General features: G+C 42.2%; 1 long non-coding RNA gene across 1 annotated transcript; it reads left to right on the top strand.

Annotated features, from left to right (window-relative positions):
- Positions 1-9,177: 9,177 nt before the first annotated feature.
- LOC142365757 (uncharacterized) lies at positions 9,178-19,002 on the top strand. Its single transcript, XR_012766633.1, has 4 exons — positions 9,178-9,500; positions 12,881-12,981; positions 17,783-17,855; positions 18,756-19,002. It is a non-coding gene; the product is annotated as an uncharacterized LOC142365757 (long non-coding RNA).
- Positions 19,003-68,749: the final 49,747 nt, after the last annotated feature.

The raw sequence follows: 68,749 nt of genomic DNA, 5'->3' as shown, positions 1-68,749 counted from the left end.
TGAGCATACACCTCCATACCATCTAGACATGCCATCCATTCAACTAAGCAACTCTAGCCTCTTCAAGGCAAAGTTAAGCAGTTAAAGTGAAAGTGGCTCACCTAAACAGCCGGCCTCCCCTGAAATGCCTTGAGTCAGGTAATGGCAACCAGGATCAGAGCAATGGCAGCTGCTTCTCTCAGCTCCTAACTGCAGCTACTGCATAGGAGAGGACCATTTAGGAAACTTGCTCCCTGTGAACAGTTAGAGTTTAGTTACCAGCTCCTTGCTGAGAGAGAAACCTGCACGAAGCTATGTAGATGGGCTTAATGTGCACTATCATGCTCAATTTGGCATCTCAGCAGGCATGCCAGCACTCTGCCAGGTCAAAACCACAGTTGCTTCCCCCTCTGGACATGCACCCGAGGTGTTGGATTTGGGGTACAGACAGGCTCATGGGCAGTGCTGGGCACCTACCCGGTGCCTGCACCATACCAGGTTCAACACAATGCCGTCATGGCCATTGCTTCTGTAAGCGTTGCCGCTGACCAGAGAACTGCAAGAAGAAGCCTTTGTAGGGTGCTGCACTATTGTCAGCCACACACTGAGTTTTTTCATTGGAGAAAAAGAGGTAGGATCTTAGCAAGGACATGCCCAAGGATCTTAGCACTGGACATGATTCCAGATCAACTGGTCATGACATTAGCTTATCTGCTACAGCAGCCAACAGGCCTCCACATACAAAGGAGAAATCTCTCTTGGTATGCTTTTATCCCGGTGGCCTCACCGGTGACCTACCCGAGGTGACCTGGTTAGCAGAAGGTAGGATGGTGATGGCTTCATGATTCTGAAGAGATAAGAGAGTTTTTGTATTACTGTACTGCCTCTTCTGAGTTGCTTTTGCAGCTCGGTGCTGTGCTTCCTGCAGATTTCCTGGAAGGTGGCCTGTGTCATCCTGACCTTCTGCAGTGACGGTTCATCATCTTGCATCTGGAACACATTTTTTTGCCACTGACTGAAGTCTCTTTCCTCAGCCCAGCGTGCACCTTTGTCAAGTTCAGCAAGCTGTGTTTTCCAAACTCAGGAAAACTCCCTTTTCGAAACAGCTTCTCAAACTTATCGTCTTCCTCAGCCTTGTTCTCTTCCTCGTTCTCTGAAGCTTCTGCAGCTGTTCTCTACAGCTGGGAGCAAATCTGGGGAGACAGCAGCTGCTGGAAACCCACAGCTGCAACTGTTTGCATGATGCTCTAGGGCAAAACTGTTGCTGTCTGAAGGCAACACCTCCACCAGCTCCTCTGCAGCCTCACAGTGCAGAAACCTGTCAACTCATGACAGCCTCAGGTGTCCGAGTCAACTACTCCAAAGGAACATGGCAGAGGGAAAGAAAAAATCCCGTGATTTTCTCCTTGGCCTGTGAAAGGTAGTGACTTAGACTTGAATTCTTCTGGGCATCCCCTTGTGCACAGCAGAAGCTGTCTCAGAGCTCATAGGGCCTGGGGCATAGAGACCCCCACACCTCTGAGCACATAGCTTCAGGGAAAATCCCACCACATGGAAGTAAATAGTAAAGCAGAAATTAGCTGTCTGCTTAAACAAGACTGGAGCAGTGGGGCTGAGCAGTCATCCAGCTCCTTCACACTCAGCTGCTGATTCTTCAGCTGTCTCTTCTCAGCCTGTGACTTTGTAAATGGGACCTCCAACCACTCTCCCATCCAAGGACCAGACACATCTGAGCTGCTTAACGTGCAAGACTGAGTGCAGCCAGGGCAGGGCAGCCAAAGCTTAAAATAAAAGGATTACAGAGAAAACACTGTAAGAAATACCAAATTTTCTCCAATGAATCATCTGTATTCTTCAGGATGACACAGGTCTTCTGCAAGGTCTGCTTCTCCTCAGGTTGAAGTCTCAAACACATCAATTTTTGGGAATGACTTCTTCTCCTTTGGGCCAGGCACTGGTTGCTGAATCTTTTCATATTCTGCATTTCCTGTGCGTCACCTCTATTGCAGATGTAGTATGGGACTATATGAAGTCAAAAGCTGATTTAATTCTCTCCTCTTAGTTTAAAAGCCTTAGGCTTCCTCCAGCTTTACACTCCTTGGTACTTCAATGCATATGACACCTTGGAGTCATACTTCTCATCAGTGCAATGACTACAAACATGGCAAAACAAACTCCCTTCTCAAGCAGTAACTCCTGATAGCTGATGGTGGACTTTCAGTGGTGTAATCAGGCATAGAATTTGCTCCAATGTGTTTTTAATACAACTAGGGAGACTCAGGCTATTTATTATGGGAGTCATATAAACAAGTCATTCAAACAAAATCCTCCTAATTTTACAGCAGTCTAGACATGTAGCATATTGCGAAGCCATGTCTAAGGACAGTGTCATTAAAGTTTTTATCCTTATTGCCAGTTCAGAGGAGAACTGAGGATAAGTGTGGCAGTCTGGCACCGAACATATTATCCCACAGTACCTAAAAGGAGTGTCGGAGTCATCTGAAAAGCCCTTTGATTATTACATGATAAGAAAGGTTTATTTCGTGTTTGCTCTGCTGGGGTAACATTGACTTTACTGTGTTTTGCCAAGTCTGCACACTTACTGTGGGAACCCTCCTCATTCCAATGAAATGGGATGAGAGGAAGCATTTTATTAGAGCTTACTGGAAAAATGTGCCATAAGTGCCAAGGAGCCGGGACTGTCGTCCAGCTGGCTGAAGACAGACAATGCGTAAGTTACAAAAAGTCGCAGAATTGCTGGGCTGCATGGAAATTCCCGTCTCAGCTGGTGCCTGATCTCCCAAACTCATATACCTTCCATGAAACACATGCAAACCTTCCCCACCAATCCTAAACAACGTCTAGGAAATATACTGTAAGGGTTGCCGTAAGGTCAGCAGGATTTTGAAGAGACGCTCTCCTGGAAGCCCCCCATGCTCCGGGGGACACGATGGCAGCATGACACTCCTGCACACCTTCAGGGCACACAGCCCGTTGCCTCCTGTGTGGCTTTGTGAGTTGGCACAGACAGGACAATGTTGTCCTCTCTTCAGGCTTTGCGTCTGCCTCCCCTATTTTTGGTATGCCTGAAGCTCATCTTGCAATGTAAAACTTAGCCCAGAGCTCTCTCAGCAGAGCCAATGACATCTGGAAGTAGAAAATGCCTCCAAAATATTTATGAGATATGTCAGCAATTTCCAGATTACTGTTTTTCCCTAGTGTCTAACCTGAAACTTCCTTACTGTGTTTTAAACTCATTGCTTTTTGTTTATTCATGAAGACATTTCAGTAATTAGAGTTTATGAGTAATATTCTAAATGAGGGAATAAAATGAATTTCAAGAGACAGCAGACCAAAAAAAGAGGAGTCCTGAGGAGAGACTTGGAAGAGGAGACTGGGTCTTATGTGTCCTTTTCTGGCATAGGAAATGCCATAGGGGGAAGGAAGACAGAAGTTATTTGTGAGAGGAGGCAATGGAAACTGCAGCCACTGGGGGAGGAGTGGCAGGAGTGAGAAACAGGACATTAGCCAGAGTGGCACACTGTGTCTGGGTGAGATGCATTATTGGGCGAAGCATTGGTGGAAACACAAACTGAGATAGAGGGGGATATTGCTTCTCAAGCTGCTGGGGAGAAGTTTTGGTTGATCGCAGAACATGAATATTTTGAATGCAGTTCCGGCTTCAATAAAGTCTGTGAGAGTTTCACCATCATCTTCAGCAGAGCTAAAATTTCACTCTTTGTGTTATATTAATTGTGTTTTTTTAGGGGTGAGAGCTTCAGAAAATCTCAAATGCAGATAGATTGATAGTATCAAGATTCAGATCTAAATTCCTGCTTTACCTGACTCAAAGAACTGAGGCAAAACACAGAGTGGTAGTGGATAGTACAATGGCACGGTCAGATCGGATGTTAAATGCCTTCAGCTAGAAGTAGTCCAGTCCTGGAGCTCTGGTCTAGACTGACACTGTGATATGAGACACATACCATCAGTCTGTGCAGATCAGGTTTTATTAAAAATAGAGGAGGTCAAAAAAATTCTGAAAAAAGTACCAAGAAAAATAGCAGTTGTTTTCCACTTGTCTTTTTATATCTGGTTACTCCTAATTTCATATCAATACACTGTAATGATGCAATATCAACTACCACATGTATCTCAGTTTAAACTTTCAAATTTTGTATTCTCCTATATATTGTCACTTTGATACCAATGATAAATAGAAGTCGTGATTCAGCAAAGTCCCTATGTGCTTCCCCTTCTGTGAGTCTCTGAGGTATAGTTGTGTAAAAGGTAATTGTTTCAGACTGTGGCTGAGCTGGAAAAAATGAGGGATGGGATTTTGGGAGAGGGAAGTAAAATGGAAAATATACAATATTTCATTTTTCTTTGATCTGAAATAAAGAATTTAGTGTTGGCCTTATTTAGCTCTTTCCAAAAAACATGAGGTTAGAACTGAAATGTAGGAACTGTTTCAAAATGAAACATTGACCTTTCTATACAATTGTCTTCTCCGTTTTGTTTCTGAATGCAGTTGCAGTTTTTCAACAAAATGTAAAGTAGCCTAGCTTCATGTAAATGGCCTTATGCTACTCATATGATCAGAAGTGAGGCAACGTTAATGTGTTTTGCAACGTTAAGGTGAAATAAGAGCAAAAGAAAGTCTCTGCACTGAGAGAGAAAGATACACTCTGGCAATACAGATCAATGTGTGCAAAGAACGCATTCTAACATGTAAACTGTCTGCAAAAGTTTAGCTAGCGTACAAACAGTCTTACAATGTGTTTGCATTTTGCAGGCCAACAAACACTCATCATTAAATCAGTGAGGCCAGTCAAGATGTCTGTAACACAGCAAGAGGCACAGCGAAAGCAGCAGCAACAGCAGCAACAAACTCCCCTCTCGCTGCCTGCAAACATCCCGAACTTTTACAGCGTTCATCCCTAGCAGGCTGTTGGGAAGCGCGCTATCTTCTGACCTGAATATCTTCAGTACAGCAGAGAGAAATCATCTTCTCAAAAGCTGGTACTTTGATCACCCTCAGAAATAAAGATCAGAGGATGACTAAGGGTCTTGGGAATTGAGTTCTTGCTCTCTTTCTTGCTCATGCAGACACGCAAAAATGCACGCAAGGGCACATTTTCATATATTTGTTATTGACGCAGACACACTTCAATGAGAGATCCTTACAGCGCACGTACTTAACTGACACATTACACAAATGTTTGCTGTGTACAGAATAATCAAGGAAACAGACTCATGTTTATTATTACTGAATCAGCAGCAGTCTAATGGATTAAAAACATCCTCTTTTTTTTCATCTCTCCTGTTGTGAAAGTGCCAGTGTTGTAAACTCTCCCTGTAAGAGAAGTGGGTGGAGATGAAGCGACTCATGACCTCCATGATCTGTGCGCTCCCAGTCTCTCAGGTTAAGTCTTCTGGCCACAACCCAAAATGCCAGAACATCAGCTACAGATGCTGGGAGCCAATTGGGTTGGGAAAGAAGACAGTAAATGTCTGTTTCCGGTTCACAGGCCCCTTAGCGTCACCACATATTTTGGAAGTCTGTCTGGCTTCCTGACTTTGAGAGTCTCTTGATTTAGACTTCAGGGAATGGCAGTGAAAGGGGGGAAAACAAGGTTTACCTAAAACTTCGTGAATAGTTGGAATATTTTCTTTTCTCTGACTTTCAGTGCATTTAAAGCCTTAATTTATTAGATTTTTGTTTTTAAGGATATTTATAGTAACTCCTGTTACTACAACAAGTTGTGGTTCTTTGCACGTATACTCTTCAGATTGGAAGAGATGCCTTAAAATGGGTCTGAACTCTGCCTTACCCACACAGATTTCCACTGATTTCACTGGTATTAGGGCTGGACCTCGAGGCCACTGTAACCCCAAACAAGATGATTTGGTCTACACTGAAACAGTGTTTTCTTGAATCTGAAAATGCTGCCAGTCCTATTTAAATAGACTTAAGTCGGTCTTTGTGAAGCCTTTATACATCTAAATTAACTCAATAAATCCACTGAATCTAATTCAGTCTGTCTGAGCATCTGCTTTTAATGTGGGAAGAATGGGATTTAGCAGTGCTTTGCATATCGTTATAAAACTATTTTTAATCTTGCTGTGATAAGCAGCACAGCACAGAGGTTTGGCTACCACTTAAGAGTGGGGAAGTGGTGTGTAATTATGAGGGACTGTACCTGTCCTGGCCCATTAAAATAGCTTGGTTTGGTGAGTAGCTTGTAAAAGGAGCTCTAATACATGAGGGCAAGAACTGGGTTACTATAATGATCAGAAAAGGGAAAGAGAAGATGTGAGAGTGTGCAGAGAGCTGGCATTACCAATGCTGGAAGCAGTTAGAAAAACGGAGAAAAATATGAAAGCAAGGGGACCAGGCAAAAGCACATAGGACCCTTTCACATTTCTGATGGGCATTCCTGTCACTCTTTGCAAAGTTCTGTATTGGTGGAGGGGGCTGGATTTTGGGATTTTGGATCAGACTGGGTGCATGTGATGGGGCTGTAACTTCTGAAACCTCAGCTACATGCTCAATATTGGTCTTTCTGTTATTGTTGTAATCAGAGTACAGACTGTTCCTTCCCAGGCAAGGACAGCATTCCTCATGGGATCCTCATCACCTTGGCACTATTACCCCACCTCAGCAAGAAATTCCTACCTGTGTTTCCATAATTTTTCTCATTCTTGTAAAAGTGGCTCTGGAAGGGTCACATTTCCATGAGTGGGCCTACTGATATGTTTAACTTTCTCTTAGTCGGAGAGCTGAGCTACGTACACTTGGCAGCATGCCTGGGCAAGCACACAAAGCACACCCTTCCCTTTTCATCCCAGGCATTTATCAAAGGACACAGACGTTGCTCTTGTCTCTCCTTGGGTCTGTGTTCCTCCTATATCTGTTGGTGCAGCAGGCAGTGTTGGAAGGACAAGGAAGCCTGCTGACAGGAAAGCCAGTGAAACACACAACCTAAACCAAACAGTCTACAGCCTACACCACTGGAGAAAAGGCCCTGTAATTTTTAAGCACTGGTCTTTTTCATTCATCTTGTGATGGTCTTTCAATGATCATCCCTATTTGGACACTGAGCCTTGCACTTGACCACCCCATGAAAGACGAGGGTTGTATACATGGCAAAACTGACCATAGCAAACAAGATTTCCACAGAAGCGCAAAGTTGAAACAGCTTTTCACACTCTATCTTGTGTAATTTTGGGTCCATCTGCCGCAGAGATATGTCTGCTCTTTGTTCATCAAAGCGTGATGCTGCCAGATGGAAAGGGCAGAGGGTGTTAACATCTGGGGAGGTGTGGGGCGCTGAAACACTCCTCCAGACGAACTCTGTCACCACAGGTGTGTTCAGGCCAAGCCATGGCTTGGTGCTGACTGTTCTCCAGAGGCAGAACCTGTTGTGCATGTTTGTAAGGTTTAGCTTTATTGAAGCTTGCATCCAACAGTCATAGGAGGAGGGAAATGCTTGGATGGGCCAGGTGACATCATCTTCTGCACTTCCACTAAAAATCCTTAGAGAAAGGCAGGGCAAGTGATAGGAAATGTTCCCATTGCCACAGGCAGTTCATACACCAAAGTTGCTTGTGAAACCTTTTACTACTCCAACTGGGATGCTGACCTCTGAAAATGGAACTGTTCTAACTTATGCGACTCTGCATCATCAAAGGAAGGCTGTAGCAAGTGAGAAATTTTCCAATAAAATTTTTTGCCCACTAAAAGTTTCAAGCTTTTTTGTGTGAAGAATATTTGCTTGATGTAGAAGATCATTCCTTGTCCTCAAAAAGCTAAATTCCTGGCCATGTGGCTATAAATGGAGACCATGCTTGCTCTTTCTGGTTCCTTGTCCCTCTTTTCTACCAAATAGGCTTAACTGTGCCACTGAAAATACTGACAACAGTGAAATATCATGTAGCCATCTTTATCAAGGTTTTATTTATATAAATATTCTTTATATTAGTGTGAATCTGTATTCATTAGGAGAGGTAAGATCCAAAGAGAGGTGTAGGGGCCTCACTGCAGTTCAGGTGCCTTGCTGCCCATTGAGGTCATCTGACAAGGACCCCAGAGCTGAAACAACTTGTGGATCTGGGCCTGCCTCCAGGTTTACAATGGGGATAACAGAAATTGCCTTTTGGAGCTCTGTCGTTTATTTTAGAGGCCAGTGTTGCATGTTTGCTGCTTGGCAGGATGAGAGCTACAAAGTGAATAAATATATTTCAACCACAAATGAGCAAGCAAATGGAAGGAAGTACTGTTTAAAAAAATGCTTTCAGTGACTTATTCAAGTTACAAGAATGGCAAGAGGCATTTTCTAGGAAGGAAGAGAGTTTCTAAATTGTTTTATGCAAGATGGCCTATTTTATGACTTCATTCTGAAAAAAAAAGTCAGAGGTAACTACTGTGAACAGAATAGCTCTGGCAGAACATGAGCACTCCAGAGCTTGGTTTCTTGTCAGAAAGAACATGCCATATCACCATGATCATCATCTGTTGTGACATCACAAAATATGATACTGAGGTTATTTTGCTGTTCTGTCAGTCCACTTAGTCTGTTTTTTTTTTTTCCCAGTCTGACCTCATTCTAGTGAGGGAGAGCCAACTACTTCTCCCCACCGCTGTGGCCAACAGCTAGCTTCATGTATGACTTATTTGTTTCCTCGTTAGTCTTACACATGTTGGATGTTTCTCTAGTTGGTGATATAATATGTCTGATGCCAGAAAAGGAGCTGAATAAAGACCTCTTACTGTGAACTAACAAGTCACTTACAGTCATTAGTCACCAAGTACCTCCTTCTGGATTAAATAACACAGAATATTACCTAATCAAATTATCCATATTATCTCAGTGCAATGGCAAAAGATGGGCCTGATTTTGGACTTTGGATTCCAACTCCAGTTTTGGATTTACATATTAATCAGGCTTCCAACTGACCTCTATTAATGCCACAACTTAATGTAGTCTAGATTTTACACCCCATATTAAAGAATGTTAATCATCCAAAGCCTTAGTTCTTGCTATTTTATAATGACCATATTTGGGTTCAGATTCAAGGTTCTGTGCTGTTTGTCTAAATCACCTAATGTACACATTTCCTTTATAAACATTAACTTTTACTGAATGAAAAACCACTACTGAAGAGCTGGGTTTGACTATTACCACACATAATAACTAAACCTCTTTATCATACTCATTGCTTTATACTTGGGTTAAACTAACTAGGAAAGTTCTCTTGCTTTAAAGTCTCATCTAGAGATGAGCCAGCTTATTACCAGTAATAACTGTGTGTAAAGGAATGAGCCATGCCATGAGGGATAGTCCCTGACAATTCTGGCCTCAGTGGTAAAGTAAGTAGGTAAGTAGATTTAACTGAGAGTGTCTTTTCTGTTCATTGTGTGGTAGAACCTGTGCCAACGAAGAGACTTTCTCCAGTAGTGATGAGAGGACAGCTAAAATGAAATGTTGGGGTGTGTTCATCTACAGGCACAGAACTGGGTAAGTAATCTTTTTAATAATCTTAAACATCTTAAGGGTGGATGTCAGGAGGATGGGGCCAGACTCTTTTCAGTGGTGCCCAGGGACAGCACAGGGGCAACGGGCACAAACTGAAGCACAGGAAGTTCCATCTGAACATGAGGAAGAACTTCTTCCCTCTGAGGGTGACGGAGCCCAGGAAGGTTGTGGATTCTCCTTCTCTGGAGATATTCAAAACCTGCCTGGACAAGGTCCTGTGCAGCCTGCCGTAGATGACCCTGCTTCGGCAGGGGGGTTGGACCAAATGATCCACAGAGGTCCCTTCCAACCCCTACCACTCTGTGATTCTGTGATTCTGTGATATTTTGGACTGCTGATACATATAATTACATCCATAGGATGGACCGCACTATAGTACTGAACAGTGTAGAAGAGTGCACCACTCTATTCCTAGCCAGAAACACATTTACTCTGGGTCCCATTCTCAGAGACGGGGCTGTAATGTTTCTGGGCCACTGCCTCCTTGTCTAGAAAGCAAATATTTGTTGCAGGGAGAGGCGGAGGAGTTTTAATTTGTGAGTGCAAAAAGGTGAGGAAAAGAAACCAGCTCCCTACAGAAGCTGAAACATTCTATGCAAATAGATTGCAAATATACTCTGTACTTTTCTACTACCAACATAGTATGTGTTGCTTACAGACAGAATTGTGTTCTTCGTTGCTGCTCCTTCTAATAGCTGCATGTATGCGGCAAAAAACGTGCTCTTAAAAGTACTCACCCATTACCATGGAGGTTGAACACTCTGCCAGGAGGCAATTCACCCTTACTTTTGGATTCACAGAAGGAACAAAAAAATTAAGACACAAACAAAGCAGAGGTGAATTATTTAAAAAACAACAAATACATAAAGATAATTAAGATAACTCAAGGTAGGAATGTTATTAAGGGAGCATTCTGGAGTAACAAAGTGCCTCATGTCATCAATGAGCTCCTGGAGGACAGATCCCTGTGCCTCCCATAGAGTCATTAACTACTCTTGCATTAGGGAGGAGTGCTGGAGCTTCTTCCCAGCTCTTCACACGGACACTGCACTTTCTCTGTCTCTGCAAAATGTTTCAAATGCTTTTTTTTTTTTCTTTCTGTTTCTAATCTTTTCCTGGATTACTGAATGTACAGTGAAACTTCTTATCTCGTGCAGGAATTATGTTTATAACAGAAAAGGAACTCGGGGACTGAATGCCTCAGGGATTTGGATGATAGGATGTAGAGACTTTAATCTTGAGGGTGCTTTCTTGAATCAGACCCAAGTTGGTAGTGACCTAAAATTGCCTCAGCCTAATGACTGTTTGGTCTCCACTGTAAAATGTGTTTGGTGGTCTCAGTTTAATTCCCGGTAAATACTTGTTTGCGCACTAGATTACTTCCATAACTGGTATCCATGTTGGCAGTCTCACAGAGAGGTCAAGGGTTTGATGGGAACAGGGACTGAGTTATACTTTCATGCTGCATGCTGGCCCCTTCTAGCCATGTGAACTGAAGAACCAATGCAGTTTACAGTGGGTGAAGGTCTGCCTATATGTCAGTCTGGTTCCTTTCAAGAACATAAATTGAAATTTGCTAACTCTGAAATATTACTTATGATTGAAAATAAATGTCTGTCAGCCCTCCCCTCTCTTTTTCCCTTCACCCTACTGCTCATTTCTGGTCTCTCAATTTTACTGGCATTTGTATTCATGTGAATATATGAGGTATCAGATCAGGAGGGTCTATAGGTTACAGAAAATAAACCAACAGAAATAAGTACATGGTGAACCAAACTAAATAAAATTGCTTGCTGCATTCAGCCACTGCAAAGAAGATTTTTTTGGTTAATTTAAAAGCCTTCTGTTACTCCATATATCTACAAATTTAAGATCCCACAGACTGCTGTGAATAGCAGCAGAAGTGAAAACAAAATTAGCATTTCATCGATGATTTTCACACATTTTCACAAGTTTGTCCAGGACGTTTTTCTGCAAGTGGGCATTTGAAACTGATATGAGCCAGAGGTCAGCAGAAAATTCAGCTGTCAGATGGTAATTTTTCAGTCACAGATTCACACAAAAATTCAGTAGGACCTTCCTGTCAGATTGCACTGGCAGAATTTACAATACACCTTATGTTATCTGTCAAAAAAGGCACAATAAAGTGCAGCCATGGGCATTTTCAGTCTGCATGCCAAGTAAGTCCAAAATGAGTTCTAGTACTGAAAATAACATCTGCTACATGCATGGTCTTAGAGTGTGATAAGATGTGAAGTGCAGACAGAAATACAGATAGTTTGCTGTCACGCAGATACAGATGGTTAAGCTCCAGACCTGAAAGTGAGGTTTGACCACAGCCCCAGCCTATGCGTGCAAGTTCTTCAACAATTATTAGCGTAAATTGTATGAAATGCACCCCCGCCAGCTGTTTAGGATTTTCAGGACAAGCCTCTTACTGTGTAGTCATAGCATTTACCATTGTAATATTTAATTATGGGCTCTCATATTAACCGGAGCCACATGATATTATCATGGTGGAAGTGAATAACAACAGTGCTGCTGGAAGTCTGTAAGACTGTATGCCACCACATGAATATACTGAGCCATAATTCATGATACAGCAAGGCAGGTAGGATCACTATTTTCCTATAGTCTATACCATCATATTTGTATATATATTGTATTTAAATGTTTTGCAAAATAGAGGTAAGTTATCTGGAATTATTTTCCAAACACATTATTTATCTGGACTTTCAAGACATAATGTGCAGTAGATTTTGCAAGTAACTTAGAAGCCACGATGTGTAGTATGAATGTCCATGTACATGTGGTAAAAGGATAACATTTATAATACCGCACTCTTTCTTTTCTTAATGGAGAACTAGAAATCAATAGTGGTTTTGTATGCCTTGTATTTTTCTTTTCCTGAGGTAACTTCTGGAGTAATTTCCTTGAAAATGTAGAACTGAGAATGGCACAAAATGTGTTAGTTCACGTGTGTCTAAAAAGATTTTAAAATTGGCATCACCGCAGGTATTCAGGTGAACAGAAAGTGGTTGTGGAAAAATGAAACAAAGGAGACACAAATGCAGTCAGCCATATGATAACCCAGAATTTGTGAATGTTCTTGTTTGTATCTAAGGAAGAACTGGTCTGCCTTGAAGTTTGTCTGCTTTTCCCCAGCTAGTGTAATATAAGAACTTACCTTTCCCCACCAGTTTTTCCTTGCTTTATTTGTAAAAGCACGTAACATTTTTGAAATGGTCAGAGTGAAAGTCTGGCCAAAAAAAAAAAAAAATCTGTTCCAAGATCTTAGTATGTAAAGTCTTCTTAACTGGAGTTTTTAAGAACTGACTCCTCACCAATCCACTGCTTTTCAGGAGAAGCTCATAGGTGAAGGCCCATGCTCATGACCCAGCTGCACCCAGAAACACAGCACAGCTGTCAGCTGAGGAAGGAGGGAAATTTCCAATATGCAAAGGTAAAAGCATGTTTTCCTCTCCCCTCTCTACTTGTGAGAAAGTATAAGGGTGATCCTACACTGCCCTCGCTCCTTCCAGGCAAATCTACAGGAATTCAGTGAGAGCTGTATACATGAGCTGCAAGGACTGCATGGCCCAACACAGCAATTATCTTTTTAACTTACAGAAGTAGCTGCCAAGTAACTGGTGGTGATTACACATTTCTCCACTCCATGCGTGCAGCTTCACTGGAAAGAAAGAGCACGGCAACTCTGCCTTTAGTTGGCACGTGGGCAGCCTGTTCCTGCACTTTCTAAGCCCCAAAAGCTTTGGTGTACCAATCCACTGTACACTCACTTAGAAATATTTGTAATGAGAAAGGGAGAGGGTCCTGGGTCATGAGAATTTTAGGAGGTAATTTTCAAGCTGCTGCCAGAGCAAGCCGGCATGTCTTAATAAAAGTTTCATCTGTACGTAGTAGCTGAGAACAGAACCAATCTGTTTCCCAGCATTGTTTTGCTTTGCTGCTATGCTCACATAATGCAAACCCGTCAGTACCGCTCTACTGGCAGTTTCCATGAAGCTGATTTTCTATAAATCTGAGTATACACTGGGCTAAATTGTTCCTTCTGCATCGCCTTGCAGAGCAGTATTACTCAACATGGTATAAAATTCTTAGTCACCGCTATCACTGGGCTTTCTGTGGCACAGACTCAGTTTTCTGTGCTGCATTCCTTGTTTTATAGAATAAACTGGGGATTGTTTTTGTTCGAAGAGTATTGACCAACATCCTGAACACTGTCCATTAGGGTCAAGCATGGAGCATTTCATCACCTTCCATTTCTCTGGGCTGCACTGTGGAGCATCATTAAGTTTGTACTTGCAGGAAACTGAGTCATCCACTCTTTGATACACCACAGTCGATGGCCATTCAAGCTGGGGAGTGGGGCTTAGCAGTTCTGTCCTGTGGTATTTTACCTCTTCAGAGGAAACACAGTGATCTTCAAGCTCAGGTTTATTATGGCGTGGAATTTATACCCTCCACTTAAATTACGGACGCACAGTTGTCTTGTCTGTCTGACTGGTTTTCAATGCCCAATCACTAAAGCACTTTTTATCATTATAAATTAAAGTAAGCACTGGAAATTAGGAGAAGAAGAAAAGAGAGTAGGAAAAACAGTCAAGATTTCAGTGATATATGCAAACCAAGAGCATCTCTGCACATTCATCCAAAGACTATTGGGTGGAGCAGCCTGTAAAGCCTAGTAGAGGCACGATGATGGGAGTAAGGGTAGGCTGGAGAAGGGTCTTTTGTAAATCTGCAGAGAGGACCAATGCAAGTCACTGCTTAGGCCTATGGGTGAAAGAAAGGTTCAGGATGGTTTTAGTATCCCAACAAACCTGCACTTCAGAGAAGAAGATGGGGGGAGGTTGTACATTTGCTGTGTGTGAATAGTAACACCAGCAACCAGCCAGAACAAGCAGGGCATTTTATGAACCTAGCTCTTCCATGAGACTCTGAAAGGAGCATGCCCCTTGCGGCAGGAGTGCCAGGGGCACCTTACCTCCTCCTTTTTCCCCATCAGGTCAGGCCTCCACGTGCAGCACTTCTTCACCTGATGACTTAGCATTTTGACAGCCTTCAGATACAGCAGTATATATACACTCCAGATTGTTCCTCCTATTGGATTAATCTGTGCCTTAATTAAGCACAGCAAAGTTGTTATAGCAGAGTACCTGAAATAGTTCATGCTCTCATCATCATGTACTGGGCTTGGCACAACTACACCACCCACACCAAAAACATGCTATTGATGACAAAACCTGAAAGTCACCACAAGCCTTTCATAATCTAAATTACAGAGACAGTGTCTGAGTAGCAATCACATGGCAAAGATTCTTTCTGCCTGTTCAAAACCAGTTGGCCTATGCAATCAGGCAGAAAGGTCAGGAGATGGACAGGGTTATATCACCTGCAAATCTGCCAGGGTTTAGTCCTGTCATTACCAGGGGCTGAGAAGGTTGTGCTCCTGTAACATGTGAAATGGTGGTCGTCAAAAGTGTGTTCATTCCACCTGAAATCAGACCTGACTTGTGATTGCCCTGTGAAAGGTTTAGTTGAGGACAATTCTGGAAAGAACAAATACAGCAAGAGTTGCTTACAGCACCCCAAAGTTCTGCAATCAGTTAAAGAACTAGAGATGTGTTTAGTTAGTCACTAAGAACTGAGTGAAATGCAAGCAGGAAATGTCATTTTCTTCAGATAAGGTGCTAGGGATCAAAAGAATTTGGACTTGTTTCCACTAATCACATAGCAGTGAATGTGGTAACTGCTGAAAAGTGTTTGAGAGGGCAGATTTGTTCAATATTTGTTGTATCTTGCAGGTGAGGGTTAATGGGTCAGATTTCTGTAGCTGATTTAGATGATTCAGCAGGATGAACTATTCTGTCTTGATTTGAAAGGCAAGTGTCACATATTCACATCTAGCAAATGAGGAATACTCAGTCCAAGAGCTAAACTCCACATCTGATCTCTACAGAACCAAAATTCAGAGCAACTATGCACATCTATTTACTAGAAATTTGGTGTTTGATTCTTAAAACTGTGGGTTGGGATCCTCTCTTACAAAAAGCTACTCTAGCTAAATGACATTTAGTTGTAAGTTGGTTTGCTTTGGAATTATACAATGTCCTGGTTCAGTAGGCTGCAAAAAGTTGGTATTCTTCTCTACTAGTGAAACTTCCTTTTCCTTCTCTACCTTTTTTTAATAAGACAGAAAAAAACAGTGATGGCAATTGTTGAGGAACTGGAGTAGAGAAAATATGAAGCAGCAGCAGAGGAATTTTGATAATTTGTTGTACTAACTTGTTTTAGCATTATCTGTAAATTGGGATTCTTTATTTAGAATAATAAATTAGTGCTGGGTGAAAACATCAGGATTTTGTGAATTTCTGTGACAGGATTAGTATTTAATTATTCATCAAAACATATATTTTCATTCATTGCCTTTAATTTGTTTAGCAGTTCTCAAGTATTTGTTACAAAACTTGAAATCAAAATAGTTACTCTGCTGTTTTGCTAGATAACAGGGAAATCTTAAAAAAATGTAGTGGAATTTAACTTGTGAGTTTTTCTCTTATTCACTAAATATTCACTGGATTTTTATGATGAAAACTACCTTTCTCAATGCCTGTGTTTGTCTTACACATCTGCTTATGTCTTCAACAGAAATTCCTGATTCAAAACTCGTTTAGGTATAAAGTCATCTCATTGGTTTTTAAACCTGCTAAAGTTGTAGATTACCGTAAGTTCAGTTTAAAGCAATTCAGGCTTTTTGATATGAACCAAAAATGAGTCTTCCACAAAGTGAAATGTATCTCTGTGTTTGGCTGAGTTACAAAAATACTTCGGACCACAGAGCTGGTAAAGCTACCTTGGTTTTCTCTCTGGACAAAAAATCCTGAATATTTGCAATGACTTGAAAAAAGAGTCTAGCAAACTCTTTTTTCACCCAGCCTATCTATTCTCTTCCTCCACACAGCTCCCATCTTTAAATCAGACACATAGATGTGGGAACGCTGCGAAAGACTCATGGTGTATGTGTGAGTACACAGTGCAGAGGGAAGGCAGCTGACCTATGGCACTGTCCCTGGCCAAAGCGTCCGCTTTGCAGAGGCTGGAAATGGCTCCTGCAGAGCCCCTGCCTGGGATCGGAGACACTTCGGTCTGTACCAGCAGCAACAGGTTCATTGCTTGCAACAGAGCAATGACGTCTGCATGGCTATGGCCTGTTTCACTTTGAGTTTTCAGGTTCACACAATACTGAAACTCAAAGTACAAATAGTGGAGGGGATGTCCCAAAGCACTGCAAAGTGAGCACGCCAGCTCCATTTTCCAAAACCTATGCAAATTGCAGTTGGTGGGTTTTGCACAGCCTTACCTGGTAAATCATGCTACAAAGCCAGCTAGCACATTTTACAGTTATGAGCTCAAGCTTCCTGCAGGGTTGCAACAAGTGACTGGTCATCTAGCCTCAAAAACTCCACCTTGCACTCCTCTATCACAGGAGACAGCTTGATTAATGTCCTCATTAAACACTCCAGAGAGCCCTCAGCACAGGCTTATGCTGCCTGTGTGCTGTACGTATCTCACTGAAGTGGGATTTAGATGATGTACTATTTTTGTACTTGTTCAAGCCACAAGATTAATTTCACCACGAAGCAATACGAAAAGACCGTATAACTGGTTTCAACTAAAGTGGCGTGTAAATTGTGACCCTCCAGAGCTACTACTGCCACCAGCCTGATTTAGGTATCAGCATCTTTTGTGAGGCTGGTTTAATTGTGTCACAGCCATATTTGAAAACGCAGCAGTCAAAATATTTGAGGGAAAAGATTTCCCAAAAAAATCTGAAGATCTAAAGCATGTTGCCAAAATGTCACTGTTGACGAAAATTTCAGTGCTTTCAAAGGACAAACATAAAACTACGTGCTCATGCACATTGAGATTATGAAATGTTGAAGATGCACAACTTGTGCTACTGCCGCTTAAAAATAGGTTCTGTTTCAATGGCAAATATTCATATTTTTCATACTGGAATGAACTGTTCTTCAGAAATTTTGACAAATTGGAACTTGTTGGACTTTATATTAACTTGAATTATCACTTGAAAAGGAAACTTATGGAGATACTCATCATTTCACAGAGAATCATGTCTCTATCCATTTATGAGCACAAGATAGAAGAGGATTTAATGAATCACTGACTTGTGACTCTGTTCCACTAAAAATTGTCTATCTACCTTCCTCTTCTCATTTCAGGACAAGAGCGAGATATCATGTGAGACTTTTCAATTGCATGGAGAACCCGGTTTTGACCGTCATAGGTTTACAGGTCCGTGGTATATTACTGGCTAGCACCCACTGTCAAGTTATATTCCAGCAGCTACATTAAGTAGTGCCAAGGCACTAATCTTCAGTCAATTAACAATTGTTGCTAAGGAGTGTTTCATTCTAATCCTTAAATAATTCACCTGCCTTTGATGTTAATAAAGTGGCTTAGAGAAGTAATATTTGATGGAAAAAAGCCACAGATGCCAGAAATAACATTAAAAGCTTCTACTTAAAGCAGTTAACAGCTGCAAAGCTAAGTGTAACAATAAAATGTATTAGTTAAAGACATGTATATATATTTAAGTGTACTTAGATTTTATTACTAAAATGTATAATGTGATACACTGCAAGATTGAAGTGGTAGAGCTTTTTATTACCTTTTAAAGTGTTCAGACAGAAAACAGTGGAGAATGAGGGATAATTCACTACATTTTTGTGGGCGGCACCCACATGTTCACATTTCCCAATGTTTTTTTCTTTATGGGAAAAAAAGAGTACACTGGGCAGCAACTTGTTTTTTTCCCATGTAAAAATCATGTGCCAGTGATTCACTGATTCCTATTTTGACTTGTTCTCATAAACGGGCAGAAGGATGACTGTCAATGAAACTATTAGAGGATGGAGAATACATCAGAGAGCTGACGTTCCAAATGATATATTGAAGATAAGACAAATTCGAACAGGTCACTGGTTTGCAGTTGCACAATTGTCTGGATTTTTTGGATGTAGTTAATTTCATTACAGTCTCCTAAAATTCTGACTTACGCGTTGTTAGGAGCAAAACAATCTGATGAGCTGACATTACTGTCACTCCCAAATGTTAAAAAAACATGAGTCAGGGAAATCTAGGGAATGGTTTTAAGAAAACCTTATGTTCTTTTTTTTTGTTTTCTGATTTCAGAGCCATTAGGGTGCACTCCCTCCATGCTTTCTGGCTTTCCTCTGCAGCAATGAAGGCTAGAAGTGTAAATTCATCATTAAAAAAACAGACCAAGAGTCCCACACAACAAATTGCCTCCACGATCTGGGTTCACAACAAACTAGCAGTGTCTCCTATATAGCTGTATGGAAAAATCCATTCCATCCACCTGTATTTTGTCTTGTCTTCCTTTCCCTTCAAACATTTGAGTAGTTAAGTTTTATTTGTATGTATCTCCACAGAAAATAAATGGTAAGCTTATACCCTGGAGTATCATCAGTGGAAATTATAGATTCACAGTCTCAGAGAGAAGAAGGGCTGCTAGGTATTTTAAGTCGTCATCACCAAGGCCATTCCCTGCGCTAAAGTAACAACAGAATCAGAGTTATGAATTATGTACTAAGGCTATATTTCTTCCAAAACCACATTTTTTTTCCTAATTTCCTGTTTTCTGGTGAAAAAAAGTCAAGATGGAAAAAAAGTGAAAAAATGAAGTTCATCTTTTCCCCTAAAAATATAAGCTTTTCTCAGTTATTTAAAAAATCAGGGATTTCCTTAGGCCTAATTATAAAGATTTTTGGTTTATTATTGCAAGAATAGTGCTAAAAGAACGTGGGAACAGAAAGGAATCCTTGTGATTTATATAGCTAGATGCAGCCAAGCCAGGTAAAACTTCAAATATCAATGATGAATAGTGCATTTTTTTATCCCTGCATCCCAAGAAAACCTTGTGGAAAATCTTTAAAACAGGAAAATGACAAAGTTGATACAAATTATGAATTCCACAAAATCATCACTTCTGATCGAACTAGACATAAAACCCCCAAACAAAAAGCAGTCAAGACCATCCACTTCCTTAAGGCAGCTGCCAAGTTGTTAGGTGTTTCCTGTGGCTCATGCACTGTATAGAAACAGCCCACATGAGGAACAGCTGAACCTCACAGCTGGTCCTTCTGCATCAGTTCAACTCTGCAGCTGTATCTTTGACCTTAGATGAAGCTTTACTCTTGGAAGCTTGGAGCATCTTCCCCACTAGAAAAAGTTGAAGAATAGCCATATTTACTGAGCAGCTCGTCTTTAATCTTTTCCTTTCCTGTGCAAGTATTTAGGAGACTTCTAATGAAAGTTACATAAACTTCTGACTTCTGTGTGATGCAGACTGGATCTATAACATTTTTCAAGAGGCTAGCTGAATTCAGTAATCAATTCGAGAGAGTGCTGATACTAAGTGGCAGTACTCTACTGTTTGGTACTAGCAATTTGCTGAGGGCAATAGTAGAAAACAAATGGGCAGAACATTATAAAGTGATCCATTAAGAATCAGTTAAACCTGTGGAAAACCTGAACTACAACGGCTGATGAGAACAGAGCCCTGCAGGAGCCATGGTAGGTGTGAACACCCTTTGATGATCTACTCCTTTCACACACAGGAGAACAACTTAGTAGGGAAAGAACTTGTGTGAAACTGGCTTTGGCAAAGAACAGCTGTTACAGTATTTGGCAGGGTGCTTGGGAGCAGAGAAAGAAATGGTACTGTCAGTTAAATGAGAACATGCTGACTGATGGAAGGAGGAATACAGAGATTTAACAGAGGGCAAGAATGGATGTTGTGATGGTTTCGGTTAAGCTGTTATGGTTTCTCACTGCACAAGAAATCAAGCACCGAGTTTTCTCCCAGGCCTGCCACAGATGTACTTGGAGATTTTGTGAGGGCCAGATAACCTCTCTGTGTTTCTGGTTCTCCATCTGTCAGTCAGGGTTGAAGAAGTACTCCCGTTAATAGGATGCTACAGGATTCTCCCCACTCTCCCATTCCTGGAAGGTGTTCAAATACCATGGTGTTGAGACTTGTAGAAAAAAATAAACCTTCCTCTATCAACAGGTAGAGAAAGATGAGAAGTAAGACAAAAGGTAGGTCAGAAAAAGTCTAAATCAGTTTTGAAAGTTTTCAGATTTCGTGTTCTGTTTTTATATGGTACCCATCACTATGATATCAGACCACCTTCTAACAGTTGAGCAATATGACTAATATCTGTCATTTGAAGTTCTTTCTCCTCCCTGGGGAAAATTGTGGGGTTTTAAAATATGTATTTATATCTTCTTCACTGTACGATTTTATTATTAAAACCCGGGTCAGAGAAGTTCACCTCCTCTAAAAGCAGAGGTAAGAGCACCTTGGGGAGCTGAAATTCTGCAAGAGGTCATTCCACAAACTTGGACTAAGGCATTGAGAAAGTCCTGTCTCAGCCTATTGGCATAATCAGGATTTACTCTTGTTAAAGCAGCTAGCACCATTTTTTCAGATCTGCTACAGGTCTCTACTGATAACACTGTTTAGCATGAATGAAGATCACACTTTATTACATGAAATGTGCTGCTATGGAGAAATATTTCCAGGCAGTGTTACAAGTGCTGACCTTTTCCGTGGACAGTACAATGCTTACCTAGGAGATGGATAGGACAAAACTGGTGGATATAGTATGAACATTCAATAACTAGCACTTCTGAGAGAGGAAAAAAAAGAAAAGAACAAGAAGATATGCAGAGAAATTTTTGTGGAATTGCTCCATTTCTATTTGGTTTGACTGGATTGAGTGCTTTTTTATAAATTGCTTTACACTTGGTGTTGGATACAAGGTTTGGACCCAAAATGCGGCCCAAAGAGCATTTGAAAGGTTCAGCATTTAACACTGGGCATAAGAATGCTGTCTCCCCCCAAGGCACTATTAAAAATACATTATTTAAAAAGATATCATAATAGGGTGGCTTTCTGGTTTTGAGATAATTTGTAAGTAGCTGAAATATCCAAGATGAAGGGGATGTAGCATGGGCAATAAACAGGAGGAGCTGGAAGCCATTATACAGCAGGACGGCTACGACTTGGTCGCCATCACAGAAACGTGGTGGGACAACTCGCATGACTGGCATGCTGTCATAGATGGCTACAGACTCTTTAGGAAAGACAGACCAACAAGGAGAGGTGGGGGAGTTGCTCTATATGTGAGGGAGCAAGTAGAATGCATTGAGCTTGGCCTGGGGGCAAATGAGGAACAAGTTGAAAGCTTGTGGGTTAGAATTAAGGGACAGGCTCACACGGGTGACATTACGGTGGGTGTGTACTACAGGCCACCTGACCAGGAGGAGGAGGTTGATGAGGCCTTCTACAGGCAGCTGCAAGCAGCCTGACAGTCACAGGCCCTGGTTCTCATGGGGGACTTCAACCACCCTGACATCAGCTGGGAAGACCACACAGCTAGGCAGGCGCAATCCAGGAGGTTCCTACAGAGCATCGATGATAACTTTCTGATGCAAGTGGTCGAGGAATCAACAAGGAAAGGCGCGCTGCTGGACCTTGTGTTAACAAACAAGGAGGGACTGGTGGAGGATGTGAAGGTTGGAGGTAGACTCGGCTGCAGTGACCATGAAATAGTCGAGTTCAGGATCCTGCGTGGAGGAAGCGGGGCGATAAGCAGGATCAAAACTCTGGACCTCAGGAGGGCTGACTTTGCCCTCTTCAAGGAGCTACTGGAAGGAATCCCGTGGGCCAGGGCTCTCGAAGGCAGGGGGGTCCAAGAGTGCTGGTCGCTCTTTAAACAACACTTCTTCCATGCACAGGAGCAATGCATCCCCCTGAGAAAGAAATCTAGCAAAGGAGGCAGGAGACCTGCATGGTTAAACAAGGAGCTTCTAGCGGAGATCAGGCAGAAGAGAAAGGTCCCTGGAATGTGGAAAGAGGGGCAGGCCACTTGGGAAGAGTACAGGAATGTGGTCAGAGCATGCAGGGATGCGACGAGGAAGGCCAAGGCTCACCTGGAATTGAAGCTGGCAAGGGATGTCAAAAACAACAAGAAGGGCTTCTTCAACTACATCAGCAGCAAAAGGAAGGCTAGGGACAACGTGGGGCCGCTGCTGAATGAGACGGGTGTCCTGGTGACGGAGGATGCAGAGAAGGCAGAGCTACTGAATGCCTTCTTTGCTTCAGTCTTCAGTGCCAAGGCAGGCCTTCAGGAATCCCAGGCCCCGGAGGTAAGAGAAGAAGCCTACAAAGAGAATGACTTTCCCTTGGTCGAGGAGGACTGTGTGAGGGATCGCTTAAGTGACCTGGATGTCCACAAATCCATGGGCGCAGATGGAATGCACCCACGAGTGCTGAGGGAGCTGGCGGATGTCATTGCTGAGCCACTCTCCATCATCTTTGAGAGGTCCTGGAGGACAGGAGAGGTGCCCGAGGACTGGAGAAAGGCCAATGTCATTCCAATCTTCAAAAAGGGCAAGAAGGAGGACCCAGGGAACTACAGGCTGGTCAGCCTTACCTCCATCCCGGGAAAGGTGATGGAGCAGCTTATCCTGGAGGCCATCATGAAGCAAGTGGAAGAAAAGAAGGTTATCAGGAGTAGTCAGCATGGATTCACCAAGGGGAAATCGTGCCTGACCAATCTGATAGCTTTCTACGATGACATGACTGGCTGGGTAGACGAAGGGAGAGCCGTGGATGTTGTCTACCTTGACTTCAGCAAGGCTTTCGACACAGTCTCCCATGATATCCTCCTAGGGAAGCTGAGGAAGTGTGGGCTGGATGAGTGGTCGGTGAAGTGGATAGAGAACTGAACTGAATGGCAGAACTCAGAGGGTTGTCATCAGCGGCGCTGAGTCTAGTTGGAGGCTGGTAACAAGTGGTGTCCCCCAGGGGTCAGTACTGGGCCCAGTCTTGTTTAACTTCTTCATCAACGACCTGGATGAAGATTTAGAATGTACCCTCAGCAAGTTTGCTGATGACACCAAACTGGGAGGTGTGGTAGATACACCAGAAGGCTGTGCTGCCATTCAGCGTGACCTGGATAGGCTGGAAAGCTGGGCAGAGAGGAACCTGATGAGGTTCAACAAAGCCAAATGCAGGGTCCTGCACCTGGGGAGGAACAACCTCATGCATCAGTACAGGCTTGGGGTGGACCTGCTGGAGAGCAGCTCTGCAGAGAGGGACCTGGGTGTCCTGGTGGATGACAGGTTAACCATGAGCCAGCAGTGTGCCCTGGCTGCCAAGAAAGCCAATGGGATCCTGGGGTGCATCAAGAAGAGTGTGGCCAGCAGGACGAGGGAGGTTCTCCTTCCCCTCTACACTGCCCTAGTGAGGCCTCATCTGGAGTACTGTGTCCAGTTCTGGGCTCCCCAGTTCAAGAAAGATGAGGAGCTACTGGAGAGAGTCCAGCAGAGGGCTACGAGGATGATGAGGGGACTGGAACATCTCCCCTACGAGGAGAGGTTGAGGGAACTGGACTTGTTCAGCCTGAAGAAGAGAAGGCTGCGAGGGGACCTTATAAATGCCTACAAATATCTGAAGGGTCGGTGTCAGGAGGATGGGGCCAAACTCTTTTCAGTGGTGCCCAGTGACAGGACAAGGGGCAATGGGCACAAACTGAGGCACAGGAAGTTCCGTCTGAACATGAGGAAGAACTTCTTCCCTCTGAGGGTGACGGAGCACTGGAACAGGCTGCCCAGGGAGGTTGTGGAGTCTCCTTCTCTGGAGATATTCAAGACCTGCCTGGACAAGGTCCTGTGCAGCCTGCTGTAGGTGACCCTGCTTCGGCAGGAGGGTTGGACTAGATGACCCACAGAGGTCCCTTCCAACCCCTACTATTCTGTGATTCTGTGATTCTGTGATGGAAGCAGGCCAGAAAGGAGGTGTTCAGAGAGCAAGGTTGAGTGCTACTCTCCTATCACTGCATACCATTTCTAATGTGATCCAGTCCCCAATTAAAATGTTATGCTTGTTCAAAACAAGTTTTTATTGAGAAAATAAAACCACCAAAGAGGAGGTTGTGCAAGCTATCTGGAGCTCCACAAAAGCAATGACTTACACACATACGTAGTGGACAAGCGCAGAGGTTTTACTCACCCATCTTCTGGCACGTCCCAATGCACGCTGACTTTCCCTTGGGGAATAATCATTTACCATTGGCAAAGCTGGGGTTGAGAAAACAAAACAACTTTTATAGAAATAGACATGCCAGCATGTCATACAATCTTTTGGGCTTTCTTGTGAGGTTTTTAGGAGAACAGAATATAGAAGATGTGTTTTGATAGGTAGTTGTAACTGAATAAGTTTTTTTGTTCTTTTCATAGCACAACTGAACGAATGTTCAAACTGATTTATTGTTCCCTTTCTTGCTATTGTCTCTACTGAAGTTAATATGCTGATCTTACAAAAAATACTATATTACAAAATTTTAAGTCCAAACATAAAAGGCAGTAATGGAGATCCCCCTTTCTCTGGACTAGCCAGGGCATTCTTCTTTTATTGTGTGTCATGCATTTACTTCACCCAGGTCCTGGTGCAAAGGAAAAGGAGCAATGAGGTCCCCTTCTGAATCCCTACGCTTGTTCATTGTACAGTGTTTTCCAGAATGCAGAGGACAGAGCTGTCTTGCCTTCACAGCACGTGAGCTGGCACCCTACGCTGTCTGAAATCATCTCTGTCTAGAGCTTCTACCAGCAAGAGGGCTTATGTTCTGTACCAAGGGTAGGTTCATCTCAGTTTAGATCTTCTTTATCACACAGAAGTAAAATTCTAAGTCACAATTTTGCTCCTGCACACCTTTTCTCTCTGGAAGATTGCTAGCCACAGAGTAAAACTATTTCAGTATTTTAAGACTGATGTGGACACAACTTTCACATGCCTGTTCTTAAAAGCAGTGGATTCTTTGGGACAGTTGGTAGCCCTTTCAACATCTTTTGTTGAAATGTTGGCTTTTAATGAATACTAACAGCAAAGTAGGGGTGAGATATGCAAACATGCTTACTGGCTCTGTTACGAGCTAGATTAAGACTTCACCAATACTCTGATGTTTCTGAATGAAGGTGGATTTACTCTTCTATTCTTCAGAGCGAAATCTATCCTTGGTGCAGATAAAAGGAATCTTAGCAGCCAAACATTTGGTAATCTTTCTGAAAGTGAGCTATCTACTCACTTCAGTGAACAAGACTTATGGCTTTCTCAGACTGAAAAATGAGAAATATCATTCTCTCTTAAAACCTCCCATGTCAAACATTTCAACTTGGATTTTTATGTATGAGATGTACATAGACTTTACCCATTTCAGATCTGGTCACTCAAAGGGACCACAGAATCTAGCTGATAAGGTGACCGTCCTACATGCCCAGTTATATTTTAAGTTTCTGTAGAAGACACCAGTATTTCCTTATGCAAGCAGTCCCCTTTGCTGCATAGACCGGTAAGACCTGTTTTTACATGATGAAGAAGAAAACAGTTGTTCTGAATTCTAGAAATTAGTTCTGAAAGCAGTAAAACTACAAGTACTACGGCATGGACTTATGAGGTACTCCAAACAAACACTCCTTGGCTGTTGGCCATTCAGGTCACGTATCTTATGCAGCCATTGAGTTTTTTCTTACAGAATCAGTAATACTGTATTACTGTATTTTCTCTGTTTGTCTGCTTACTACTAAGTGCTAATCAGCCTGGTTAAGAAAACAGGACATGTTACCTATATGAGTTGTTGTCATAAAACCAAGGCACGTTTACCCCAAAGAGATTCTGTTAATATCACATGTACACTTGCAACCTTGTAAAGAATGAACAAAAAGTCTTTAGTGGCTTATTTTAGCTAGTGAAGCTAATTTCTTATTAAAAAGACTGTGAAGCTATATAGCGGTAGTTTTATGATTTAATAGCTTCTAAAGCCCAAGAGTATTAAGATATCCAGTTACTGCTTTCCATGGAAAACCTCCTTCCTCCACTGGCTCTGTGTGTGGGATGATTAGTATGCTTTGTATGACAATTTCAACAGAGAAAAGCAGAACTATCTATTAGGAGTCTGTTTAGTCAGTACGGAAACAACTGCTGTTGTTACTGTGAGGGGTGCATACCTGACTGAAGCTAAATCACTGTTTAGAGCTGGCACAGCAATTTTTTGCACAGATTGGCGCATTCTGAAGTGAGGGTGAGTGTACTTATTGCAGGTAGCAAGGCTTTACGGTGCATCGTGCACCGTCAGCACTACATGAATCCCAGCATGGACCTGTGGGAATTTTCAGTGGGAAAGATCATCCAACCTGGCTGCCACTCCTTCAGACAGATTATAACTAACTCTGTCTTTGACTAATCTCTGCAGTTCACTGAGTCCAAATGGAGTTGAATTTATACAGATTCTACTGACCCAGATTGCAGTAAATCTGAGTTAGTTCAGAGAGGAAATGAAGTTGATATGGTACACGCAAGCTGCCCTGTGCAAGCATACCACTTGCATTGGCAGGTTAAAATGTGGTCAGAGCCTTTTTTAGTTTTCAAAAACACATTATTTTAATTGATGATGAAAAAATATTCCAGCCTAATTTTATGAGATTCCATCACACTTCAGGAAAAAAAAAAATAATAAAAAGGTAGCTATTTTCAGAAGTTCAGAAGTCTTATTTGAAACTAATTTTCCTGCCTTATAAATTTTCAAGGAACTGAAACATGTTACAGGAAGAGGCGACAAGATCTGCTGCAAACACCATTTTTATTCTGGTTCAGCCTGTTTCGCTCCCGTGTACTATGCTCTAAAAGAATTTGCGCTAATAGCTACAAAGTCTAGGGTGAGACATCCATAACCTCCCCCCAAATCCACTATGGATTTGCACAGACACCTAGGTTTAGTAAGTTGTAGACCTTGCTGTTAAGTGAAGGCAAGAAAAAGCTTAAATAAAACATGGAAAGTTCAAGCAAATTAAAAGAGACAGTATTAATTATAGTGGACTAAATTGTCATACATCAATGACATACATCATTGTAGCTTCTCTGAAGACCATTGGATTCTTGACCTTAAAATATAGGATGGAATCCAGTTGCAAATTAAGCAAGATTAGTAGGTTTTCCTCCTTTGCTTGCTTGCTTGACTTGAGAAAAACACGTGCTATCAATTTTGCCTTCCATCTGTACAAGAAGGTAGCAAGTATGCACGCCATATCTCTGGAGAGAAGTAGAAGAGAACTGGGATTAGTTGACTTCCAATAGAAAAGCATGGAGCAAGTGGCTGTTGTTTGTGAAATGGTCACCCAGGTGTGAAGTTGCCTATCTGATTTAAAGAGTCAGCAACAAAAAGGCAGACAAGAAGTTCCTGAAGGGGCTAGCCCTACTGGCAGCTAGGACAAGGAAAAGGCAGTTTCGGTGCTGTATTTCCTGCCCTTATATCACAGGGGAAGAGCCCCTCTGTCATCTTGCCGCCATGGATTTATAGTCAAATTTGCAAAAGTACTGTGCTTCTTCAATAATGACTGCCATCACTGGGAACTGAAGAGCTCTCAGCAGCATGCAGAATGCACTTAGTCATCTTTCAAGTTGTGTACTGTCTTGGAATATCTTTTGAGAAGCTGATACACCAAACAGCAAAACAAAGGGTAGAACTGTTTCCCCTGACAGCATGACTCATGCTGATCATTCTACTTTTCAGTTAACTTTCTAACACCATAGTGATTTTCATCTTTATCAGATGTGGTTCATTCTTACAGAAAGTCACAGACACTTGCCATAGTCATAATAACATTTCAAACTACAATAACACGAAGGAAGGATAATCTTGTGGCTTTATTTCTCATGATGTTCACCCACAACATACAGAAACTCAGATAAAATCCTCAGACAATAATTCACCTAACCCCTAGAGACCAAGCCACTATACAGCAGTCATCTCAGTGACAGCAAATAAATGGTAAAGAAATAGTTGTCAATGATGATAAAATAAATGTGTAGTTAAATGTAGGTGCAATTGTACAGGATGATAGGGGTATCAACACATAGGTAGTTTCATGAGCAGGAGGAAGTACTATTCAAGTCAGAGAAAAAGATAGCCAGGATCACTCATGCTGCCTGGATACTCTCTGTTCTCCTGCTCTGCTGGAGAAATTACACTTCAGAATGATCTTGAATGGTCTGAAGCAATAGCCGTGAAGTGATTTCATAAGATGTGGAAAGTTCCCCCTACCATCTAGACACCTTCCTGACACCTAGGCTTCTCTAGACACCTAAGCTTGAAGGTGGGTTAGTTCAATCTTAACCCAGTGATAGAAAATCCAAACAAGGAATTATATGTCATCTGGTGATTGGAAATGTATTCCCTGAGATATCACAGAACGGGAAGAGCCCTTATCAGCTTGGCACTTCTTATGAGTGCCACTTCAGTGGCATGACAGTTAGAGCTCTGCAGACATGACTATGCTGCTACTGGGATAAGACCCGTCACTGTGCTTCCCAGGTTCAGCACAGTGTGTGCTGGAGGTACATATTATAGTTGTGTATGTCTCTTATAGTGTCCCGGTCTCTTATAGACCGGTGTTCTCACATAAGGTAGCTAAGTGCCCAGTCCATCTCTACTCACTTTGTTGTGTGGAATACTTTTTTTGATCTTAAACGTTAGAAATTTAAGCATATCTTGTGTGAGACTTGGGTGCAGGGAAAGGACATACTTCACTGGTCTCATCCCACTACGAAGAGGGGATGCCAGCAGCGGTCTGACTCAGGAGAGACCAAACACTTCTTTGTGAAATAGTAGAGATGTCAAGGCTTGGCTGCGCATCAGACTATCCAAACCAACTTAGAGTTTCTCATCTTGCGTCTTCTATTCCTTTAATCTAATAAATGGTGTTAGTAGTCTTGTTGTCTCCTAGTTAACCACTTATGCTGCTTATCCATCTCAACTGACTCCTTGTGAGTCTCACAACATTTGGTACTGTGAATAACAGAGATCATTCATGTTGCTAGATGAACTGTTTAGGTCATGGCAGGTCTCAGACAGAGAAGCACAAGGCATATTCCTGTCCTCCAAGCTGTGGTCCTGCTGGACCTGGAGGTTTTTAACTACACCTCTGACACTGGAGGATCCCAGTATGCATAGTATACAGCATCTCAAGAGGGCAATTAAACCAGGTTTCCTGTACCAAGAGGCCTCACCTCCTTTATTTTGGCACTAGGCAGGTTCAGGATGGTGATTCAGGACAGTTTAAGCATGCTTAGATGGTGTCAAGCTGCTTCTTTTCATTTGCTCTGCAACAGAGTTTTCGCTAGTTTTTACCATGATGGGCATTTCCACTGCCGTATTAACAGAATCATAGAACTGTTCATTAGAAGGGACTTCTAAAGACAGTCTAGTCCAGTCTCCCACTCAGTGCAAGACTACCTCCCACTCAGGATCAGGTCACCCATGGTTTTTTCTCTTTGAGTCCTGAACACTGTGTGGAATGATGCAGCTTCTCTGGTGACCTGCTCAAGTGCTGCACCACCTTCCTAACGAAAAAAACCCGATTTTTTTCTAATGTCCGGCATGAATTTCCCAACCTGCAACTGGGGGCCATCACTTCTTTTTTATGTCTGAGGCTACCTATATGAGTTCGGCTCCATTGTAACTTCCCTCTAGGCAAGTGTAAGCTACTACAGATTGCCCTTAGCCTCCTCTTCCCCAGAGTAAACCAGTCCAGCTCCCTCAGTTTCTCTTTGCAGGTGATGTGCTCCTAACTCTCCTGGTAAACTTCTGTTGCTCCCTGTTCGGTTTATCAGCAGCTGTGTCCTGCATTTTCAGGAACTTCTGCAAGATGCTCACAATTTTGTCCGAATGTTCCCTCTACAGAAAACACACTCTGCAACTGCTACCTGTAGAGCAGTGGTCTTAGGATGATAAGATGCCTTTGCCATTCTCACCATTTTCCTGATTGGCAATAATCATGAGAACATCATTTATCTTGCAGGCTGTAAAGGCAGAGGAACACAAAATCTTACACAAAAATCTTCCTCACGTCCTCTCATAACATTTGCACTGAACTATCCCATTTCATAGTAAGAGAGAGAAGATGCAAAGGAAAGACTCCAGAGCCAGCTGACCACGGTGCTGGTGAGTATGTGGGAGAAGCATGTTCAAATCCCTGAAGCAGAATGAAAAAACCCTGTCCTGAATCAGGCAGAGCAGGAAGCTGCACCCGGATCTTCCACATGCCTGCCTTGTCCCTTCACCACTCAGCAATTAAAGTGACACATTCATCCCACCAGTACACACAACTGATAGAACATTTCTGGTTTCAACATGGAACAAAACCAAATTTTTAAACCTCAAAGTAATCATGTAGCAGAATTGCTGTCGCCTGGTCAGCTAACATTTACCAACATCTTTCCTGACCTCAGTTACTTTGGTTACTACTTGCTCTAATTGTCCCTTGTCCATTACACATTAAAAAAGGTAAAAGGTAAAAGGAAAAAAACTGCCTAAGGATGTTCCCACTTCCAGCAGCAAGTGCATGCTTGTAAGGAAGTCTTTGGTCTCACGTGGTATGAGTTGATTGTTTCTGGTCAGCCCACACTGAAGAAGGGTCTCCATCAAAATACCACTGGAATCCATTTAATGATATTTCCAAAGGCAAGATTCTGGAAACTGTTTGTTCCTGTGTCTTCATCAGAACCACCATAGGCTAGCAATGTCTCGCTATACCCTCACACTTTATTTGCCCATGACCATGCCTATCTCTTGTGGTTTAACCCTAGTAGGCACCTAAGCACCACACAGCAGCTTGCTCACCACTGGACCCCCACCCCCAGCAGGATGGGGCAGAGAATCAGAAGGGTAAAAGTGAGAAAACTCGTGGGTTGAGATAAAAACAGTTTCATAGGTAAAGAAAAAGCTGCACCCACAAGCAAAGCAAAATACAGAATTCATTCACTACTTCCCATCGGCAGGCAGGTGATTAGCGTGCAATGGTTTCAGTCATTACCCAGGAGAAAGATATTTACATATGCTATCTAAATAATGAATGAACATTTCTCTCCGCTTAACAGCACTGGTTTTTAAAATTATAAAATTGATGTGAAGGCTTAGAAGAAAAAAAAAAACACAGAAGGCAGGGTAAGGATATGGGATTAGGGTTTACAAACTTTAATCAGCTTTAATTGAGGTTCATAACCTTTGTTTCCAATTACATGTGACTCAGTTTGTTTATTTGTTCCTGTTTATCAAGGACATGGCTCTGATCCTCAGGAAAGAATTTCTGTGGATGCTTAAATGTGAACCATGACTGGGGAGAACCTCTGAAACTTTTCACTTGTCAACATGTAGGAAAAGAACTATGTAACTTTTCTCTTGTTCTTTCTAACATGTGGTATGATCAGCCAAATAATAAATAGGAAAAAAAGTAATTTCTGGTAAACAAGAAAAGATTAATTCCCTGCACAGCAGGAATTATTGTGTCAAATTCTTCAGTTTATTTGAGACTGAGTGATAGTTTGTGGTGTGACTGAATCTACCAGTAAATTTTATTGTTACATGGTTTTAGTCATAAGTACACTTATTAGAATGTGAAGAAGACAGGTATCACTTGAATAACTGTCTCCACATCTGCACAGTGCCACGAGTCAAATTAGTTGCACACATTTAGTATCAGGAAATATGAAAGCTCCAATAACATTTACAGCTTTGCATAATTATCAGCAAATAATATTTGTCATGTAGTTGTCTCAGTAAGGAAATAAGCTGTGCCGACACTGTCATAATGCTGCCAGAAAGAGAGCATAACTGTGATAAAATATCAGAATCTCTTCAGTTTCTTTCCTCGTTCCCTGGGTTATATAGCAGAGAACACAAAAGCCCAGCTGTATCATATCCCAGACGAGGTGATACAACTGTGTGTGGCTTCAGTCTCAAGAATGTATATGCGTCTGTTCCCTAACAGACAGATTTTAAGACATGCATTTTTTGAAACTGCTCTATAGTGAAGAGCTACTGCAGTTCTGTGAGAGTCTCTGGACAAAAACAAAATATTATAATGAATTCCAGAATTCAGAAAGTAATAGGGAATTACTTCTTATGATTTTGGAAAATAATGCTTCCTCTGGCCTATCTGATTAGTATCTTTTAACATGAGTAATACACTGTGAGTCTTAAGGATTAAAATGAAAAATGGCTAAAACCAACCAAAGATGTGGAGAGATGTTATGTTATGACAACGATCAAATGAGTGCTTATGCAGCATAACATAATATTGTGAAAGACAGTGTCATAAAATATATTTTCCTTTGTATTTCTTTTTATGGAAAAAACATATGCAGTGGTTTGAACAGTTATATATGGTTTGCCACAATGATTGTCATATAATTAGACAAGTGGTTTGGTTACTTGCAGAGCACATCTTCATATGCATTCATACATGGCTTTGTAACCTGGCTAAGTGACTAATTGCCCAAGATGTTCATCTCCATACATACCCAATTTCAATTTTCACTTAGAACACGATCAAAACCCTATCTAGGTCAAGAAGGTATCAGTAATAATAAGGTGGGTTTACCAGGAGCTGATGCCCTTTGTACAATGACATGGAATCTAGCTGATTCAAGATTACTGGCAATCAAAGTTTTAAGACAAAACTCTTCCTATTATGCAAATGTCATGTAATGGATGGTGGGTCACTTTCCCGTGAACACACTTCATTGCTTTATTTTTGTCTCTAACCAAGACTGCCACATCCGTGTCCAATTCCTGAAGAAAAAAAAGGACAGTTTTTGTAAAAACAATAGATGCAAAGAGAATAAACATACAGTTCTTAAAATATACAAGAAAGCAAATGAAATCTACATGACAAAATTATTCTAAAACCCATAAGGTTTCTATCAAAATTGAACTACTAAAAGAATGATTAGCATGCTACAGCAAAGGGTAGAAAAAGCATACATCAACCTGTCTATAATTCGTATTAGCGTTAGTGACTCCCATCAAAAGGTGGCTTTCTGTGACAGCACAGCAGGTAGATTGTCACTTTCTTACCTTTCTGCCAGGCAGATTTGCTTAGCTTTGCAATTTTTGCATATATGTGTAGGTTTCTGCTTGATCCACTGCTATAAAAACGCAGCTACTATGTCCATTCTGCTTCTCTACCTTTCTGAGCGAGTTTTATTGCTAACCTTAAACAGATTATGAGTTTGTTCCTGGAAACATGCATTAATAGAATAGATACTGAAACACATCAGCTTGAAAGTAAACATGTCTGCATGAACAAGCCCATGAGAGGACGTTTCTAGAGTGCTCCACCTCCACAGCTGCTGCCGTAATGGAAAGTCTGAACTGTAGTTTTTTTGTTCTTTTACATCACTGCTGCTGTTTCTGTCACAGTCCTCCCACAGATAAAAAATGATTTGGGGGTACAGGAGTTGTTGTTGAACTCCTTTGCTCTTTAGTAATTTTTATTACACTGAGATATCGGTAACTCAGTTGTAGAAGCTGAAAATATTCTTGAAACTGTTGAGTCATAGGTGAAAATGCTTTCAGAAATGTTTTGAGGGCCTGATTTACACATGATTATTTTATGTTAAAGCTGAAGGTGCTTATAGACGATTTGTCTTCTTTCTTGCGAGTTGTGGGTTGTGCTCTGGAAGATAATATTGACAAAGAAAATAATGGTAATTGAATTTTTTCAAAAGAGGGGTTGGTTGGAGTTTTGGCTTGAGGTTAGGATATGTTCTTAGTTTAGCAGAGCTACTTCAAACATTGCTAATTAGAGAAGCATTAACATAAGAACAACATTTCAAATTCATTGATGTCATCTTGCTAACAGATTTGGATACATGGGCCATAGTCCCACTGAAAGCCAAGAGCTGTTTTTTCCAGAAAAGGGAAGGCACACATGTCCAGATCTGTTTTCATGGTTGGAGGGAGTGGGGGAAATGGGATGTGTGGGATTGATTCCTAAGGGTCATTTCTCTTCCCAGGAGTCATTTGCAATAATGAACCACGCAGAACATGTCTGGATCTAGCATCAGACCGGTTTTGGTTTGTGACTCATTTTTTGGTCAAAATTAGAGCTTAATATAAAATCTCAACGGTTTTCATATGACATATGACACTAATGTCACCTGATAAGTATTGTCCCAGCAAGAGCGGCTATACTGACCAATAAGAGAAAACAGGCCCCCTCAACCCCTCTTGCATTTAGGTTTTATGCATATCTCTCCAGTTTTTGATCAGAAGTCAATTTTACTGTGTGCTATATTTTCTTCATATGAATACACATCAAAATGCATCTTTTCTTCTTAAGTCAGTACCCTTGATATTAAGTCAGTGCCCTCGATATTAATTTGCCTGGGCCAGTAAGAGGGTTTCCGAATGGGTCTTTTCACTTGCTTTAATTCAGATGTATAACATTCCTAGTGCCTGCACAGCAAATGTCACATAGGCAAGACTGAAAGAACATGATGTATCAAGATGGTTTATTACCAACTCATATGGTCATAGCCTTCCAGCAATCCAGTACCTAGTAAAATTATTAATACCTAATAAAGAGGTTTATTGCAGCTCTGAAGCTAGTGATTGCTTTTTAATTACATATTTCTTTTGATTTAATAAGGTAGTAAATATTTTCTTCATCTCTCTTTAAAGAAAAATATGCATTTTATGTATTGGTACCCTTTACTTAGGTTATTTATATTCCATGCATAATCGTCACCATATTTACCCTGGGTCACATCAACCTTTTAGCCACCTTTTTACATTATTTCTGCTATCTTTACAAAACATTAGTTATTTTACAAGTTGTAAAAAGAATACCTTAAAAGATAAAATATATATAAATTCTTCCTTGGTGTGAATGTACTGCAGAGTAAAGAGGACCCTTACAGAATTCACAGCACATTTGTGTTCGTTCCAGCTCATTGCTGTGAAAATGAAGTCTGAGGCTGCATGTGCACTCAAATTTGAGATAGGACTGTAGCCTGCATATGGAGATGACACGCCTGAAGATTAACAGCAGTGAATCGTCCACAGGATAGGATTCAACACAAACCTGCCCCTCCTTGGAGAGACTGAACCACACAGGTGTCCAACCCACTGCATCCTCACTATTGCTGGCTTGATTTTAGCTAGATCGTTTGTTAAGCCGGGCATATACAGGTGTATCTGGACTCACACACCTGGTCACAGCACAACCTGAGAAGGTCTCCACACCCAGGCTGACCCATGATCTGGCTTTATCCTACAAGCTTTCTTCTGTTCTCTATGTTCCCTGCATATCCAGTGTTACATCTACACAGCAAAATTAACAGTTATCTGAAATGTAAATCTGAGAGAGTGGCTATCTTACAAACCTGTGTGCTTCCTAGTGACAGTAATCAGTTCAGGGCCAGGATGAGGTCAAATGAAAAGCGTTAGCTTTGTGATTATGTAGAACCAAATTCAGCATCTCTTAAGTGTGCCGTTGGTGATGCTTCTCTCTTATCCATACCGTTGTTATCAGTAAGAACATGAACCTCTACTAGAATTCCATCTCATTCAGGCTCTTTGTATCCAGAGGTATTTCAGTTTGGCCTGCACATGCTGCTGAGAATGCAGTGTACGGAGGATTTCTTTTTTCAGTCAGTCATTGCTAGGATTTGCTCTGCAGCGTCAGCCCCTAGAAAGTTGCATCGGTACTTTCATTGCCAGTTGGCACTGAGGCGGCAGCCAAGAGCAGCAAGGAGACAGGGACAAACAGGTGTGGTAGGAGACGAGTGTGGGAACTTGCTGTGCTGGACAGAATGCTGAAGAAAACATTCGTGTAACTACACCCTGAAAATAGTCAAGAATGTTTGGTAGGCCTTGACTTGAGGCCAGCTGAGATGTGCTTTTCACCAGCATAACCTGAGAATCTACTGTGGCCCGTTCTGTCTTGGTTAAATCAGCAGCTTTGAATTCATTCTTCCCTGTTACAAACCTCCTTAAAAGAAAGAAATCTTTTAAGCAACAAAATGTGCAGTAAGTTACCGCGAAGGAAGAGCTGTAATTGCAGCCTGTCCCTAGGGGTTATTTGAAAAGCCTAGCATGCACTAAGTACACAGTCTGTTGTGCTATAGGCTGTAAACATAGCCCTTCTATTATCCTCTTCACGTTTTCTTAGGAAAGCAAAAGTTGCATGGCAGAACTGCTTATTTAAGTGTGGCACGCACAAGATATGGACATGCACCAGGGCATAAAATATGTTAGTGACAGCACAAAACACATAGTTGGAACAACATCTAACTTGGTTTCTACTGGTATATAGTCTCTCTGCCTATATGCTGGTTTGATACTCTACTCAATGGGTCACATTAGTGGTTGTATTTGCTGATGTGTAACTCTTTAGAAGGGCATAGTTCTGTGTGTCTAAGGCCACTCTGAAACCTGAGGGCTGCGAGCTCAACAGCATATGCTGTCTGCAAAGGCCATTCCCAACCCAAAGCCCCCAAAAGGCCACTGGTGCTGCATTCCCCTTGCTCCACGAGACAAGTAGCTGTCAGCTTAACACAGAGCTTATCTTTCCTCTAGGCCTGCACAGCCAAAATGTTTAGCATCAGAGAAGGTGAAACCACTTTCTCCCCACTTTTCCTTCACCAAGCTGCGTGGCTGGAGAATGAGGACAGTAACAGACCATGGCAAAGTGGTGGAGTACACTGTGCCTGGTTATTCCTTGCTGCAGGAACCAAAAAAGAAGTCCTCAGTCTTTATTTGAAAGAAAATAAAGAAAAGAAAACCCTTCCTGTTGAAGCTAGTGGGGTCCTGCCACTACAGTGTTTAGTCCTAAGGTAATATGGGGAAAATAATATATACACAGAGGAAGACAAATGACAGTGAAGCCACATATCACATTTTTTGTGATTCTTTCTTTAAATGCAAAACCATTCTCTGGTGATCCATGTTCAAAGCAAGAACATGCCTCTGGTCTGAAGGGCAGTCCTTAGATTTGTCATGAAGCAGTTTAACTCTCTAGGCTACACTGACATCATACAAGCCAAAAACTTTTCTCCATCCCATAGGAAGCCTTGTTTCCCTCTGCTCTTTGATCCAGATACAGCACATGAAGGGGGATCACCCTCATGGCTTGGGCACGGCTGTGGCCATCAGCAGTGCTGAGTCTCCTCCAGGGGCAGCTGCAGACCTGGTGCCTAAGTTGAGCTGTACAGCTGCAATCTCTGACTTTTGCTGCTAACTACCTAAAAGGTACAAAACCCTCTCTCCGTGATAGCTTTGAAGCTACATTACTGAGGAGATGTAAGGAATTTAAAAAATCCCTCTTAAAATCCCTAATTAGTGCCAATGCATTATAAGAAGAGGCTTTCTCTAGGCCACTCTTTTACTGTCTTTTGGTCAATTAGGGTAAATGAAAAGACAATGGCTGTGATTTTCCACTCCATCCCTCTAGTTTCACATTAACGTAATAGAGCAATTAACACTTGAGGCTTCAGCATCTACAGCTGCTAAACTGGAGTGAGCAGTTGTGGCTGGGCCACAGGGAAGTCAGAGCTGAGCCAACCTCAGTGAGTGAAGGAGGCAGAGCTGTGAGCCAACCACCTGGCTGCACAGCCTGTGCGTGAAGTCTTTTTGATGTACACCTAGATGCAAACAAGAGGCTGAACCCTCAGTAATAAATAGCAACACTGCATAATAATAGCCTGGAATTACTAAGTGCTTTACATTTATACAATGCCAGTCATACGAGGCTCTCCCAGCATTTTGCAAACACTAACCTCTGCTATTAAGTGTGCATATCGTGAGCTTATTAATTAGTTTATTTTTTCTGGGTTATTTTTAACCTGGAGCAGTTCCTTCATCCAGCTCACAACATAGCCCCACACATAGTTACATGAGCATTAGTACCTAGATGTTGATGGTGTTGATAACACAGGAAGGGGAAGGGAGGTATTTGCACCAGTGTAGTTCCTGAAGCCTTCATATTGTTAAACCACAGGTTTAAGCAAAATTATGTTTAATTCCTAGCTCCAGCAATGCAGTTGTGATTATGATTTTACTGCCTTTCATTACAGTCTCATTCCCCAGAGTTGTAAGAACAATTAAAAGGCTTTTTTCCATGCCCTTGACATGACCCTTTCAAAAGTAGGTTAGGGCTCACCTTTCGCCTTCTCCCGCCTCTCTGCTGTTAAAGACAGGATTGAATTTTACAGCCACTAGATCTACTTAGAGTTACATTATGATTCATAAAATCCCTGAGGCAGAGACTGGAGCCAGATCTGTTGCTGGTATAAACTGGCACAGCTCCACTGACTTTGACACAAATTTGCACCACCTCACCTGTGTATGTTTTCCAAGGCACCATGTCTGCCGTTCAAGCAATAATAAAATGAATGGGTCATTATTGTGAGCGCTGTACTTGTGTTGGCTACAACAAAGGTACATGAGGCATGAATTTGACTCAGTATTTCTTTGGCTGATGGGGAAATCGTGGTCCTACAGATGAACAATATGTTTTCTGTTTGTTCTTTTATCAATATCTAGACAGAACATATGGAGGAGTTTTTGAAAGCTTTCTTCTGAGCAAGGTTGTTTTCCACTTCTGAACTGCCAATTTACCATGAGAAATCCGTTCACTGGAATGACAGAATGGGCAAGATGTACAGCAGAAATAGTATGGTATGTTGCAATAAATTACAGGTTTCTTTTTCATGTGCAGCAGTAGAGGCGGCACTGATGCAATTAGCTACAGCTGGTTATAGAAAGAAAACATGCATCTGTAGATGGCTCAGACTGGAGGGAACCGAGATGTATTTTCTGGAATTTATCACTGTAGAGAGAGAAGGGGGGAAAAAAAGAACTGCAATTTTCATTCCTGGCTACAACAAACTTTAATAACCTTTATTTCCCCCCTGTTAAACTAACTTAACCTAATAAACACATTTAGTCCACTACATAGCAATTAGCAAATGCATCTAGGTCATCACAGATGCTCCAAAGTCCGTTTTCTGGAATAAAGGATTTGAAATATAATTATTTTCTGAAGTAAAGAACTGAAATGTATGCTGTATGCCCTTTTACATCTAGGCTTCTAATATTCCATGTAATTTTGTTGTAACAAAAGGCTTGGGACTCATTTTCTAGCAAAGCTTTTGCCGCCGGCTGTTCAGAGTTTGCCTGTTCCCAGGTATCACAGTTTGGGCTTTCCAGAAACATAGCTGCAGAGGATGTGGCTCACGTACATGATTTTCAGCACCAGCCTCATGACGTAGCAGTGCTTTTTCTCCTGAGTGTCCTGGTCACAAACTTGTTTTGTCTCTGCCTGTTTCAGCTGCCTCTTTTAATCTCAGTGCATTCACCATTTTCCACCACATTCTTCCAACAAAACATGGGATTATTTTTAAATTTGTTCTTTGGGATTTTTTTTTTTTTCCAGGGACATGTTTTCCCAAATAAAATTGCACCTAAGCATTCTTACTCGCTCAGTAAATTTGATTAGAAAAAAACTATAAAAGAGAGCTGCTCTTTACCACGTCTGACTTGGATGCTTCCTTTCACTTTTCCATTTCCCTTTTCCCCATTTTGGTTTTGTTTTTTTTTTTCTTCTGTGGAGAACAGAATGAGACAAAACTTTTCCTCTGAAAGTTTCTGTGTCAAGGGTTTTCTTCAATATCGTGTTTCGTTTTGCTGTCTCCTTGCCCTGGCTCTCATCGTTTATGTAATACTCTTATCTGCTGAGGTCAAGGCTGACAGACAAGACAGAGAGAGAGCTGGCAGTCCATTTCTTTCTGCTGCTGCTTGCAAGTGACTATGAGCAAGACTTCATTGCAAACACTGAGTATTTTCTCAAGATCTAAGTGCTCCTGCCACTGCATCCCAGTTTCTCATTTTCTGGCAGTTCTACAGCTCATCTGCTTCTGTGGAAACATCACCAACAGGTGTTTTGCCTTCCGTGATTTGTATTGTACTTAAATTAGTTGGTTGGATCTTTTCCATTTCTTTATGCTCTTATGGGACCCTAAAGTCTGGGAAGTATGAGAATGATAACCGTGAACATAAATCTTTCCCAATGAGGCATCACGTTTTTGTCCTCCAATCCTACCAGAATCCTGTGGCGTGTTTGACTGGTAGAACGCGTTTCATGGATTTAGCATCATAAAAGCGGCCAGTTAGACATTTTTGCTATTACTTCAGGTCAGAACGGCTAACTTGTCCTTTCTCAGAGTGGACTCCGAACTTGGGTTGAAAACATCACAGGGTGGGAAAGGAAGGTGACCTTGAACACTGATGGTCAAGCCCAAAATTCCAAAGGGACTTCTGGGCTTTTGACCCATGTTAAATCTACGCCTAAGCTGACAGTCCAGCAGAAAATCACAAAGGCGCTTACACCAATGCAGCACAATCACTGACTTGCCACGTATTTTCAAAGCTGTGTTTAGTTTAGAAGTAAAATGCCACTGCTTAGTCTTCCTCCCTTGTTACACAGCCTGCTTTAATGTTCCATCAAAACAAAGAAAACAACTGTTCCCACATTAGGCATACATTAACTATGGGGGGGAAAGAAAAACAAATCATTATTACATGCTTTGGAAAAGGAAAGGAGCCAGGGTGTGTGCCAGACGACAAATTTCTGTAATCTCCACACCTATAATTTACTTCAGAAATGTGTGGTTACCTTGAAGAAGAGAGGGATCTTCCCAGCTTGCCAGTATAATGAATGATTCAGGTGTGAATGGAAACACATGAAGGGAAAAGTAAAGATCTAAAGAAGACAGAGTTTCAAAACTGCAAGGCTAAACAATGTCTCCTCAGACCTCACCCACTCAAATTCCTGCCCCACAACTCAGCAAAAGGAGACAAGCTGTCTTGATACTGACACCCTACAGCACTCAAATAAAAAAAAAGCAAGTATTGAAACCCACAGAATAGAAGGCAAAGGAGGCATTTCAAGCACTCTCAGATCATCCTAAGAGTTGAAAACAGATCTTGACAGGATTTGAGTTATTGAAAATGGAAGCGCTGAGACTGCTGCCAATTTCTCTCTCCTTAATTACAATCAATTTCTGCTGTGTGCTCACCAGAAAGAAAAAACCAAGCATTTATACTGCAGATAGGAAGTACAACCTGTACTCACACATTTCGTTCGTGATGCTGAATGCAGAAGATGTTCAGAACACAGGGGAACAGTGGCTACTTAATTTGCTAATAAACAGAATAATTTATGCCGACTGCTCCCACAAGGAATACCAGCAAGGACGGTTTTCCTCATTACTCACTTTGAAACAATCTTTACAAGTCCCACCAGCAATGGAAGACTAGAAATTAATCCAAATAGATCACTTAAAGTGAACAAAAAGCACTTCCCGTTTCAGAAATCTGCAGTGCATGCTGATGTATTCCGTTTTGATACCATCTTCAACGGTCACCCAAGAATCTGTATATATACATATATACATATATATATGCTATGCATATATATATGCTATATATATATGCTATGCTATGCATATATATATGCTATGCATATATATATGTATATATGTGCGCACATATATATATATATATATATATATATATATATATATATATATATGCCCTGCAGTATAAGCATTTGCTTAACGTTCCAGGAGACCCCACCTCAGCTGGCTTCAGCTGCCTGAAAGTCAGTTGTCCCGGGCTGGGCGGATCACCTGGGGCTTCTTCATAAGTAGCAGTACCCTCAGGAGGTGGTTTGGCTGCCTTTTCTCAGAAAAGTCTTTTAGGAAGCGAAGAGCTTTCCAGAAACGCGTATTTGTCTCTGCCAAATGAGGAGGCAGCTTGGGGTGACAAGGTTAGGCCGAGGCAGTGATTCAGATGTACAGTCAATGCGGCCTTGGGGCTCCAGCCTAAATGTCATAGCGTTTTTTGACGGCTCGATGTTTTATCAGCAGGCCTTGCTCCAGACTTGGCGTTATCTGTGCTCTCATGGCCAGGAGAAAGCCACCATAAAACGACAATAATTGTGATATCACGTGATGGTGGAAATGCCCGTATGGGGCGAGGCTCAGTTTCGGGCACTTTGTAAGGAGGGGCGATGGTGAGACGCTGCCTGGGGCAGCTGGTGTTCCAGCTGTCAGAGGGCCGCGGGCCCTCTGGGACGCCACATGGACGGCCTCGGGGGCAGCAGGGTCTGCGGCCTCCCTGTCCCACCCGTCTGGGCTCGGGTGGCTGAGAAGAGCCACCCCGTGCCGAGCACCCTTCTGGAGCGTAGGCAGGGCTGCCACTGGTGGGGCACGGCCAAACGGTCACCCACCTGGCTTGTGATGCTGGACCTCCCCTCCCTGTCTCCAGCGCTGCCTTCACCCCTCCGTTTCTGCCCTCTCCATGTGACAGAAGGAGGGGGAAAAAAGGAGCAACCAGTTCTTTAAGATTTTGGTCCCACAAGCAATTGACTCATGTCAGCCGTCCCTTTGAAGTACCGGGGCTGTTTATGGAGGCAGAGGATCACAGCTCGGGCCTGGACAAGCTGATTGTTTCAATCAAAAGTTTAAATGACTGCCACATGCAAATACGCAAAAAAAAAAAAAAAAAAAAAGCTGAGCTCCACGGCAGGCTCCCTTCTCCTGGGACGCCTCGAGCACCCAGCAAGGCACGGCGAGGCTCTTCAGCCATTCCAGCCAATTTCCTATTGGGGCTTGGACCATCCGTCTGCCCTGAAGATGGACACTGGCAACTGTGCTTTCAAGAATTTCAGGAGCTCAGGGCTTATGCTTTAAAGCAGATTTTGCAAGTTTCTGTGGCAGCTTCGGGCCTGTCTTCTGTAGGACGGGTAGAGTTACTGACTCAGCCCGTGCCCAAGTGTTTCTTACAGGGCACCTCTCAGTTGCTCCGTGTTTGGTGTGCGGGTGGGTGTCAGGCTCGCTGCAATGCACCCCTACCTGCCTTGTGTTGGGTGCCTGAGTGTCTGCATCGCACCTCGAGTAGCCTTTTGACTCCAGCCTTGTGTGTCTCAGTTCCTCACGGGTAGGTTCCTCACAGCCTGCAGCGGTGGGAGTCATGAAAATATTTACGAGGGACAGTAATACTGTCCTTAGAGTACAGCATCTGGGGAAGAGCTGTGAGATAGCTTGCTAGTGAGCAGAGGAAATGCACCTTGGGCATCCAGGACTCCTGTTAACTTTACTAATAAAATCTAATAGTGTGTTCATGCAGTTTAAATGTCTGCACAGCCCAGAACTGCATATTTTATTCCACATTGCTGTTCATTTCTAGGAGAAATTAGATCGTACTTGCACATAATTGCTTTTTGTGTCCTTCCTATTGACCCGAAGTATTTGATACCTATTTGAATGCCACAACAGCGTCAAAATAACAAATATAAGAAGAACACAAACAAGACAGGCTGTTTGTTTTTCCAAAAGTAGGCAGCTCTGCCTGATGAGAGTTTGTCTGTTGTGTTTCCAACAAATTCAATGAGCTTGAGAGCTATCTGTGCTGCTACCATGTTGCTACTCCTCACCTGAGCCGTCCAGAGATGATTCATCTTTTAAAACATATTTTTACATTTGTGATATCCAAAGAGGAGTTGCCAGCTAATTTGGGTGGAAAGTTTTGCACTGCTTTTAGGAATGTGAAGCTAAGTCTTTTAATCCTGGTCTGGCCTTCATAAACTTGGAGCAGGAAAAAACACATATGACAAGAATAAGCATTACACAAACCCCATTTTAGTTTATTCCAATATTTCCAAACATCAGGCTCTGTCTCTGTAGAAAATGTGAAAGACCAGAGGCATAGGAATAGGTGGAGGTAGGGGGAAAGACGCAAGACACTTCAGGCATACATACATGAAGACATGTAAGTTTTAGTGTAATATAGCAATGATATTATTGATTTCATGGTAACAGGGTTGTATTTAAGCAGTCTGCTCTCGTTCAGGGCTCCAACTTTGGAACCATCCAGTTACATCAGGCTCAGGCTTGTTTCTGAATGATTTCTACCTGCTACTGTTCACTAAAACACTTTGGAGATACGAACAACCTACAGTGTAGACGTAGATGTGCTTTCTTGAGTCAGCAGATAGCCTGAAACAATCTTTCCAGAGACACAGGTCTTTCTCCAGGAGGTATTTACTCCTCTTTTTACTGTCCTGAGATGCTGCTGACACAACCTACCCTGGGAACACTGTGCAGGACAGAGGAAGAAAGGCAATACAACAGCCATCCTTCCTAAGCAAGTAGAGCCATACCTGCTGCTGGCAAGGCAAGGGGTGCTGCCAGACTAACATTCTTCAGAGAAAAGACGACTGTCCTGAAGCTTCTGAGGAACGAGTATCCTACACCATGGCTTCCATTGCTCCAAAAAAAGCCTGGCCACTATTACACCATCTTGTTGGAGTCCATGGATTGCCAAACACAGCTCTCCGGGAAAGAGAACAACAAACAAGTATTTGTGGAATTGTAATCGGAAATGTAAGCTCATCCTTGCTGTGCCACTTGTGTAAGACCTCCAGCACGCATCATGTTTTGCTGCAGCACAGGGGTCTGCCCATCTTGAGCCAACCACAGTGTCAGGGCCTACTTAGGACAATAGTATTGGGCAGATTAATGTCCCACAGTTTCTCCAGCACCTCTGTTCACAGAGTAGCAATTTCACAACAGCGTGCATGTAAACAAACATCAGAGCTGATCTGAGCTGCCTGAGTAAACCTCCAGCCAGAAACACCACATTTTGTTGGAGGGAGCCACTTAGGCTGGCTTACTAATGGTGTGAAAACAAACACTGTATTGTGAGACTTGGTATTGGTGAACACTTGCTTTTACTCTGCTGAGCACGGGCGGGTCTCGTATGAAAAAATGACACCTAATGGATTATTTCTAATCGTACTTATTTCCTTTTTTTTCCTCCCTCACTCCAGTTTTACCCTTCTCACACCTGAAAATTAGTATCAAAACATTGGCATGTTGTGATTTCTGTTACTCCACCTTCTCTGACTTAGCACATAAACCATTTGGTGCAGGGACAGTATGTGTACAAACTTCACACTTTTCAGCAGTACCTCGCGACAACAATATATGTTCTGGCTCCTGAGGGAGTTCATGGTCCCAGTGGACTGAGGCAAGGGATGTAAAATGCAAGGACTCTGCATAGAAGGGTGACATAAGCAGCATGCCAGTGCTTCAAGCTACAATCCCTGGAGCTGTGAATTGAAGGGAGACAGCTTATCAGTACAGTCTCATGGCCTGTGGAGGGGTGATACATAGATCCAAAGGTTGTACACACACAAGTGGTTGAGCTCTAACACTTTGCTGGAAGCGGAGGAGCTGCTCCATCTTCCTGTACAGTAAAAGCTCTGCTACATGGTGCTCCACACCCACAGCATTTGTATCTCAAGCCCTTGGGGAAGATGGGGGCCAGGCCACACACTTTACTAGAAATCCAGGGTTGTTGCTCTTAAGATGCTCATCTACAGCTTTTGAACTTCACAGTGGTTATAAGCTTGCAGTGTTGGTAGGGAGCAAAGGCAGATAGTAGTGGGGGATTTCTCAGGTCATTGCGTTGAGAGGAGGATTTGCTGCATCCAGCTTGAGATATTTGCAGCGCAGCAAGTTCTCCACAACGATGAAGTGGAAATAGATACTTCTAGGGCATGGTTAATCTGTCCTCATGTAGATATCTATTATTGGTCAGACGAATCATCTCCTGTGAGTATTTCTTTCCACTGACTATGAAAGGAGCCTGATCTCAGATGTAGACCTCTATATTACAAATGTCTAGAGTGAGGTGTAGGGAGTCCTTCAGAAAGATATTCACTCCAGACGTATGTGCAGAAGCAGCCTCTAATTTTATACTTCAATGTTTCATGCACAGAAGAGACAAAAAGTGTAAATATGTCCTCAAGGTTGAACAATGGATATCAATAAATTTTGATTGCACTCTGGGAGAACAAACATCTAGAAAACCCGCAGGAAACAGCTAAGGCAAAAATTTTAATGCTAGTATGGAGTTCACAGTGACTCTCAGTGCATATATTTAATGCTAGTGAAGTTCATTTATTTAAATATTTGTTTATTACAAACAATGCTAATGAAGTTTAGGGTTTGTCTTCTTGGCGACGTAAATTTCCATTTTCCCTCACATTTTTGTAAGGAGGTCGCACACAGAGAAGGTGAGTGGCATGACGCTCCCCTTGTCCACAGCTGTGGGACCTTCCAGCTGCCTGTAGGATCATGACAGAGTACAGACTGGGTCCACATGTGTTTCCTTATCCTCAGATCAATGTCCTTGCAGAAAGCTGCTACACTTGCCGGATGAATGGCAGAGGAAACAAAGGAGTGTGTTGTGACTTGGTTATGTCCCTCTGTGGCTGCCAAAGACAGGAGAACCAACAATGGGAACACCCCTGTCTGTTGCCACGGGGCAGCCTCTGCCTCCCTGCCCAGGGCTCCCCCAGCCTCCGTCCCACCAAGGCTGTTCACCCCACATCTCCCTTACAGCCGGGAGACACCTGTCCTGGGCCAACCATGCCATCAACCCTAATGTGACATGTGCCACCACCAGTGTTCTGCCCACTGCCTCACTAGTGCCGGTGACAGTAACTCATTTGAGGCCCAGACCTTGGCTAACCATGGAAAAGTGTGGGGAGCTCCCTTTGCCCACAGCTGCAGGGACCTTCCAGTTCCCTGGAAAAATGGGATGGGGCACAGGCTGGGGCTATCTTATCTGTCCTGTGGAGCATTGACAATTCTCTGGCTGAGTGGCAGAGGAGGTAGAGCACAGGAGCTTGCCATTATCTGGTAACGTCCCTGTCTGCCCATCCAGCTGTAATACGCAGGAGAAGGAAGAAAGGAGGAGCAGCCATCTTCCGTCGCTATGGGCAGCCTCTGCCTCCCTGCCCTCACTCACCCAGCTGCCTGTCTGCCAGCCTGGGCTGGCACAGCCCTTTTTATACCCATCCAGGGCTGGCTGTGTCACCAGCCACCAACATTCTGCTTGCTGTGACACAGCCACAGCATCACCAGGGCTAATGCCAGGAGCTGGTGGCTGCCTGCCGTGACGTGACCACGACATCATGAGGTCTGGTGCATTACTGTGGCATGGCTATTCCACCATTCCAGTGAGAAGAAACAAACAAACAAGGAAAACCCCTACAACTGATAATGCTGAAGAGAGAAATTAAGCAGCAATTCAAAGAACAGCAGCTTAGCAAAGGTTAAAAAATAATTACAAGCAGCAGATCTTACCCACTGCCCAATTTTAAAGATTTGTGTGGTACTTGCTGTCGATATTTGTGGATTTGAAGGCTAAATTCTGGAAGAAAAGTGCTTGTCGGTTTGACTGAAGGTAATATATCATGCCTTTGGAATTAAAAGCATGCCCAGTATGAAACCCTGTACCGAGGAGTGGCTGACAGTGCTGAGGAGTAGCAGTGAACTGCAAGACTAGTGTCTCTCCCTGAAAGAGTAGAAGCTGCAAAGTGGACTTTCTTTGCTTACGTGGAGAGAGGCAAGCAGAGGCCATCTTCTCTGAAAAAAGGCAACCAGATGTTTCATGAAAGGAAGGGAACTCAAAACTATGAAACCCCAGGAAAGATATGGTGTTAATCCTCCTGAATTCATCAGGTTCTCCTCCTTGTTTGGGCTTATGTCTACCACCTCCCAGTCCCTCCCAGACACTGCCAATACCTCTGAGTGGTATGACCACATTTTTCTGCTATGAACATCTCAGAGCCTGGCTCCCAAGGGATCTTGCCATTGAAAATGCGGTGTTAGTCTTCTTGTGTCTGGGTTTCTTGTTGTTTGCCTCTGTGAGCTGTTTATTAAGTAATCAAATAACAGCATAATAAATAAATAATGTCTTGCCTCATAAAGGCTCAAATATGCAAGAAGTAAGACTTGTTACATTTTACAAATATGTAATAAGTAAAAAGTAAGACAAAATGCATGATGAGTAACCCCTTGGGTGAAAATACTTCAGGATAAAGCACACTGGGAATCGGAATGGTTTGCTTCTTGTTTTGTGCAAAATGGCTGCAAAGGAGCTATTAAAGTCTCTCAAATAAATACAGTGCTTTGTGTGTTTGTTTGTTTCTAGTTAGAGGTATACAGTCATTCAGAAGACCATGTGCTGTATATCCTCCGCAGCATTTGCTTTGTAGTACAGATAGTGCCTAACCGCTACTTTCCTCTCTCTTGATCACTAACTAAAACAGACCATATAGAGATGAAAGTGTTCTAAATCAGTGCTCTGTGTCATTTCCCACTTACTTTGCACTTTTCTGACAGCTGAAAGTCTGCAATGAATTGAGTGCATGCACACCCACAGAGAATGACAGCACTACTATAACCTAGCCTCTCAGGACACGTATTTTCTTCCCCAAGGGACTATATTGGAATATTTATCAAAGTGGGGTTTTTTTTGGTGTTTTCTACTGAGATGTTAAGAATAAAGTTTTGATCAGTGTAATTTATTTGTGAGCTGAGTTTTCCTACTACTTTTCAAAAAATTGAACAACATTTTTAACTAAAGTAACTGAAAACAAATCTGACAATATAGCTAAATAACAGTTTTATACTAACACACATATGAATAAGAAATCAGGCACATAATAACAGCAGATTTTTTTTCCTTTTTTGTTCCCTTTCTTTTCTTCTCTCTTTTCCTCTCATTGCTTTCTTGTTTCCTTCTCCTTCCTTCCTTCCTTCCTTCCTTCCTTCCTTCCTTCCTTCCTTCCTTCCTTCCTTCCTTCCTTCCTTCCTTCCTTCTCTTGCTTACTTGCTTTTTCTTTCTTTGTTTCTTCTTCCTTCTGTCCTTCTGTCTTTCCTCCTGCCCGCACTCCTTCCCTTGCTGCCCCTTTTTCATTCTTTCTCTTTCTCCCATTCTTTCTGCCTGCTTTTCTTTCCTCCTTCACTTCTAATTTTGTTTTGTAGGTAGTTGGAGATCTGGTTTATTTTAAAACAATGAAGAAGGCAGAATCCCCTGAGGTAAATTCATTGAGTACTGGGAGGTCTTGGTAACACAATTGAACTGGCACCAAATCAATAAAAACAGAACACAAGAAAAAACAATAATTAAAACATTCTGTCAAAAAAATGGAGCAGTAATTAAAAGATGCAAACTATTGTTTTGCTACACTAATTACATTTTAATTTTCAATAGCTTGCTGAATAGTATAAAAGCCTATGCCTATAAAATGTCCCAGTGACAGTGCTCTTTCTGCAACTAGCGTGATAACAGTGTTTATGTGCTGTAGCAGAGTGGTATGTGCTTTCAACTCTGTGTGGGTGAAACTAGCTTCCTTGTAAGATAGCATGACAACAAAGTTGGGTTGATTTTTTTTTTTTCTGGTGTGGAAAAATATTACTCAACACACACACACACACACACACATATGCACGCACGCACATGTACACGCATACAAAAGCAGGCTCAGTCCAAGAGACACTCTGCTCAGGGCACTTCCATTGACCTCAATGGGAATTTCGTGTGTGGCGCAATAGCGGGTTGTTGGCCAGCATGAATACTGTACTTAGGTTTAGACCATGTTGTTTTCTTCACATGTTATTGAAGGATGAAGAGAAAAACAAATTGAATTTTCCTATTATTATGCACCACTTGCAACCCTAAAACATGCAATTTTTTAGGCAGGGTCCTGAGGACTTTTCTCACAGAACGGTCCTCATAGATTTCACTGGTAGATACCCATACCTAAAAGCAATATAATAAAGCCCATATTCTGTACCATTATGAATCATAACTGTCCTGAAAAAAAATACATCATTCATTTAGCTGCTTTTGAGGAACGTGTGGGGGACAAATTTCCATAGGCAGATTTAAGAATCACTCCAAATCAAGGGTACATGGAAAGGAGCTTGTTGTTACTGTTGTTTGCAGCAGCTCAATGCAGAGTCAAGTTATCCAGATAAGTCCTGGCAAAATCTGGAACCATCAGCTACAATCTGCTTCTCCAGAGCTGTAGTTTAGACGCTGCCTTTCATATCACCTCATTTGAATGACAGAGTTCTCCCAGAAACAGGCATCCCATGTGTTCAGACATGCCCCCAAAACAATAGATCCCTTCCATCAAAGTGTGAGTGGTGAGGAAACAATTTCTCAGAAACTAATCCCTGGATTTCAGATGTATGAAATCAATCAAATGCCTCAATCTGTGAAAACGGTCAGCATTACCAAACAATATTTCACAAATGCATAGCTTTTCTACATATGCAATGTAATTTGAAATTACTTTTTAAATAATACAGCATTAAAAAAAAATGTTGCACCAAATGAAGGAATAAGATCAACATCCCTCATACCACTGCAGCAAGAAGCACAAACAAAGAGGGTAATCTTAAAGAGAAAACACTGAGAAAATATTACCTATGTTTTCACCAGTTTACAGTCCCTTTCATATCCTCCTAAATTCACCTCTTAGTTACATGTATTCATTCCCACTCAGCTGGGAAGGGTTACCAAGGTACGATTCTGGACAGCATCAACCTACTATCTGGAAATATGTAAAAGGTAAATTCAAAAGGGAAGCCAGGATAACAATATTACCAAATCCAGGCTCACACTGTATACAACATCTGTATGTTTTTCTATGTAGTGATATTGATATTGGTCACACCGACAGTATTGGTACTTTTCAGAGATGGAAGCTAACCTGGAGGATGGGAAGGGTAACTACAATAAATAATACCATTTACATCTAGTGGAAAACTGCAATTACATATTTTCACACACTGAAGTTGCAAAACCAAAACAGATACAAAACCCAGAGCACAATCCGGAAAAAAATCAAGAATAAAATACTCTAGTTTAAAAAACTAGCCCCTTATCTTCTGGAAATAACCCAAATTGAAGGGGGGTTTGTGTTGATGCAAGAATAAATTGCTTCAAGAATTATTTCACGGACACATAGTATTCCCCAAATCCCTATTATTATGATGCTAGTGAAATGCCCCAAATTACTGAAATTAAATAAAGACAGATATTTATTTAGAATTCCTGTAACTGCTACAACCAGTAAATGTGTTTCATCACTATGATTGCAAAAACAAATACCTACCAGAGAAATGCAGTTCACAACAACACAGAACTGAATGGAAATAGAAATATTGTTAATGTTATGCTAATGCTCGCGGCAGAAGTATTTGACTAAAGGGAAAATAAATGAAGAGAGCTGACTGAGGCTGAGCCAAGGATGAGTCTCAGGGAGCAGTGAGCTGGGCAGCCCCTGCACAGCAGCATTACCACAAGACCAGCTGCTAGGGCACAGGGAGGTGCTGGCCAGCTCAGGAGGAGGAAGGTGACCTTGGTGTGGGTCACTAACAGTGTGCCTGTGGGCCTGGGGCCACGGTGAGGGAGAAGGGAAGGGTGTCCATATGGTCTTTGATAGGCTGCAAAAGCCTCCGGATGGCAGAGCCATGCCGACTACTGTGCACCGGCTGGATGGAGGCACCAGCATATCCTGCCATTATTCTGCCTCTCTCACCCTACCAGCCTCTGGAAATCTCTCACCAGCTTCACTTCCAGAGGAACTTTGCAGACTCTGTCTATCGTAGAAACAGCCTTTTTTCTTAGTGTACAATATACACCTGCCCTAAGGAAGAATGTTGCAACAGCACCAAAGTCATAATTCTCTCATGACTCCTACATGCTGGGGTTGCTGCAGGACTAGCGGGAAAGCAAGAGATTTCCTCATAGCAGACAGAGCATATGTGGCCAACTTGATATGGACAAGAGTGGAAATCACTCCATGGTTGATACTTGTGGTACAGTCATAAAATCCTCACAACACCAGTAGCACTGTTTGTTCTGGATAGATCATGGGATCCATCCTTTCGTGGATCCTTGGGTACTCATTTAACTGGCTGAGAAGACAGAAGCAAAAGTAACATCAAGACACAGAGTCTGTGTTTTCATATCCCTCCTACACTCAATTCTTTGGAGCATATAAAGGCTGTAGTTTCACAGCTTAGCAGAATAGGAGTATAACCACTATAACCTGACATGCACCCTAAAGGCAGGGACAAGTTGCTCTGTAGATGAAACCTGGTCCCAACCAGATGAACTTCTCTACATTAGCAATGAATTTCTGTGTCTGATGTTGTCCTGTCAGCTGGGATGGGAATGCCATTGGCAGTAGGAGAGGACAGAGACCAGTTTGTGAGCCAAGGTAGTGTTGTTCTAGGTTATGTGAGAGTCAGCTGCTCCAGTTGTGTGGTCAAGGGTCCATGTGTTTTAAAATTAAGTTTCTTTCGGATCCCCTGTCTGAGTGACTTTTCAAGTTGGAGATGATGATGTGAGATAACCACAAACAGCTACTCAGAGTACTTTTGGAGCATGTTTCCTCCTCCTGCAGTTCTTTCTACTACAGGAGTTGATCAAGGCAACAGTAAATACATGAATGAAACTCAGACAACTTGGAAGCTTAGTGATGGCACCACTGTGCTCTCATTCGGTCAGTTCTCTAATGCTAAAGCCATGAGCTGGGTTTTATACCGTGAGCATGCAACAGTGTCAGTTTTGTTCTGCTTGTAACAAATATTGGCTGATGGAATTGGTCTTTCTCTATTGCAAATCTAACGTTTTAAATATACAGTACAATGCTAATTAAGCAAAGTCCAAAGGTTAAAAACTACAGCTCATCTTTTTGTCCGTGAAAGTACTAAACAAAATACTAGATTTCCCACTCTTTGTACCCTCCCTAAGCATACCTACCTTTTAATAATTTCTTAGATTTATCACATACCTCCTTGACAACTCAGGTGGCCTGCTTTAAAGAGGTCTAGATGGAAGTAAGACAGAGTAGCAAGCACAACATTACACCATACTGCACTTTTATTTTTCACTAGAGCCCAGAGAACTGATGAGATCCTCCCTTCAGTCTCTATAGTAGAGTTCTTATATATATCTATAATAGATATCGGTCTATACTCAGTAAAATGATTTCTTGAAGCATTCTCTTCTCTGAAGTGTTGCATGTCTCAGGCAGAGGACAAGAAAGACTGAGGTGTCACTAATGTCCAAAGATCCTCATGATCCTAGCAAACAGCCTATGCCACATGCTAACAAGGAAGATGAAAAACCTTTGAAGACTTGCCCCTCTGATAAGGGAGAAATTCCTCCCTACCTTCAAACAGTGAGAAACATCAGCCAACCATGGCCACCTGCTACCCCAGTTACTGCCAGCAGCCAGTCACTAATGCTGCAGTGAAGACTACACTTCTCTTTCCTCTTGTCTAAATCCCCAGATACACCTGGACAACCTTTACACTGAAGAAAACGTTTTCATGCTGACTGTGACCCCTTTAAACTCAGAAGTCTGTGGTCTGAGCATCACTATCAATGTAGAATCAGAAGCTGAGCCACCCCAGTTAATTTTCAGCCCTTTCTGACTCAAGAGGACAGAAAGATGAATGGAGGGACTGATCAATTCAGCAGTTAATGGATTCCTATGCTGTGCAGGATAGCAACACTAATGCCCTTGACTTGGCATAGAAATTAAATTAATCTGAATCGTCTTGATTTTTTCCTATCTTACTTAGCCAGTTACAAAGCAGGTGGGAGGTGGAAAGTGCTCTAATTCTAGCCTTATTTTTATCTTCTTACCACATTTCTGAGTGTTTCCTGTGATTTGTTGCAAGAGCAAAACTCAACGTGAAGTCCAACATTTAGCAGTATCTAGATCATACAGTAGGCTATCTTCATACAGAGCATTGGATTTTGTTCTGGGCATCACGTTTGCACAAAATATAATTGGAAAGGATTCAGAGGAGAGTAGTAAAAATAAAGCTACAGTAACAAGGACTATGTTCAGCACAGAAAAAAAGGAGGAGGAGCAGAAGATCTGCCTGCTGACATATGAAGTCGTGTTCAAGTGTAGAGCCTAAATAACAGGCTTCAGTATTTACAATGAAACTATTAGGTTAAACAAATATTTGGAACATTACAGTGGATAAATTCCTACTTAGTCTATCCATAATGGCTTTCAAAGAGAAAGCCCCACAAAAGTTGGTAGGCAATGCAAATCCTTAGGGAGGAATAAAAGGTGGGACAATGGCCTTGCGGTAGCAGGTCTTAACAGAGCTCCGTGAAAGGTGCAGTACTGTATTACTGATGCACTGACATTTTCAGTGCCTGTTTGTTTCTGGGACTACGCGCGGGTGCCCAGGTAGCGCTTGTATTTGCATGGAGGTTCCAGTGCTAGTGCTTGACGCAAGTGCTGCAGACCCCGCTTGTACACCCACTTTCCTCTGAAAGTACTGACAATGGAGGTGGCCAGTAAAGACAGACATGCAGGGAAAGGAATTATGGCTTTGCTGAAGGATATCTCTTGTCTCCACTGTATAGTCAAGGGCATTAGAAAATGGCCATTAAAGTGACTGTTCTTTTGGCTTTATGAAGTGAACACAGTGTTCCCTGTTCAAGAATTTCCAGCCTGACCAGAAATAATAGAAATACTTAGAAAAGACGACGTTTTCTTTGAAAGAGTAAGGCAAATTGCTTCCAAAGAAGAATTAAAATATTAATTTGGACTGTGGTTGACATTTATCACCTCTGTGACAACAATAGCAACATCCTTGTTTGTCCTTCTACAGTCCCTTGCAGTTGCATGTATCAAAAGCTCTTTAAATAGTGAGTTAATGTCTTCTGCAGTTTTCAAATGGCAAAACAGAGAAGCATTAGGTGAGGTTAAGGGCTTACAGAAAGAGGCAACACTACTATGCAGAAAGTGCAGATTGCCTGTTTTGCCAGCAGTCCATGTTGATTCCCACAGTTTAACAATAACTAGAACTGAGACTTGTTTAACAACAAAAGAAAATGAACTCTGCACGGGGGACTGTCCTGTGACATTCAATGTAATTAATAACATTAGTGACACTCTATTATTTTATCTTCATGATTTGTGAAATTGTCTTAGTCACTTTTTTAAAACCCAAAAGAAAATTAAGATTATCATCCTGTATGTACATTTCACATCCCCTTCTCAAAAATAGAAGTAAGAAAATGAGTCTCAGCAACATGAGTGCATTGGGCGAGGTTTTTGAACCAATCTGAAGAGCTGAAGGCTAAATCCACAAGAGAAGGGTCATTTCTATATTCAGCTTTGGCTTTAAACATGAGTCTAAAATTGTCAACCTTCAACACCTTTGGCAAGCCACCACCTAATCCTGAAGGCCTTACAAATCCCTAGGTTTTCAGCAGTTAATTCCTCTAGATGCCCATGTACTTGGTGGTAATAGACCTGATCTTACCTGTGTTATGCTTCCTTGGTATTGATAGGAAAAGAGTGTCTTCTGAGTTCCTCACACCAGCAGCCTTTTAGAAAATACCTGAAATATCACCCACGACCCAAAATCTGGCCTACATAAGAACGGTTATGCCTTCCCCGTACTATGTGTAGTCACGAGTGAGCAACAGTGTAAGAGGAGGAATTTCTATGGAAATTCCAGTGTGTGGCCTCCCATGACTGTTCCCAGCTATTGATGCCTCGGAGCCTCATTATCTTTAGCAAAGGTCCTCAACCTTTCCCAAACTTCAGTTCTATAAAAGGAGGAGAAAGGAGAGAGAACAAACATGCGGCTATGACTCCTCAGCCTGGAAGTGGGACATCTGGTATGGGAAGGTGGCCTCTATGCCTGTTCTGCTCATCCTGTCATATGCAATGGTAAGACATCAGTAGAACAAAGAACAAAGTTAAGGGCTCTCATTTTGCTTGTGAGTGCACTGGGTAATGGAGGTGTATTTTAGTCATCTCTTGCTCAATGAACACTTACTTCAAGGAACAGCTCCCAGAAAATGAAATGACAGTCTTCTTCATCACCCATCTGCCCAACCCCCGCTCCAGTCCCAGTACTGTCACGTTTAAGGCTGTTTGAATGGTAGCTGATGTGGATTTAAGTCCTCAAACAGACAAGACTTTGCCACCTAAATCATTCTTCCGGAGAGACTGTCTTCTGCAATGAGCTAATGGGTAGAGGAGGAGAGATGGCAACATAATTTTTTTCTCTGCTTACTTAGGCCATGTGTTCAGAAAGAGAGATGATTGTAGCCTTGCACTCTGGCTCAGCTCAGAGGCTTAGTAGACATGAACCTGCAGTACTATTTTTGAATGTCGTGAAGGGTAATTGTTGTATACTCTCAGGCACTGCTCTGCACCTGCTGCCAAGGCATCACTACCTCTGGGCTCTACCGTAGTACATATAAGACTAACAAGAAAAAAAAGTGGATATTTGCATCCTATCTTCACTACAATTCTGGATTAGAAACATAACCTAGAAGGTCACATTCAACTATTTCCTAATTTTTAAATACCATTCTTGGTGCATTTGTGAGTGTTCAAAGGTGCTGACTCCTGTTTTATGTACCAAGAAGGCACAGCAGGGGGAAGGACACCTTTCATTGTCTGGGATGTCTTATATCTGTCCAAGAGAAAAAAATACCACAACGATTTTTCAGCCTGTTTTCCAGCCTTTCTGGAGACAATAGTGATTATTAAGATAAAGTTTAATGTTGACTTTTCTAAGACTTTTTTCCCATTAGGAAATGGGATGAAAACAGCAGGCAGCCTGCAGGTAGCAATGACCTTCAGTCACCACAGAGTAAATCATACACAGAGAAGGAATCATGTGCTTTGGTGTTTGGTTTCGGTTACAAGTCCTGACTTGTCATCCGCTTTTTTTTTTTGGACCACAAACCCTCCTTTCCTATCTAGCATTACTGAATGACAGACACATATATGGAAACAAGACATTAGGTTTTGCAGAAGGTAAGTGAGCACAATCAAATTAAGTTAACATGTATTTATTGTGAATTTATTATTTAAAATCCAAAGGTAGAGATGCCAGATATTTTTGTCCATCTCATTAGAAAAGCCTCACCACAAGCTATGTCTGCTTTAGGATTAAGATTCTGAGATCTGCCCTTTAAAATACTAGATATCCCAAAATATGTAAACAATGCACAGTACAAACCTCTGTAAGAGTGGATCATGCACAAAAATCAGGGATTACCATTCTCAATGCAAATACGACTTATGTAAACTTGTACCCTGTAGACACTTGTGCGCAGAACATGAACTATGGTAAAACAGTGTCCCTATGTGCCAGTTACCAGATCCAATAGTCTATGGTATTCATTATTTCATCATTAAAAGGTGAGCTGGATTCCAAAGAACTGTATTTTGGGGTGCATCCAGAATGAAGTGTTTTTCTAAGTTATCACATTCATCTCTTTTCCTCTAAGAAAATGTATTTCTTCCTGAAATAGGTGGATATGCTTTCTAACTTCATGCAATCTGCCCGATTACATAAACGGGCTGCCTGTACCTTCACTCTTGAACATTTCAACACATCCTCTGCAGTGAGAAAGCCACAGGCAATGATTTATTTGACTCTTTCCATCCCCAAATGTTTTAATTCAGGAGTAAATGCCGTCACTACAGATTATTGTCTAGAAGTTTGTTTTCCTTAGCTCGTTTTTGAAAGTTTTTGAGTTTTGCAGTAGTTTGTTGGCTCTCTTGTTCTTCTGGCTTCCATTTCGTAGCACTTGTTTAACACAGCAGCTCAGAGGTGAGGGCACTGAGCCCATATATGCCTTTCTAATATAACTGCACTGGTTACAGAGGTAACATGCAACTGGACCCAGCCTAGCCCTGGCAGATGGCCATCATCATCCCTCCAGAAGTCACCTCTTTTTCTGTCAACCTCTTCAAATGCTCTGATGTTCACTCCTTAAACTGTTTTCAGTGAAAATAGCCTGGATCAACAAGAAATTGCTGTTTAAGATAACACAGCTCACTATGATTGATATTCATTGGAATGTCTTCACATCTGCAGCTGGCTTGTACATTTTGGGAAGGCAGTAATGTGTGCTGGCAGGGTGAAAGGTGCTGCATAGCTTCTAGGTGTGTGTTCATAGAAACACAGAATCACAGAATGGTTGGGGTTGGAAGGCACCTCTGAAGGTCACCTGGTCCAACCACCTGCTCAAGCAGGGTGACCTAGAAAATGTTGCCCAGGACTATGTCCAGATGACTTTTGAACATTGCCAAGGAGGGAGACTCTGTCACCTCTCTGGGCAACCTGGGCCAGTGCTCAGTCATCCTAACAATGAAAAAGCGTTTCCTGATGTTCAGACAGAACCTCCTGTGTTTCAGTTTCTGCCCATTGCCTCAAGTCCTGTCACTGAAAAGAGCTTGACCCCACCCTTTTTCCACCTTCCCTTCAGATATTTCTATACATTGATGAGATTCCTCTCAGCTTTCTCTCCTCCAGGCTGAACAGTCCCAGCTCTCTCAGCCATTCCTCACAGAAGAGCTGCTCTGGTCCCCACTTTTGCTTAGAGATGTCTTTAGCAGTGGCAAAGGTGCACTGTTTGAGCCTTTGCCATTTCTTGCTCCAGACCCTCAATCATTTTAGTGGCCCTTTGCTGGCCTCTCTCTAGTATTAAGTCCATCTGTCTCTCATACTGGGGATCCCAGAACTGAAGACAGTACTGTGGGTGTAACCTCAGCAGTGCTGAACGGAGAGGAAGCATCATAGAATCACAGAATGGTTTGGGTTGGAAGGGACCTTAAAGATCATCTGATTCCAAGGCCCCTGCCATGGGCAGGGACACCTTCCACTAGACCAGGCTGCTTAGGATCACCTCCCTCAACCTGCTGGCAACGCTTCTCCTAATGCAACCAAGGACAGAGTTCGTCTTCTGTTCTGCAGTGTGATATTGCTGGCTCACATTCAACTTTGTGTCCACCAGGACATCTAGGCCCTGCTCTGCAAAGCTGTTTTCCAGCTGGTCAGCTCCCAGTATGTACTGGTGCATGGGAATAACCTGGGTTACTCCTCTCCAGCTGCAGGACTTGGCACTTCCTATTGTTGAATTTCATGAGGTTCCTGTCAGCCCATTTCTCCAGCCTGTTGGAGTCCCTCTGGATGGCAGCACGACCCTCTGGCACATCAGAAGGTCAAAGCAGTCATTTCTTTCGCTGACATTGCTGGGACCAGAAGACAGGCATCTGCAATGTGCAATCTGCAATCACAGTGCCATTCCTGCTGTTGTCGTTTATTCCCTGGGTGACCTCAGGTGGGTTAGTTAATTCTGCAGCCTTTGTCTGGTCTGTCTTGTCTGTGCTACGCACTCTGTAATGGAGTCGAACGGGTATTTAAATGCACACTAGTTAGTATGAGACATTCTGGCCGTTAGCATTTCTAGGGGATTCTTATATCAAACAATAAAATTGACCAGTTATTTAAGCAGACAGAATTGAAAAGAAAATAATTTTTCCTCTTTAACTGAGTTGTTTGCTGGTTGAATTTGATGAGACAAGGGCTGGGAGGAGGACTTAGGGGGTTGAAAGGCAGCAGAGAAGTCTCGGTAACCTGAAGCGGGCCTGCCACCCTGCTCTCTTGCAAAATATCATCAGTGCACAAACTACAGCTTCTCCCGCGTGGGTTTAATACATTGTAAGGCCCAGCCACAGCAGCCAGAGAGGTGCAGTGAGTTTCGCTAGTCTCCATGCCACTTGCTCTGAGCACAACTCAGGCAGAACAGAGCGCTGCGCTCCCAGGATATAAAACAAAGCCATGTCACTTCTTGTGGCACTGCCCTGAACCAATCCTTCATGCAGTGACTTTTACATTTTCCTTCCAGGCCACCAGCTGTCAGATGGTAACAATTTCCATCCACTTGCTGACGTGAGCTGGTTTTGAACTTTAATCCAGTCCATGTCTTAACTGTGGTGGCAAACACTTTTTAACTAAAAAGAGCCTTCAAAACAATTAAAAAAAGAAAAAGCATAACCCAAAAAAACCCAACAGCCCCAAAGCAGCCCTTGCTAGCAGCACAGCTTTTATAAGAGGCTTGACAGATGTAAACAGGCTGAGCAATCACACGAAGGAAGGAAGCAGCCGTCGCGTGATTGCAGGGGCTTGTGGTTGCTGTGATTGAGGCACCTGGCTATTGCTCTGTACAACCACTACGCCAAAGGCCAGTGCTTGCCCCAGAGAGCTTGCAGTCTGCACTCACCATGAGGCACAAAATAGATGCCGACCGATGAGGGAACACAAGGAAACAATGAAACAATGCTGGTCAGCATGAGAAGCAGTAGTGTCATCATTAAATCATCTCCATTTACTTTCCTAATACACTAACATTTTCTGCCACACACAGATCTCTTCCTCCCAGGCAGTATTGAGTGCCTCCAACTCCCAGGGAAGTCTATAAGTATGGAGAGACGTCAGCACCATGCATGAGGTGCTTAGCATTGTGCCTGGCAGAGCCTGGAGAGTCAAATCTTGGCTACTTTATATGCTCTGGCTTGGAGCAACAGTCACCTCTGTAATGGAAAATTATTATAATACAATAATACAGCTGGGAAGAATTTGCCATGTTTCTTGGACACTAACAATAGTAGTTTCTTAGTCAAATATATAAGGGTAATAGTTAAAACGTTGCTCCTGCTACACTTTTGAAAAGAATTCCTTTCTTAAAAGTTAGCAATTCACAGTAGAAAGAAAAATACTGCCATTTTCTCTACGAATCTTTCCTTCTTGGGAGGTGAACAAGCCACTGTAATCTCTTGCTATTTGGGATTGCTCTTTGTATGTCTTCCATGCTGCTAGTTCCCTTAAATTTTACTTTCCTGAATGGTGTTCACTGCAGAGACTCATCTGGTCAGTCCCTTTTCTGAGTTCTTCCTGCTGCCTGGTGGCAGCCTCACGTTGCAGATGTGCTGGCTTCATCTTCTACCCATGATCTGGATTGTCTCATTTTCTTACTAGATAAATTTGGAGTGTTGAACTGTCTGGCAAATCTCAGAATTTGTGATAAATAGATTCCACTTAATACCTAGTCTTCTATAGTTGCTGGTGTTGTCTGTGCCTTTGGTGGATTTGTGAATAATAGGGCTTAATCAACTATATTAACTCTAGATTCAGAACTAAATGGTTGCAAATTAATTTGAATTACAAAGATTAGCCTTAGGAAGGAAAAATGTGGCAAACACCACAGTATTCCAAGCTAACCGCACCTTTTGGAAATTCCCAGAGTAGCTGATTCACTGGAATGACAATTACCCCCCCTGCTTCTTTCCCCTCCCCCTCAAAGCACATTGTTTTACAGGAAACTTAATAAAACATAGTTTGTTAACAACAGTCATTAGGACTTTACTGAGATTGCTCACGCTGATGATACTATTTGAAAAGTAATCTTTTTTTTCATTCCAACAGGATTTCTCTGCTAATCCACACCTACCGATTGCAACGGGAACTTACCCTGAGTAAGGGCTATGAACATATTTGTGCACCACTGACATCACTGGGAATTTTCCCGTTGGGTTCAGTGGGATCAAAGCTTATAATATCCTGAAAAGTAATCGTAACGCGTTACACACCAGTTTTCTCTCGTTCCTTGTGCATTCAATTTCTAGCAACAACAATAGTTTTAATTCCGGGTTGCTAGGATTTATTTTTTTTAATTAAATATATTATGAGTCAAAGGATGTTGGATCCAACACTCCGAGGAAACAATGGGGACAGATCCTTCATCCTGGCTAAGTGCCTTTTGTGTCCTTCTGTGTGGCTACTTTAATTTGTACCAGAGGCTAGCCATACACACATGCACACACATGTACACACACGAGATCCAGCAAGCCTAAAAATCAAGGAAAAAAGAAAAATGTTTTACAACCTCTTTTAGCTTCTGATATCTGGCTTGAGTTTTAATACAAACACACGTGCACATAGCACGGAGGAGGAAAGATTTCAATAGCTAAACAGAAAAGGAAAATAATCACTATTTAAATATTACAGTAGTAGGTACATTGGGGATACTAGTAAGAAAGTAGGAGGCAAGAAAGTATTTAAGAAGATCGCAACAGAGAATGGTCAACATTGTAGTGCTTTGCCTGACTGATTTATTTATTCACAACTCACACACATCTTTGACTGTGCTGACCCTCTCCTTTTCATTAGTTTGCACTCTGGAGTTACTTTCTTTCCTGTGTTTATATTCTGGCTCTGTTAAACTGATTAGTTTTCCTGGCTGTTAAGCTACAATAGAATACCTTGTAACCTAGTACTATACCCTATATATTTGCCACAAGTATGTAAAATATAGTAGGAAAGCAATGTTTTCTACAGGGAAAAAAAGCAGCATTTTTAGCTCTCTGACACAATCATATTTATGCACATCATACAGTCATAGTCTATCATCAGTGTTAATCAAATGCACTTTCAATCTTCGAATTAAGAAAGCAAAGAAGTTTGCCCGTTTTTGGGAGAAAAGGACTTTTTTTTGAGGCTGGAAAAGGCTGGCAGAAACCATAGCTCAACTCAAACCACTTTTGGGAAATTCCCAGAATGCTGAGTCACTGGGGTGGGCAATTACCACCATCTTCAGCTGAACAATCAGAGATTCTAAAGAGAAGAAATGTATGCATGCTTCAAGAAAGGAAATGCAGCTTTACTGTGACTGTTTCTTTAGAGAGTAATTCCTGAGAAATCATTTTCTGTTCTTAATGGGGTTTCTTTCTCTGTTACCCTCACACTCACCAGAAACATAACTAACCACAGGGATTTCTAAATTTATCATTGATCCCATACTTTCCTGCACTAGAATGCTTTCTGCAAGACTTTTCATACCTGGGACCCAGCTGCTGGGCAGATTTTTTTGTGTGATCTAACTCCCCTATCATGTAATCCCATAAGCACATGTATTACTGTACTACCTGAGGAGGCCTAGTAAATCCAGACATCCCAATGAAGCCAATTGCTTGAAAGCCAGCAATTTTGGGGCCCCAGCTTCTGGAATTATTTAAAACTATATCATGCTGAAAATCTAATATATTTTTCTTATACGTCTACCACATGCCTTAAATAAGCAAAAGTGGGCAGTGACTTAGAGACTGATTCCTCGAACGAAGGGATGGTTTTCCATTGCATTATTCCTCCACTGAAGTCCTCAACAGTGGGAGCAACTCACACCTTTGGCTTGAGTTCAACAGCCCTGTCCTGTGAGACAACAAGTACACATTGCTAATGCAGAAGCAAATGGCTGGATTTTGATATCTTTCTGAGGCCTGAAATGTCCTAAGAAAGTGGATAGAGATCTCTTCACAATACTCCCCCTTCATTGGTCCATCAGATGCTACAGTTTTAGTCTTCCTGTCGTCCTCCAAACCCAAGTGATGAGATCAAACCAGCCTTAAGCAAGAAGGGTCTGCCCAGAGGACGTACCCCATCTTTTGATACTGCTCCTTGCTGAAAGGATCCTTTCATGGACAGAAAGCCTTTCTGTAGAGATAGTGCTTTATGGTACATGTTTTGCAGCATCTCAATATGCAGCCATTGCCTTGATGGAGGGACAATGAATCCCTCTGGCCCTGGCCCTTTGACAAGTTTGGAGCTTTATTAAAATGAAGAGTATCACAGGGGAAGGTATCACACTGGAAAAAGTAGAGACATATTTGGGACAATTTCACCTATACACTTTCCAAACAAAACCACGTCCAAGCACAGAGATCAAGAAATTAAAACAATATTATTTGAGCATTAATTCTTTCTTACATCTTACTTGGCCAATTTATTTCACAGCCTTCATTGCAAATTCCTTACCCAGTTTCCCTCTAATCTTCACACCTCCTAGATTAGAGACTGTATGCTCAGCACTCCTCTGAAGCCCTTCCCACACGCTGAGGTGCCGCTCACTGGGCGTTGGGACAATGTCAGCAGCAAGCTGCTCACCAAGTACCTGTGAGTGAGCCCATTGCAGAAACCAGCAAGCTACGTTCCCAGGAGGGTGTCTGCATGGCCTGTTGGGCCAGAGCACTTGCTTTCCCGATGACCAAACAGAGAAAATCAAAGCCGCTTCTCACAGCGCCCTTATTATTCATTGCTGCTTGGGAGCTGTCAAGAGATGCGTCTCACAGACATGGTCCCTATCCTGAGGGGCTGGGAGTGTTTCATTAGCTAAAACTGGTGCAAGAGTTGTGACCACAGTCCCGGTCTGTGACCAGGTGATCAGTCAGAAAGCAAACCAGGCTGTGTTTCTGAAGTTTGAAGTCACTTTCCTTGGACTTTGCTGACTGAAAGGATCTGGTTCTGGTTCAGAGCCTCTTGCCCAGGCTGCCCCTCAGCTAAGGGAGAGATTCTGGCACCTTCAGAGCACAGTCCATCTCACCCTGCCTAAGACAGGTGTCTCATGCAGAAAGGATCAGTCTTTCTTCAGAGGTACTCATTTCCCTCAGTTTATTGGAGAGAGAGCCCAGACAACCTGTTTAGATTATGTGTCTACACACCTACGTAAACTCAGAGAAGAGTCCCACCTTCTTGGACTCATGCTGCAGTTATATTAGCATCAGTGTGGGTGCAGCTTAGAATGAAAACAGAGGGGGTGTTTTTTTTTCTAGGCAGTCTACTTTTGTTTTGCTCTGAAAGAACCGGTATTGCAATAAGACACTCCAATGTGTGGTAATACAATGAGATAGCTCCACACCTAGTCAACTGAAAGTGCTTGGCATTTAGCCCAATGACTGGCAACATCCCTTAGGTGTGGTGATATCTCTCGGTATCGCCCCACCCTGACATGTCTAGCGTTTCATTAACACGAACATTAAGGTCCAGTTTTACTACCCTTACTCACAATGAGTAAGGATGGCAGGATCTAGGTCTAAGTGAATGAATATTGCCGTAATGAGGCAGTATTTGTAACCTTGTTATGCCAGTGAAAACTCCACAATCAGAGCTCTGTCTGAAAGAAGGAACTAATTGGCTTGAAAGAGTCTCAGTCTAATAACCTCTCACCAGAAGCTCAACAGTGCATTAAGGTTTATACCCGGGGTTGGTTAGATTAGTTTCAATTTCAGGTAGTGGGTATCTATCCAATTACTCTCCTCCTCGCTCAGGGTAGAGCACATGGCATTCCTTCTGCTACTTGATATGCTAAGCAGCATGTGAGTTGGCAAGTTGGGCTGAAAAGCAAATTAGCATTATGCAAACTGCGGGATTCTGACACTTCTATTAGGATCAGTGATCTGGCAAGAAATCCTGCCAAGCTACCAAGCCTTCCTGAGCCCAGAGAGAGCTGCAAACCCTAATCCAAGTGACCAGCTGACAATAACAAAACAAAACAAAAAAGCGGTTGTGGGGGAGGGGGAGAGGGAACAAATTCTTAATTGTCTGGGAGGGTGCTGGTGGGAGTATGGAGGTGGATTTCCTGTTGAGACCTAGCTCTCATATTGCAGTGAAGGAAGAGAGAAAGAGAAAGAAAGATAGAAATTTGAGAGAGACAGACAAGTAAGAGAGAAAGGGAGACAGAGACAAAGACAGCGAGAAAGAGAGAGATAAAGGAAGGGAAGGAAAAAAAGAGAAAAAGGATAGGAAGGAAGAAAAAAGAAAGTAAGGAAATAAGGAAGAAAGAATTATGGCTGACCCAGTCAGGGTGTAGGTCCTTGTCTCCTTTTGGTGACTCTCTGAAGACGTGGGCAGCTGCTGCAAGGGCGACAGTCGACAGCAGGGCAGTAATACCTTAAAGCACTTCAGCCGGATTCACCAGAATTCATCTGTCTCCGTTTAGGCTTCTGTTAAGGTATCGCCAGGTAAAGATGATTTTTTCCTAGGTGTTGAAATAGGCTATTCCTGGTATTTTTGTCTGGTCTGTGAAGGCAGGATAAGGCCCATAATCCTTACCTCTTAGTTTGGGTGGAAGGGAAAGGGAAACTAGATGAAAGTCTACAACAGCACCTAAACCTCACTGAAAACCAAAGGGAGTTGTGTACCTGTCTGTGGCTGAGTGCCTTATAAATAATTTCTGTATTGCAGCTTTACTAGGTTTGTTTCTGTAAAGCCTCAGCCACAGATAGCTCCCACCTGTCTGTACTAACACAGTACACATACAGCAAAAAGACTGCTTGTGGACCCTCAAAGCATTTTGCAGTTCTTAGGTGGTAAAATCTATCTAATGATGTTAGGGTCAGATAGGATTTAGTTGTAGTTTTATGCCATGAGTTGCAAGAGATTGTGCTCTAATTACACAAATGTATGTTGCATTATGAAAGAATTTCTATGTTCTTCTAATAAAGATGGATTTTTTTTTATATCAGGAGACATAATCTAGCTGTATCAGTAGTTCTAAAACACTTGGTAATGATTCTTCTCTTTAATGGGGGAAAGTGTAGTGAAATTTCTAGCTTTGCGGAGAGTAAGGCATAGTCCGAGAACGATGTTCCTAAATCACAAGATGATCAAATACAACAGAGTGACAAAAACAGAGGCCTCTTTACTGGTTTATCAAGTTAGTGCACTGTAGGATTGTAGATACTTGACCTATAAGAATTGTTGGGTTTCGCCTGGCTTATGGTTTCACCAGTGTAAAGGCTGTGGCGGGAAGGCGACAAGTTGAGCCCTCTGATCCCCTGCCTCTCAATGGCTATCAAAGTTCACCAGTTATCTCTACACTGAGCTCTATAAATTGTGCTTTTACCTCTTGACCAATCCAAAGTCCTTTGTTTTCAGTATTTGTTTTGCAAATGTTTCAGCTCAGTGCATTAAAATCAGAAGATGAGACACAGCTTTTCAGCCTGTGAGTATTATGAAGACCTGGTCCATGTGCTGTGAACCCAGTAGGCAGAAGGTGCCAACGCTTTGAGGATTTTGTGTGGAAGTCATTAAACTAAGGCAGCGGGATTGTTTCATTTTCTTAATGAAATTTGTGGTAGGTTTCATTAATATCCTCTGGACATTCGTTAGAATGGGAAGAAACTGACTTGAGTTCTGGATTTCCATTTCTAATGAAACAACTGTGCTTGCCTCTATCTTAGTTGGTTACTTGGTCATGAAGTATGCACAGTTCTGTGTGTGCTACTCCAGACTCTTTTAAGCAAACTCACAGAGAAGCTCTAGTTTTAGATAGACTTTTCTGTTCTATCTCCTCTTCTCTAATGGTAGGGCTCCCTAATCAGCATCCAGAAAGTAGGGACTAGCCTTTGATTTCTGTGCCTTTTGTTTTCTGATCGGAACCGTGAACTGGGAGCATAGGAAGTACGGTGTAGCATTTCACAGCTGCATGGCTGCAGCAGTACTGCTGGAAGAAAGTTGAAGGCTTTATTACCTGCATTTAAGTCATAAAGTCAAAACAGATTGATTATGCTGAGAGGGGAGGTAACCCAAGTGCCTCTGGATAATATGATTTCATGATGGCAGGCAATCTTCCAGATTGCCTTTCGTTTCTGAAGAAATCCTGGTTGGCATTGAGATATACGATTCTACACTCCTCCTTACAGCAAAGCAAGTTGTATTTTAAGCTTTTGAAAAAATGCAATCCTGCTCATCCACGTGAAACTACATAGCATCTTCATTTGGCTTTCTCCATTACTAAAAAGGATCTACAAACCGGGCAACACAAGTCTGGGTTTGGACCACCTCTGCCTCTGACCTTTCAGGAGACTACAGGTAATCCGATTCTCCACTCTCTGTGTCTCTGTTTCCTCTACCACACACTGGTTTCTCTATTTACATCATAACCTCTTTGTGCTGCGTAATTGTCTAGCACAATGAGGCCCTCAGTGGGAACCTCAAGGTATTTCCATCGCAAGAATAACAAACAACAGAAAGGAAGAACAAAATAAGAAACACCACCAATACAAGAATAGGTCCAGACCTCATCAGACTGAAGAAATTCAGAATTCTGTACTTTTCAAAACTGGAAACAGAAGCAAATGAGAGGGTCCAACACTGCCTTTTATCCAGAACTGTGATGTGTATCTACAAAGAATCATGGCACACATTGTGTGCATTGCTCCTACTGTTAGAACACATTGAGTGACAGTACAGTGAAATTCTAGAAATTGTACACTGTCTGGCATCGTCACAACCACAAATTACCTTACATTTTACTTTGCGGTCTTCTTCCCAGTATTAATGTTTTAAAAATCCAGTTAGGAGCTTTTACTCCCTTCCTACAAATAATTTATTTTGTTTTCTTGGAACAATAGGTCACAGATTGTTTTTCTCTTTCAGAGCTTTCACTTTGATGTGTCGGCTTTGACTGCTAGAGGAAATGTTGTGGACTAGAAAAGGAGCCTTGCTGTGGTCCAACTTCACTGTAAACAGCAGGTGCAGCAGCTGCTGCAGGAAAGCCGCTCGTTTTCCTGCTCTTTTTCAGGGATGAAAGAGGGGGATGTAGCAACTTATTTTTCTGGAAAATCTGAGACATAGGAAACAAAAATAAAGACACAGTTTGAAGTGTTTCCTTTATTTGTCAGAAGTCTCGACATGCAAA

This window comes from Opisthocomus hoazin, chromosome 2 (assembly GCF_030867145.1).
Source record: "Opisthocomus hoazin isolate bOpiHoa1 chromosome 2, bOpiHoa1.hap1, whole genome shotgun sequence".
NCBI lineage: Eukaryota > Metazoa > Chordata > Aves > Opisthocomiformes > Opisthocomidae > Opisthocomus > Opisthocomus hoazin.
The sequence above is the reverse complement of the archived record's forward strand: the minus strand, read 5'-3'. Positions and strand labels throughout refer to the sequence as shown.